The sequence below is a fragment of the Prosopis cineraria genome, unplaced genomic scaffold (genome assembly GCF_029017545.1).
Source record: "Prosopis cineraria cultivar Desert tree isolate PC_DT_omini unplaced genomic scaffold, ASM2901754v1 PC13, whole genome shotgun sequence".
NCBI classification, from domain to species: Eukaryota; Viridiplantae; Streptophyta; class Magnoliopsida; order Fabales; family Fabaceae; genus Prosopis; species Prosopis cineraria.
In genome coordinates, this window is record NW_026555344.1 from 1,369,166 (window position 1) to 1,430,113 (window position 60,948).

General features: G+C 32.2%; 3 protein-coding genes and 1 pseudogene across 7 annotated transcripts; 1 reads left to right on the forward strand and 3 right to left on the reverse strand.

Moving 5' to 3' along the window:
• The first annotated feature begins 23,053 nt into the window (after window positions 1-23,053).
• LOC129290513 (uncharacterized) lies at window positions 23,054-39,328 on the forward strand. 4 transcript variants are annotated; one of them, XR_008588421.1, is made up of 24 exons: window positions 23,054-23,565; window positions 23,750-23,857; window positions 24,341-24,489; window positions 25,391-25,472; window positions 27,823-28,238; window positions 28,603-29,035; window positions 29,147-29,370; window positions 29,842-30,037; window positions 30,183-30,328; window positions 30,725-30,899; window positions 31,045-31,098; window positions 32,358-32,537; window positions 32,935-33,047; window positions 33,766-33,945; window positions 34,661-34,718; window positions 35,502-35,561; window positions 35,652-35,693; window positions 35,801-35,922; window positions 36,016-36,151; window positions 36,249-36,326; window positions 37,165-37,281; window positions 38,417-38,479; window positions 38,580-38,842; window positions 39,088-39,328. XR_008588421.1 is itself a non-coding variant. In XM_054927298.1 (23 exons), the coding sequence occupies exons 1-23, from the start codon at window positions 23,419-23,421 to the stop codon at window positions 38,664-38,666; spliced, it is 3,366 nt and encodes a 1,121-aa protein (XP_054783273.1). In that variant the 5' UTR covers window positions 23,054-23,418; the 3' UTR covers window positions 38,667-39,328. The 4 variants fall into 4 exon arrangements, 3 of the variants coding, with proteins under 3 accessions (XP_054783273.1, XP_054783274.1, XP_054783275.1); XM_054927298.1 differs by having other exon boundaries at window positions 38,580-39,328; XM_054927299.1 differs by lacking the exons at window positions 23,054-23,565; window positions 23,750-23,857 and having other exon boundaries at window positions 24,481-24,513; window positions 38,580-39,328.
• Window positions 39,329-43,899: 4,571 nt separating this feature from the next.
• Window positions 43,900-46,697, reverse strand: LOC129290896 (ferric reduction oxidase 2-like; annotated as a pseudogene).
• Window positions 46,698-50,750: 4,053 nt separating this feature from the next.
• On the reverse strand, window positions 50,751-54,055 carry LOC129291538 (ferric reduction oxidase 2-like). Of its 2 annotated transcripts, XM_054928952.1 has the most exons (8): window positions 53,795-54,055; window positions 53,578-53,686; window positions 53,264-53,461; window positions 52,884-53,118; window positions 52,454-52,781; window positions 52,042-52,282; window positions 51,198-51,910; window positions 50,751-51,107 (listed from the first exon to the last, which is right to left on the reverse strand). In XM_054928952.1, the coding sequence occupies exons 1-8, from the start codon at window positions 53,991-53,993 to the stop codon at window positions 50,965-50,967; spliced, it is 2,166 nt and encodes a 721-aa protein (XP_054784927.1). In that variant the 5' UTR covers window positions 53,994-54,055; the 3' UTR covers window positions 50,751-50,964. The 2 variants fall into 2 exon arrangements, with proteins under 2 accessions (XP_054784927.1, XP_054784926.1); XM_054928951.1 differs by having other exon boundaries at window positions 50,751-51,910.
• A 3,039-nt stretch (window positions 54,056-57,094) lies between these two features.
• LOC129291519 (ferric reduction oxidase 2-like) lies at window positions 57,095-60,605 on the reverse strand. The gene is made up of 8 exons (XM_054928921.1): window positions 60,410-60,605; window positions 60,232-60,334; window positions 59,916-60,110; window positions 58,998-59,232; window positions 58,577-58,904; window positions 58,172-58,412; window positions 57,332-58,047; window positions 57,095-57,237 (listed from the first exon to the last, which is right to left on the reverse strand). Exons 1-8 carry the CDS (start codon window positions 60,603-60,605, stop codon window positions 57,095-57,097), a joined length of 2,157 nt encoding a protein of 718 aa, XP_054784896.1.
• Window positions 60,606-60,948: the final 343 nt, after the last annotated feature.

The window sequence follows — 60,948 nt, forward strand, 5'->3', positions numbered from 1 at the left end:
CCAATATGCCACTAATCAAATTATTGTGTGTGTGTGTGTGTGAATATTTAACATAACTTCTTATTACAAAGGAAAATAAGTCTAGCAATTAAACAAATTCAAACATGTTGCAATCATGCGGATTTTCTCCCCCTCGAACCATACAACATGAGATACTTAAACTACCTTTTAGTTTTAGGTGAGTTACCACTATGGTCTAACCATTTATTTAAGTAAATTTTTTGTTAAAAGTTAGACAAAAAATATAGGCCATGTAATTGGTATGATTTTGAATAATTAAAATGTGTATTTTCAATATATAGAAATAAGATATATCACATCTAATATATTTCGATTAAGAGCTCTAAAATAATACAATACGCATTTGAAAATGTAGGGTAAATTATAAAACTATAAATGCTATTCACCTTCTCTAACATCCTAATTTTCATTTAAGGATTTAATTGTAGAAATTGTAAATTAATTGAGGATTTAAATTAGAATTTTTATTATTATTATTCTAAGGTTTAATTGAGAAATTAATTCGTGATTGAGGCTATTTGAGGTTAATCAAATATTTAGACACTTAATTTTGATTTAAATTGGGCCTAGAATTATATACAAGAGTTAATTGAGGTCTAAAATAAGTATTAGGTCAAATAGGCCAAAATTATTTAACTTAAATTAATAAGTTTGGAACTGAGCATGCATCGTGGTGCATGGATCATAATTTTAAATCCAAACCCTGCATTTGGAAAAAAAAACAAAGGAGAGTTTGGAGGGTTTTAGGATGCAAAAATTAGGATCTTTGCTAGGGTTTGGTCTAAGCCATTAATCTTGCACATATTCTTGAATCGCTAAGGTAAACTTGCCTACTCCTACTTCTATCTTTTGCTCCTCTTTTCAAGCATGTTTATGAAGTATTCAAGGTTTTGTTTTTAATGACACCTAACCCTTACGTTCGAATTATATCGATTGTTTGAGGTTAGGTATTTGTTGTTTGGAGAGTTTTGATGATGATTATGGTTGTAGAGAGATTGAATCCAACAACCTTAGGTTGTTAAGGAGTGATTAGTGTTTAGAGGTTAAATTTATGTTCAAGAGGTGTAATGAAAATGGGTATGACTAAGTTTGATGATTAAAGTGCATGGAAGTATATTAAGGCTATGAGGTTAATTAACCTAACCTTAGGATTAGAGTGTAATTATAACATCTTGAACTTCACTTGAAGAAACAAATTGCTAATTAGGGATAAATTAGTAATTAGTGGATTGAATATGGTTTTAGATAATGGGTTAATGTGTGATACTAGTTGGTCGGTGTGATTATAGGATTGGATAGTAGAATTGAGATTCATGATATAATGCATGATCATTAGTGATATCTGTCTCACTATACCATGCATTGCGACATGTGCTGTATGTGTCGTGGCACATGGCACAGAATTCACTCAAAGCCTGACGTGCCAGCTCGTGAAAACTAGAGGAGAAGGGAAGAGAAAACAAGCGTGAGAAGGAGAGAAGAGCTTAGTTCTACTAGGGCGAGGATTATTAGAAGCTTAAGAGTTTACTCCGTCTAGTGACTTACTAGGTAAGTTTCTTTACACCCCGTACTGCGTATCTACCCTAATTTATCTAAGTTTGGTTAATAGAGAAATTGAATCAAGAATTTTTAAAGGATTAAAATATGGGAAAAAGGGTTTAGAAGAGCTATTGGGTGTGAAACTAGGGTTTTGTGACTGGTTTAAGATTTAATAGTTGAACTTTAAAGATATAGGTTCAATTTTGGCCTAAATGGTTAAATTATTAAGGGTGGAAATGATAGTTAAATGAATTAGAGGGTGTTTTGGTCATTTAATAGCCTAAGAACGTGTAATTGCGATGAATGGGGTAGCTGGATCCATGAAATGTTATTAGAGTTGTTATAAGTACTAAGTGGTGTGATTTGGTTAATTTGTGTTTTACCTTGAGTGTGAAAAATGATCAAGGAATTCTCATTGTGTAGGTTGAGCAATTGAGTAACTGCTTATGAAAATCTACATTCTTCAAGTGAAGTAATGTGAATGGTAACCCTGGTAATAAGGGTGAAAGACAATTGGAGTAACTCTTTTATCTGTTAGTTTATAAAATAATTTACAGGTATTTTATATTAATTGTATGCATTGTGTTTTATGAAATGAAAGAGTAGCAGTGTTGTGAAAGAGATATGCATGCGTGTGTGTAAATGATACTTGTAATGTATGCGAGGAGGCATGTGCATTTGCATCTGCGAATGTATCTTAGACTTGGGTAGGGGATTGCAACCTTACTCTGTGTAAGGCTAAGAAGTCCTAAAAGGTCTTAAGCGTTGATGATGATTCACTAAGGAAGATCCAAGAATATATGCATCCATGAGTATATCCTAGACTAGGGCAGGGGGTTGTGGCCCTATTCTGTGTAAAGCTAAAAAATCCTGATAGTCCAAGCGTTGAGCTTCCTCTGCTAGTGGGAACTCAGGAGACCACCCATATTTGTAATACTTGGTCTGAAGTAATGGTCGGTAGGCCCTGTTTCTTGTAAGGCTGGAAGTCCTGGTCTGAGCATTGAGTTTGCTCCGCTAGTAGAAACTAGAAGTGAATGAGCATGTTATTATGTGTATATCTATTTATACTGCTCTTTATTGAAATTGATACTACTTTATCTCTTGTATTTTATTTTGCTCACTAATTGATAATTGGGATTTATCCAAGTTACTAGGACGCATGTCTCACTTCGTTACCTTCTGTATACAGGTGAAGAGAGTACAAGAAGGTCGAGAAAGGAAACAAGGAAGGATTAGCTTTATTTTGATAATGGTAAAACTACTTTTTTATGTAATAAATGTCTAATAGTGTTAATAAATGATTGAGTTGCCAACTATGATGCATATAAGTATGTATATGTACACGTGTGTGTGTGTGTGTGTTTTTTTTTTTGAGTTATAATGACTTGCTTGTATATTTGATATTACATATCACTAAGTGTATCATAATGGTGAATACGTAAGTGGGCTTAAATGCTATTCAAGCAAATGTATGTTATGTTACATGACTTATTCTACTAGTAACGAATATGAATGGTTGTGTGATATAATGTAATTGTGTAAACTTGACCAAATGGCAAGGTTTAGCCTCATTTATACGAGTTAATTGTATTGTGAATCTTGACTATATAGTGAGGCGTAGCCCCATATATGTAAGTTAGAGGTGCAAAGTGGAACAAGTATGTTGTTATCTATATGGTTATGTGTGTGCCTCATATAAGATCACAAGTGTATAATGTGGTATTGAGAGGTCAAATTGTGAATATGATGTGTTAATCATATGTATTTGGTCTTTTTGAATTTAGTTTAAGGCTCAAAATGGTCTAATGAGATAAGATGTGAGAATTGAATACTTAGTATGCTCAATTTTGAAAGAGAAGTAACTTTTTATGCCTGGGTGTCTAATTTAAGATAGTAATATTGAATCATGTTCAAACTTATCTCATCAGATAGTATGGGTGTTTGAATCACTCAAATCGAACATTAGATGTGAAAATAGCATGTGGCAGAAATTCATATCAGAAGTCTACCATGACAGTAAAATTTGATACATGTATCGCAACACATGGTGTGCAAGCCACGGTTCATGTCATAGAGGCAGAGCATGTTGCTCTGTACTATTTTTGGGAAAACTACTTGTTTATTTTTCTTTTAAAGTAGGTTATGAGTCTATGCTTCTGTTAGCCCTTTTTATTTAACATATTTTCTATGAAATTAGGATCCCTCATTTTAAAAATAAATTAAGGGCTATATCTTTGTTATTGTGTTGAATTGCAATGTAAAATGTGGATGTGTAAGTAAAGCCCAAGTTAAAAACTAGGACTTTACAATAGTTAATGTTTAAGCACTTTTATTAGCTATAATTAGTAGTGTGTTAATGATAATGAGTATTATATTGTGTGTAGATTGTACTATTAACATTATTAAAGGTGGTAATTTGCTTGTCTGGGAAACTTTACTAGCAAGGAGTAAAAGTAACCTTTATCAATATGCGGTACTTGTGTTGTGATTGATTATGTGTACTTTATTGATAAAAATTATTATTTGAAAGTATATATTTGTTGTTTGGAAATCGCTATTGCTAAATGGGCTTTGAATGTATGTGACTATGTTAATATATAAATAATTATTTAAAAGTTTATCCACAGTTATTCAGATTTATTGTTTAGAAAATACCATATGCAAGACTTTATTCAGGTTTGAAATATGTTGTTGAGAATTTCTTGTCTAGTTTGTTTGGATACCATGTGATATGCTCTCATTGGGTTCAATGAGTAGCTTGTAACTTGGACTATATTACCTTTAGCCTTATAAGCTAGGCGTCAAACATAAGCTTCGATCCCGAAGTAAGGGGGTTATAAGGTGTGTAGTCGTACATTTTTATTTGAGTTGCTTGGAAATTTTGTTGGTCAAAAACATGTTTTGCATGCCTACTTGAAAAATCGCATTATTAGTTGCATTACATGCATAATTGCATATTAATATTGGTTATTGAAACTTTTGTATTCCATTTTTCATGGTTAACATTTTTCAAGGAAGCGTCAGGTTGAAAAAGTACTTGAGGCATAATATGTTGTGTAGAAGTCACCACCACGTTAACATGTAGGCATCTTTATGACTTTCTATATATATTTTGCCAACCATAGTGCTTAATCAATGTAATTGAGCATTGCGACTCTATATTATGACAAAGCTTGTATTTGATTGTCATGGGTTAATTTTTGACATCCATGGCCTTATTTGAAAATGCTTAAATGATTAACAATGAGTTTTAAGTGAAATATTATCTGATGTTGAATTATGTTGAAATTTCCCTATTAATTACATTAGGTGGCTATAGCTTAACTAGTGATTTCGATTGTATGTCATTAGTGTGATAATTAGTTTAAGTCATGTTTGGCATGTGTGACGTGGCCAAATGGTCCACGCACTAGTTCTTAGCTTTTGATATGTTTTTGAAGAGTTAAAGTGCTTGGAAGTTGTTTTAAGACCCTAAACAGGTTTTTATAGATAAAATTTTCATACAAAAAATATTTTTATATCAAACTAAAACCATTAGTTAGTTTGTGTATTAAACTTCCTGTAGATATTTGAATTACTCAATTTAGATTTGTATGTTAAAAGTTACACACATTCAAAGTTTTAAAATCACTATTTATTCTAGTATGTGTGTTGATGCACTTAGTGCATTGCGACACATGATACTCTTAAAAAAATTTTTTTTTGTGCTGTTTGCCATGACGCGAACAACATTAGTTGCGGTAGATGACACTAAATCATAAAAATGTCTCCATTTTGTAAATTATTTTTCAAAGAAGTCCTTTTTGACATTTTTACCCATTTTTAAACTTATTTTTGGACAATTTAGCCAATGGGAGCCATGCTTGACTATTAATTACTCCATTTAACATTATTTTGAATCTTAAATACTTGTTTTAATGGGATCCCATTTTGTGCCCTTTAATTAATTTAGTTTTTCCATAAATTACCATGCTAGGTTTAATTTGTTGTAGTTAATTCTTTCTACCATGATAAAACATTTTTTACCGTGATAGTTAATTTTGAAATCTATTTTATTGTCATAAAAATTCTTTTATATTATGGTAAGCTTTTAGAAAGTTATTTTAATTTTTAATTATCATGATCGACTCCTTTCAACTATAATAAAGTTTTATTGTAATATTTTTTATTTTTTTTTACCATGGTAAGCCTTTTATTGAGTAGCTTAACTATACTCACTCAATGAGCATTTCACATGATATGATAACAATAACAGCTGTTCGATGTAATTGAATGATTACAAGAGATTTTGTCATATAATGCCAAAAAAATATTGAATTTCAAAATCTTTTTTAGGGGATAACACATTTGAGAAGTGTTGTTTTGAAATTTTGAAAGAAAATGTATTTTAATAATTTTTATGTATTAATAAAATTCAATTATTATGATTAAAACACTTATTGAATGAGCAGATTGATTTAAGCCACTCACTGAATAGAAAATCACTATTTCCCCCTTATTTTTCTTTAAATGATAATGATAAGAGAGGGAAAACCGAACCGGGGGGTTTTAATTGGCCATTTCATTTTATTTTACTCTATACATTCAAGAAAAATGAGGGGGAAAAAAACCCACGTTAACATCAAAGGACAAAAACATGACATCTTCTTAAAAGCCTAAGGGATAGGTGGGGTTGGATAGTTTGAATTTTTCGCCCCAATTCAAGTAATCAAGTACTCATCTTTGACAATATGCTCACTCTGCATCCTCTATCATTTCCTAATTTTATGGCAAATCCTTTTGGTGTTGAGTTATCCTCATAACCATGGTATTGAAAACCGTACCGGACCGGCCGGGTCAACCCAAAAACTGGTGAACCGGTCCCCTGTCCGGTCTGGGTTTGCACTTAACCCGGTGAGGGAGTGAACCGGTGTAACCCGGTATAACTCGGATAACCCGGTGGGTTGACTGGGTTAACCGGGTTAATATTTTTTCAGACTTTTATCCCAAAACGACGTCGTTTTTTATTTTTTTTTTCATTTTTAATTTTTCAGAGCTCTGAGTTCGGAAAAAAATAACAAAAAAAAGTAAAATTGAAGTCAAAAAATAAAAAATTAGAGAAAGAGCATGCTAAGTCCAAAAATATAGTATTTTATTATTGTTAGACTTTTGAGTGGTTGGATTTGGTTGAATGTTTTTATAATTAATGTCTTTTTATTTAAATTGTATTATTTTAATCATGACCGGTTTGCCACCGGTTCAACCCCCGGTTCAACCCTGATTGAACCACTAACCCGTGACCCAGTGCCATGACCGGTTTAATGACCGGTCCGGTTTTACGTACCTTGCTCATAACTGAGATTCCTTCTAGGGAAAATGATATTTAAAGACTTGTAGAATAAAGCAATCACCATACAAATAAAAATATAAAATTGTAGGGAGTATAAATTATGAGGAATGCGGACATAGCGTATTTTATGATTTTGTCAATCAAAACTATGAATAAGATCAATTTTAATATAAAACATAAAATTTACAACATCTATTCTAGTAATAATAAGTTACTATAAATATTGTGAAGTAGTAAATTTAATAGACCAATAATTTTACTATCTTGGTATTAAAATCTATTTTTATTTTAAAAGAAGTTAAATATAAAATAATAAGTTAATACAAATATTGTGAAGTAATATAAAATTATTATTTAGAAATTCAGATGACAATAAATATATATATATATATATATAAGAGTAAAACTGAAAAAAATTAATTATTCTAACATTATCTTATATTTAAGACTAAAAAAAGTTTTCAAGTCTTATATTATAGGTTAAACTATATATTTGATCATTTAATTTTATAGAGTATTTTTTCAGTCTTACAACTTTAAGACAGTTAGTTTTGTCAACAAAAAATCCCCACATTAAATTTTTAAATATTGACATATTAAGTTTAATTTTTAAAAATAATAATAATTGTCACAAAAATTATTTAAAATTATTAAAAAATTTAAAGAATATTTTTATAAAATTAAGAGATCAAACTAAAATATTATATAAAATTATAGGATTGAAAATATGTAACACCCTTAAATTTACAGACCGATTTTTCGCAAGTTATTAATTCAACAAATCTTTTTTTTTATTTTTTTTTCATTGAACCCTTATCATGGTAGAAAAATTTCTACCATGATACATCCAAGACAATATACCACAGGTCTTAAAATATCTCAAAAAGCAATTAGAACCATGAGGGACAGACATAATCCTCATAGCATGTTATTCAAATCAGATCATAAATCAAGAGGGACAGAAATAATCCTCTTGGTCATATAAATACTTTTAATAAAAAGGATTAGAGTTTACATGCTTCACAAAGAAGATATGTCCTAAGTTGGCACAAGATACATTGTATAATCTAAAATAAGAGGCAACGTAAAAGATGGTGTCTCATACACCACAGTTACACCTCTGATACTTTCTCGGCCGGACTCGCTCCTGTAAAAATATTAACCACGGGGAATGAGACTTAAAAGTCCCAGTAACTAAAAATTAATATGTAATGATGCATGCGGATGTAACTAATCATGTGATGGCTAAGTGGGCACACAAAACATTTAACCGAACAATACTTTCAAACAAACCGAACAAGTATTTAATTTGTATGACTGCACCTTATATCCTCCTTTCGCCATGCTCGGACGCTAAATCACCCGGCCAAAGGTGAGTTGGACCAAGCAACACGCCACTCATTGGGTCCAATGAGGGCTTACCACGTGGTAATAATTAACCGAACAGAAATTTTCATTAACACCATACATTAAAATACCCTGACAAGTCATGCATCATTCAAATATCCGAACAGGAATATATCCAAACAATAATATCTCATTATGATAAACAAAAATAAATTTTTAACCCACTTGGCAATAATTTCAAACAAATATATACAATATTTATTTTCAATAAATTCATAATTTTTCCAAACAATAAAACAACACATAATCATTCACAAACACACCCATCACAACACATTAATAATGGTTACCTTATGTCTTGAATAACAAGTTCCCCTTCACAACTCCTTTTTCACCACTATTTTTGTCAATATAATCTACATAATTATTTCACAATACTATATATTAATTTTACATTAAAATAAATAACTCTAATTTAAAGAGTTAGAAAGTCTTAGATCTATAATCCATGTTAACACTAATTTAAGATTTATGCCTCATTTAACTTTCTAAATTCTTTTTCTAAAATTCTCGTACCCTAATAAACTATTTTTTTTATCCTCAAATCACTTCTCGTATCACAATTTCATTCTTCTATATTCTAAAAATTCATCCAAAAATAAATTAAAAATTTTAGAATTATCCTGAAGCCTTAAATCACCTTTCTATAACCTCAAAAATACCTATTCATACTTAAATAAATATTTAATAATTATAAGTTTATCCCTACATCTCAGATTCTACATAAATTCAACCATATAGATCTAGATTTTAACTCAAAAATTCTTAAACATGAATTTCAACCTCAAAAAAATATTCTATAATATTTATTATATCCCTAAAAGTTTTAACCTATATTTTTAATCTATCATATCATCAGATTAACTATCATATAGAAAAATCCTAATCAGAATATTTACTCTATCCTACAAAATAATCATATCACTAGAAAGCTAATATTATTTAGAAAATAACTATAAAATTAATTTTGTAATTAAATAAATTTTTAAATGCTAATCTAAACAAGAAAGTTAGAACATACCTGAAGAAAAAGAAAATAATCTCCCTTGCGAGAAAACGCCGAGCAACGTGAGAGGAAGAGAGAAAAATAATATAAAAATAGAATTGTGGTCCCTAAATTATATTAAAAAAAACTATAGGTTTGAATTTAATTATTCAAACCTTTGAGCCCTTACTTGCAATTTTCACAAATTACATCTTGAGCTCTTAGTTGCAATTTTCACAAATTGCAATAAAAAATTTCTCATGCTTCCTCCACAATGCACCTCCTCTTTTTATACATGAGGAGGTGCCTTTCATTCCCACATCGGTTCGATGTGGGACTAAAATCCCTCCCCTTTTTTTTTACTTTTTTTTTTTAACTCACACACACATTAATAATAATTTTTTTAAAATTTTAAAATTATATCTTAACAAAATATATTTTATATAATTTTAAACTTAAGTTTTTAATTCATAATTAAATGCCTAACCATATTATTATTTTCAAATAATCTCAAATAATATAAATTCTTATTATTATCATCATTTTAAAAAAAAACTTAAATTTCATAAATTTTTTTTTATTTAAAAATTAGGATGTTACAAAATATACTTTAGTGAATATTATATTAATGGCCGGTCTGCTGCTTCATCCGTTAGAGAAGACAATCCCAATAACACAGCAGAATCAGATTAATCCGAAAGCCAAAAGCCATTCCAGCAAAGAACCATTCAAAATCACAGCATTATTCCGAAGCTAGAGCCATTGTTGAGGAAAATGAGACTGATCCGAAAGCTAAGACCTATTGCTGAAGATTACAATACCCATGGAGATTGGAGGCTGTCCCTTTGCTTCACTTTTGGCACCCAAAAATCGATGCCATCGGAATGTAATGGAGACGGTGTCTCAGTCTTACGCTGGTTAGGTCCATTGTCCATTGTATTGAGCTTTGATGGATCCATCTTCCACATGAAACCAAACAAGCAAATTTATTCTGACTTGCGGTTTCAATTCCACTTTTCTGAGCTCTAATCCCAGCGTACCAAACAGGACACAAAGAATACGTTATTGAGAAAATGAAGAAACGCGAGTTCTATTAGTGCGGACAATCATAATTAAATGACAGCAACAAGGATGTGGGCGTGATAAGAGGAGGCAAGGTGGGACCTGCTCCACCTGAAACGCCATGCCATGTTCCATAATAGGAACACGCGTGTGTTTGTGAGGGGCAAATGAACCTAAACACGAGAGTTACATAATTTGATTTTGTGTTGTGGAAGGTGGGGATGGAGAGGACAAAGAGAAATGAAAAAGAGAGACAACAATTGTGGACAGTCGGTGCTCACAACCCTCCCCAACTGGCACTTCATCATCACTTTTTCTTGCTATCGAGTATGGACCCTTCTTTCCTCAAATTTCTATCAGCATTTTAATTCCCCCCCCCCCCCAAAATATTCTCTTGTTTTCTATATAACGTATTTTTAAAATTAATAAATTAGAGTTTAAATCATGATCTAATTAAACCAACTATCCACCTCTACTCTATGGACGTGTGTAGGCAATTTATGGAAAGGTTGTACCATCGATTCATTAATGGAGCCTATAAATGCATCATTACTTCGTTATATAAAAACTATGCATATACATACACAGTCACATTATATGCACACGGGTGTGTGTAAGTATATAAAATATATATATATATATATATAATTTTGAGTTTTTATACTTTACTTATATTTTGTTATAAATTCATGCACTTTTTTTTTGTGTTCTAAATCTCTACACTTTTATTTTTTGATATTCTATCTATAAAAAAATACAGGAATTCAAAGTTATATTTTCACAATTAATATATATATATATATATATCAAACCTTACCTAACTAGCATTTTTAGTTTTTTCCCTATTTCCCAATTTCTATATTATGGACTAAATGAATTTTATTAATTCTTGATATTAATTCCGAATGACGCTTAAATATATAATTACGATTTCAAGCTATTTAGTATTTTGAAACTTATAAATTCTAATGCCTCTTCGCATTTCTTTTTTTAATTGCAAAAAAAAGGAATATTTATGATGAGCAGAATTATTGTAAATCTTGCACTATAAAATACAATGAATTCATGTATGCAATCAATTGAAATATTAAAAAATTCCTATAATTCCATCTTATTTATAACAATCATATAAACAATTGAAAGTGGAAGATATAATCAAACTATGTGGACCCTAATTTTCATTCTGATTGAAAATTTAATATAATAGATGCTAGATCATCATTAGACAATAAATTTTGCACTGGTGTATAATCTAAACAAACAAATGGGATACCCTGAGAGAAAAAACATCTTTTGATTCCATCTATTATTTACAATAAATTAAATAAACAGCTTAATTAAGTGGAAGCCATAAAAAATCTGCTGCGCATATTAAATGTGAGCACAATGTACATTATTATACTATATATACGTGTATCATCATTAAATATACAATAACATTTACATTTACACTAATATATATAATACGCACAATCATTTGAGTTGCTTTCAATTGTCGTCATCATTAATTCAATAATTTATATAAGACAGGATAAAACAATAATTAACAATTGTTACATAATTAAAAGTAAAATCCATCGCCAGAGCTAAGCTAGGAGAGGTAGTGGCAGCAGGCTGTGGAGGCACCCTTCAATTTCAATTGTCAAAGCTATAGGTCTACATCAATTAATAAGAAGTCAACATATAATTTAAATTCTAAATTATAATTTTAAGGGCAAGTTGAATCTTACTGCCTCCGTTTTTATTTATAAAAAAAAATTATCACTTTTAATTTATTTTTTTATATAAGTAAAAACATAGTTTTTAATAAATTTTTATTGCAAACTTCCTAAATTATTTCTCATAATTTTATCATTTATAGATATAAGAAATAATTAATAAAGAGTATTGTGATCCAATTTTTTTATTTTCAAACACAACTAATATAACTTATTAATTTTTTAAATTGTGTAATATAATTTTTCTCCTGCAAATAGAAAGGAAGCAAGTATACTTGTAATTGATATATTTTGAACCCCAAATAAACTAATAGTAGTTACTTTTTAAAAAATAATTGCTATTAGTTTTAAATTAACGGTAGGGGCAAGAAAACACCAACATTAATTATTTAAAATTTAAAATGTACTAATTACAAGAATAAGATTTTAAATCGCTCTTAGACATATAGTTCAAAATTTAAATTGTATATTAACCCATTAGTGAATGTGTCCTTATATTAATTACATGAATTAATGTGTGGTTTTGTAAATTATAAGGTAGTGTCCAGATTTCCAGTGTGTGTGAGATGAAGTATAGCTAGAATCCATGAACCAAATAGAAGTTAAAGGAGCCAAAATAATGAGCTGTTAGGTTCATGTCCCTTTTAATTAGATATTTCTAGTTAATACAACTTTAATTTATCCAATATTGTGAGCTTTTTCTTATCACTCTTTAATTTACTCATTTCATCTCCCAATCGATATCTTCATATATCAAGTGTGAATCACAGAGTCTTCTTTTTGGCGACAACCCACTCACCAAGTAGTCCACCTCCTTATTATTGTGCTTGATCAATGACAACTTCTTGTTGACTCAAAAATCAAAATCACAACTTAATAAGAATAAGATATTGATTCTAGTAAAATGAATTATGATCATTTGAGCACAAGATCTCGAATTTGAATTTGAGTCCATGTGAATTTAAAAAAAAAACATTTTTGAAAGAGTTACCCTTGAATAAATCTAACAATACTTAAATTTGATTAAGTTAGATAGACATATTAAAAAAGCATGGCCCATTAGATATACTATGATTTCCATTCTATATATATATATATATATATATTCTCCAATTGATTTTTTTCAATATATTTCTTTGCTTGCACTTCGTTTGCATTTGACATATAAGAATCCAATGATATTACTTCAATTCTAAGTCAAGACTATAATAGCATAATATGTACCTTTGAAGCATTAGCACTAAGCTAATGTCAATAAAGTTGGAAGAAACTGATGATGATGATATTTTTTGGTAAAGATCAGCAAATTTTACTTTGTTTCTTGGCATCAAGTATATGAAGATTTTTTTATTAATTAATTTTGTGCCCCATCGTTGAAATCCTTAACTTAATTTATAAGGTCAATAAAACTCGAAATGTTGAATTACTCCCTGACTTTGGCATTAGCTGATTCCATTAACTCACATTATATTTGGCGTCAACAAACTATTAAATTTATATCAATCTCTTTTGTAAGAAAATAAAGCAAGCTACGATATAACAAATACATTTCTTTAATTAAATTAAATATTAAGTTAAAAATGATTTATAAGACGTTGAAAAACTACTTACGACTGAGATTGAAATACCTTTTCTCATTTTCCTAGCTATGTCATTGACAAGAAAAATTTATTACAAGAAATTCGTATTACCCTATAATAATTTAGATTCTCCCAGTAGCTTGAAGTTATATTATAAAATGATTATAAAATAAAGAATGAATAACATGGTAGCAGGCAGAAGCATATTAAATATGGATAAATTGGCCCACTAATCGAAAAAAAAATCTTGTGCTTAAAACATATAGATCAAATTTTTAAAAATTTAGGAGTATAGCTAATTTACATTGATATACAAGAGATTTATTATTAAAAATTAAAAAATTTATAAGAATTTTATCATTAATATACAATAATATATCATTAATAAATATAATAAACCAGTCATAATATAAAATTTAATAAATATTAGATTGTTTACTTAGTTTAATCCTAAAAGATGAGTTAGATGTATAAAAGCTTCTAAAAATATATACACTCCTTCCTTTCATTGCATTGGTCTTTCTAGGAATTTTTTCTATATATTGTAAGTCTTTTTATATTTTAAAGCAACATTTAATAATTATTTATTTTCCACTTTTACTCTCATTTAATCCAACTATTTAACGTTGTTTAACACAGTTTATAAATATTATTGTCATACTATACCTATTCCAGTACGATTAAGTGTGTGGAGAAGATTGGCTTCGATATGTAATATGTTGATATGTTTATTAAATATACAAAATAAAAGTACATAATTATCAGCAATGACAATTAAATTCAATGGAATGAATTCAATGCCCTTAGAGCAATATTGTGAGTTTGAATATTATAATGATTAAAAATCACTATAAAAGAATCATCATCATCATCAAAAATCACTATAAAAGAATCATCATCATCATCATCATCATCATCATCATCATCATCATCATCATCATCAGGAATTGATGTGGCATGAATACGAATTAATGGGTAATATTTACTAGCATGACCAACAAAAAATTGCATGCATACAAATTATTTTTTTAATTCTCTCTGTTGAAAATAATATTAGAAGAAGTTTGGTTGTTCAAGTGTAGGTGAATTTAAATTGATTTAAAAAATCCTACATTGAATAAAGTTAAACTTAATGTAACTTATATAAAATAAAAATAATAATTTATAAACTCAAGCCTTGATATTTTAATTTAAAGTGTGGTGTTTGTCATTTTTGCTCATTGATTTTCTCCCTCTATTTTCCGGGGATCGGTCCCTTTATAATAGATATGAGAGCATATATATACAATAAAAAGATGGGCAAAATGTTTGTTCTTGTCCCCTCATCTCAAATCCTATCAAGCATGCACACCCACATGCTCCATTCTATCATCTTATCTTCACTACTAAGTGCCTTCCTTCATCTTTGACCCTTCCTTTGGATCTTCTATACCTGCTCGTCCTCATCATCACCTTCCTTGTCTCCATCTCCAACATCTCATCTCTCTCTCTCCCCCCCTTCCACTGTCATTTTTTCTTGTTTCAATATGATCTTCCTTTTTCAATGTGATGTATACTTCGTGATGCTGACATGCTGCTGTTTCGCATCCATTCAATCCAAAAACATAATATTTAGTACAGTACCGCTACTAGTAAGCTGTGAAAATAAAGTATAATTAGGCTTTTGTGGATACCACTTCAATTTCAACGGTCCAGGACAACGCCACTAGCTCACAACTCTTTTTAGTGTTGTTAGGTTGCTTGGTCTTACTCTTGGGTTTGCTTTGATTTAATATATGTTAAACAAACCGAAATAAATTATTGCCCTGCAGTGATGCAAAGTGTGTGTGTGTGTGTCACATTTATTTTTTTCCTTAGGATGCATGGGGTTATTAAATGGTTACAGTTACAAAAAATTTATAAGAGGATTTTGTCAGCTTACAGGAACATAAAAAAGAAGAACTTTCTATTAAAACATAAAAAAAGTCATACATTTAAATGTTAAAAAATATATTATAAATATATAAATTTAAAATATCTCTAATTAAATAATTTAAGTTATTTTAATGAAGTATATTATTTTTAAATATATTTAATATATCATATCTAACACCTTCCATATGCAAGTATACGCTTTAAAAGCACTTTTATAAGTATCTTCACACAGTAATTTCACGAAGCAAGCCAATCAACATATATATTAGTTTATTGAGAAAATTAATTTTTAAATTACTTATAATTTAATTTCTGACTCGCTATGACTCAGTTTTTTAACTATAACTCACCTATGACTTAATCCCTCAATTTTTAAATTACTTACAAATTAGTTCCTTAACTTTTATTCATTTTTTTCATATTAACTTATATCTCACATCAATAAACAAGAGGAGAGTATTTTAAAATAATATATGAGTATTTTTTATCTCTCTTATTTGATAAGAAATTTTTTAAAAAAATTAAAAAATAAGGACCGAATTATAGATAAATTAAAAGTTGATGGATTGAGTTGCAGTGAGTTATAATTGAGGGATTGAGTTATAAGTAAATTAAAAGTTAAAGAATTAAAAGATTAATTTTTTTTAATTTATTTAAACATTTGATCGAAGGTGACAATCATATCACCTATGATAAGGTTTTGAACTTCTCTATAATTGAATTAATAAATGGATGAAACAAATGATTCTCTGTGCTTATACATACATATATATGATATGTTTTTACATATTCATTATTACCTATTAATGTATAGCTTGCAATATATATGCATAAAAACGATTTAAAATCTATTTTACGAAATCAGATATACATTTATTTGGGGAAACAACAAAGTTGGCATTAATTAAACAGCAATACGGCCTTCCACTTTTCTGCACTGTACACGCCGTACGTGACACCTCACAGGTTGTCATGCCCTTATTTATGAGCTGATAAATCCTTTTAAAATGAAAAAAATTAATGATTTGATCTTGTGAAATATAATAACTACAGTAAATTTTTTTTGAGCAAAATTACAGTAAAATTTTAAAAAACTTTTTTGATATTAAATTTACGTGTGAAAGTATTTTAGCACCCTTTTACTATTTATAAAGTTATGATTAAATTAAACTCATGAACCATATAAAATTAATTGCTGAAAAATATTACAATAATTTTATATAGAAATTTAATTTTAAAAAAATTTCTTAAAACCTTACTGTTATTATTATGTTTCATGAGATTAAATTATTATTTTTTATTTTAAAAAAATTTATCTGTTATTCTCTCATGAAACAATTCAAAGTAGCAACGGTGAGTTTGAGATTAATATAAAAAAATTGTGGCAGAAAAATGTTTTGCAAATAATTCAACATTAGAATGGAAAATATGTCAGGGGATTTTGAAATAGTTTATTTATTGTAACTGTATCAAAAAAGAGAATACTGTTTGTTAAGACAATGAATTATTTGAACATTAAAACGATAATAAATAATACATATTGGAAACAGATATTCCTCATATAAATATATCTGCGTTCCTAAAAATTTGAATTATTTTCTTCCTTCAAGCTGACTGAACCGATGCATTTAACCTTCGGTTAATAATTGCAAAAAAATTGATTCCAATCATTTTCCTTTTCAATTTTCAAATGCAGAATGTATCATTAAAAAAAAAAAACATCAATGTATCGTGGTCCTTTATCTTAACCAACAATAACAGCCTTTTCTGTCAAAAAAACCTTTTTCATTTGAGATATGGATGATTAACTCAGAGATTGATAAGTTGTGAAAAATGAAAATTTTCATCCAGTTGACCAAAACTAACTTCAGATTTTTTTTTTTTTTGGGGGTTCCAGCTTCAATTAAACTTTTTTGCATTTCTGGGTTAATAATTTGAGATAATATACTTTCATCGGCCAAAAAACACCGTTCCGAATTCGTTTGAGAATGACTTTTTATTGAGCCCAAATGAATAGCTTATTCTTCATGCAATTGTTGCTTTAAACCACCTGTCTCTTTAAGAAAACGAAGCCTTAATCTAATTCAGTTGGGCTTACTTTTCTGGGCCCGTCTTTTGAGTGGGCTAACAACATAAGCCCATAGTTTAATCAATGATACGCCCCATTTATGCAGAGCAAGCAACTTCAAATGTCAATGAATTCATTGGGCGAAAGATTGATCTTGAACAAGTTTATGATCGCATTAAGTGAGATTTTCTACAACAACTTCTTGTGGAGGCTGGTATGAATTCTGATTTTATCCAACTAATTATGAATTGTATAACCACGGTTTCATATAACGTGTTATTTAATGGGGTTCAATTTGAATTTTTCTCTCCTCAAAGAGGTCTCTGCCGAGGAGATCCGATCTCACCTTTTTTATTTGTGCTTTGTATGGATAAACTTTCACACCTTATTAGTGATGCTGTTGATTATGGTCATTGGCTGCCTATAGATATTACAAAGCAAGGGTCCTCTATTTCACATCTAATGTTTGCAGACAATCTTCTCCATTTTGGTGAAGCTTCAGAAAATCAAGTCAATATAATGATGCAATGTCTTAAGGATTTTTGTGTAGCTTAAGGGGCAAGAGTCAATAAAGGAAAGTCCTCACTCTTCTTTTCTAGAAGTGTTAAACCAGATTTGAGAGGCAAGATTAAAAGAATAGCTGGAATGCAAATTTCTACTGGTATAGGAAAATACCTTGGTTTTCCCTTATCAAAAGAAAGATGTTCTACTCTAAAGTTTCAATATATAATTGATAGAGTTAGATCAAAACTTGTTGGTTGGAAATCTAATTGTCTTTCTACCGCTGGAAGAGCAATCTTAACTAAGTTTGTGTTAAGTGCTATTCCTTTGTACCCAATGCAAGTCTCTAAAGTGCCTATCAGGATTTGTAATGAGATTGAGAAGCTCTAGCGAAACTTCATTCGGGGAAGTAACAATTCACGGGGTTTCATTTTCTTAGCTGGAAAAGAGTAATGCAACTAAAGGCCTATGGGGGCCTTAGATTTAAGAAGCTCTCTTCAGTAAATAAAGCTTGTGGTACAAAGCTGGTGTGGAAACTTGTATTAGGCAGCAAAGGCTTATGGGTAGATTTATTATAAAAAAAATACATGTACTGATCAGAGGAAGATCTTTTCAATGTAAAAGAAGGACATTTGCAGCTTTGGAAGTTTATATGCCAACAAACGAATTTAGTGAAGGAGGGCATAAGATGGTAGATCAAAAATAGTGAAGCTATTAATTTTTTGAAGATTTCTAGTTATTTCGTAATAAAAAAATCAAGAATATGATTTTAAGGCCCCTGACTGTGGAGGAAAGGAAAACAATAGTAACTGATTGGATTCATTTTGGTGTGTGGGATTTTAGTAGGCTATCACTTATTGTTTCCAATGAGGTTCTCTCTAAGCTTATTTGTACTATGCCCCCCTCTTCTACTGCTGGGTATTATTCCATGGTTTGGAAAGGGAATGCTAGTGGTATTTTCATCTTAAAAAGTGCTTACTTCATGATTGAAGATCCACCTTAGACTGGTATGATCCTTTACTTAAGAGGATTTAGAAATGTAAAGGAGCTGGAAGGATTTGTCTATTCCTTTGGCTTACTTTTCATAATAGATTACCTACTAATGCATGGAGAAGCTCATGGACTAATTGTTCACCTCTTTGCTCCTAGTGTGATACTGAAGTGGAGGATGTACTGCATATTCTCCGTGATTGCTGCTATGCTCGATTGGTCTGGTATAAACTTGTGCCAAGTGAATACTATAATATTTTATCTTCTGCTACTTTAAATGAGTGGATGACTTGGAATCTTAATTCTATTAGACATTCTAGTCTTCTATCTAATTGGAATTTATTTTGGGGAGTAGCTATTTGGAAATTATGGAAATGGAGGAATAATTTCATTTTTCAACAAGGCTTTCCTAAACCTCCTAATCCTACTGTTGTTCTATTAAATTCTTGGAAATCCTATATTTGTAAAAATGAAGTTGATTTACATACAAGGAATTCTAGTAGAGCTTGGGTACAGACTTGGCAACCTCCCCTTAGGGATTGGGTTAAATCAATATTGACGGGTGTTGTCTCCTTTTTTATGTACAAGGCTGGATGTGGAGGTGTTTTGAGAGACCATGATGGTTCATGGATTGTGAAATTTTCCCACCAACTGGGCTATTGTGGCCCCTTTAAAGCTGAAGAATGGGCTCTTTTAAAGGGTCTTAGATTGGTCTGGGATATGGGATTTAGGTGTGTCATTTTGAAGTTTGATTCTAAGATGTTGGTGGATCTTATTAATGGGCCGTCTCAATGCTCAAATTTTGGAAGTTTAGTTCTTCTGCATCTACAATTTACTTTAGTTTAACTAGTATGTGGAAGATAAACATGTGTCAAGAGTTTCTAACGAAGTAGCTGACTAAGGAAGGAATCTCTTATTCACGTCTTCATGATGCGATGCCTGCCTTCCTGAGGAGCTTAGTGAACACTGAGTGTGTGGGAGTTAATTTCCCTTTTTATGGTTAATTTTCTAATGCAATGGGCTTGCCCTCTCTTTTACCAAAAAAAAAAAATCATTGGGCAGAAAAAGAAAAAAGAAAAACAAAAAAAATCAAACAAGGAGTAACAATTTTCAACCTTCTCTCACTTGATATGATGCAAAGAAGAGGCACCTGATACTTAGCACAAATACCAAAACAGGTATTGGATATGATACTTATTTAATATGTCAATATTTTTATTTTATACGATATGTTTTTGATACGTGCACACATACACATAATTATAAAAATATTAAAAATACAATTTCAATTCAAAAGTATCCAAACTAGCATACATACATAGTTTTTATAATAATACCAAGAAAAACATAATCATTAATTGTGCTTTTATTTAATTTATACCTAATTGCCTACCATATAGTCCCCATTAATAGATATAGTATCAATATCTTCTTTCCTCGACCATTATATATAAAAATGATAGCTTCTATATCTGGTTCATCAAGAAAAAAGTTTGTCACTTTTAAAATTTTAGCACCATCAAGGTCATCCCATTCATCTTCACTAATGTCTCACATCTTAGATTTGCCTTGCTTGTATTCTTCACTTTTCCTAGCCAAGAGTCAGAGATTAGTATAGACATAAACCAACTCTTCCCTTTTAGAGTTCAACTTATTTCTTTTCATTGAGTGAATAAATGAGTAGGCACTCCAATTCCTTTCATAGTGTGATGAAGAGCAAGGTTGCACAAAAAGCTTAAAAATCAAGCTTTCGAAGTAGGAGTATTGAAGAATCATGCATTACCCACCAATATTTGGAATCTAATGTCCACCTATTTTCAATGGAGTTAAAAGATGCGTCAACTTTAAAGTATCGACTCGTAATTTTAAAGTATCGAATATGCAAAAAAATAATTTTTTTAATCAATGCCAGTATTGAATATGATACCGATTTGGATATGTGAAGCAATTTAAAGTATCGATATATCATAGCTTGAGAGCAATGATGCAAGCCTAATAATTATTAATTTGTCCATCACATAAAAACAATATTTATTATTAATAAATAGATAAATAGAATTTAAGGGGAAAATGGCAAATAAGATCAATCTTCAACCCCATCATATTTTATTTCGGACATCAAGAGGTTTAATCCTGGGAATATGGCATTTACTTATCATGAACATTTCAGGAAAAATAAAATTAAAAGCAATAATAAAAAACTAGATCGAACTGGATAGTCGGGCCGTTAATTGATTTAGCTTTCGGTTCGACTAGCATGAAAAAACTGTTTAGGGGTTGGGCTGCTTTGGACCAAGAACTGGATCCAATTTTAAAAAATGAGACTGTTGAAAAAATCAATTTTTCCTTTTTTAAAAAAGAAAATGATTAATGTTTTAAATTATTTGATGTTATATTGTATCATATAATTTGTTTAATTATAATAAATTTAAAATATTTGGTTTTTTAATTAAATAGCAATTTCATATTTTTTTGCTTGTATTTGAATTATTATATGCATATATTTTTTAAATTTAATTATTATATTATCAATTTGACCATTATACGAACTGTGAACTATTGGCTTTTTCTAATATCCGTCTCGATTTTAAAAATATTAATTTAAAGGATCCTTGTCCATCTTTTTTGATTGTTCAATGACATGTATCAGTTTTTTTATGCACACAACAGCTGATGTTAATATGAATACTTTTTTTCAGGAGGAATTCTTTTAGACTTAAATGTTTTCATCACTACATCATTCGAAATGATACTAAAACTAGGGAGAATTTTAACTAAGGATCAATTTAAAATTTTTTTGTAAATTTTTTAGATTAAATTGAAATAAAGTTGTTCGTTGAAAAGAACAAAGTGCCCTCTTGCAAAAAATAAAAAAATGTAGCTAATCAAAAGGCTTGTTAATCATGTAATTTTAACCGTTAATTATACAATATGACTTGAACTACTTAACTTAATTTGTTAATCTGTGACTTCTTAAACTTAACTACATTACTTATTAATTTCCTAACTTACCTGTTAATTCCACAAAAACATTTGTTAATTTCATAACTTCAATGACAAGACTTGTTTAATTCGTTGAACCGAAGGCAACTAAATTATTTATTAAGCGTATGATTTTTCTTGTTAATTTTTCAACAGAACTAGTTAATTGCATATCGTCACTTGTTAAATGACACTTGATATCTTGTTCAATATTAAATCTATAACAAATTCATTACTCGTGAAATTATTATCTTGCACTGTAAACTAAAAAATATTATTTATTAACTAAATAACATTATTTAATAATGCTTGATAGGGATTAACAAGTAAAGTTAAATAATTAATAAGTTTTATTGTGTAATTAACAAGTAAAGTTATATGATTAATAAATCTCTTGATTAGCTACCTTTTTTCTTTTTTTTTTTTTTTGCTGAGGGATATTTCCGTTTTTTTAGCCAACTTTATTTTAGTTCAATCCAAAAAACTTATAAATTTTTTTTCTTTTCTTTTCTTTTTTTTTTTGTGTGAAACTTATTGGCAAATGTTTCTCTTCTATGCTCCTTAGTTAAAATTCTCTCCTAAAACTATCATCACAATGCAAAAATCAATTCTGATGGTTAAACAAATCACTTTTACCACCTTTTTCTTCACAGAGTGAGTTTTTTTTTTCTTTTTGGCAACAAGAGTAAACGACATTTTTGAGCCATGCTCATGGTCCCATCATGGCATAATCATTGTAAATAAAATAAAATTGTAAATAAAATAAAAATCACACTATTCACCAAAAAAAAAATAAAAATCACACTGGGTCGATTAATTTGGGTTATCAGTATAATATTTATCTTTGTTTATAAGAAATCAGGTAGTTAATTAGTACCAAACTCTTGTGGCCCAAGTTGTGATATTTGTAATTTCTTGGGTGCACTAATAAAAATTAGGTTTGATTCCTCTGTTACTCCGTTCATCTTGGTCCGTTGTTTTCTTCCTGGCATTTCTTGACTTCACTTCATGGCGAAAATTGACGTATACGGAAAATAGTTTCATTGTAATCTTCGAGGGGACCCTTATTTATTGTAATATTTATGTGGAAATTGCCCTTTTTTTGGTGCGGAAAATAGTTTTATTTTCACTTCCCCTATCTACCCGTCGGAGTTCAGATTCGTTCTTCTTCATCGTGGATCAAGCTGGGGCAGCTGCATCAGTTTTCACCAGAAAATGCTTGTGATCTCCTTTACATTTCCCTTTCACTCTTTCCAGTTCCCAGATCTATGTTAAATTTCATTAATCTGAAGCAAATCTAAGAACTAGCACGGGACGAGAAGATGTATATGGCATACGGATGGCCTCAGGTCATTCCGCTTGAACAGGGACTCTGTCCCTCAATCCAGAAGATTATTTACCTCAAGGTCATTAATCATCAATTACTCGTTGTATCCCCCACTCACTTCGAGCTATGGAGTGCTTCCCAGGTACATGTATCTGCACTTCATGTGAATCAATCGTTTTGTTATGAATTTGTGTGTATCACTTTTTTGTACTAGAAGAAAAGAAAGCTGAAGTTAATGGATGTAGATGTCTGTAATGTGGATATTGGGTGGAGGAGAGAATGGATTCTGGGTTTGACTGAATTTTGGGTTTTTGGATCGGGTTCAGAATAAAGTGAGACTGGGGAAGTACAAGAGAGATTCAGATTCATTGCGAAGGGAAGGAGAAAATTTGCAGGCGGTGTGGAGCCCTGATGCCAAATTAATCGCCATTATCGTAAGCTCCCTTTCATTCTTGTGATGAACTTCTGTGTTATGCTGTTCGAATTTTTTGGTCACATGTTTAATTTAGCATGCTATTTATAATAACCCGTTGTGCAATGTAGCATATAACAGTGAAGCATATACATCTTAAGTCAAAATGTCAATCTTATTGCTAATCAGGTGAAAAAAATTGCTAGCTTATTGAGGACAATGCTGTTCTGAGATTAAAGAAGAGCCTTGACACTTGTTGCTTCAAATTCAGAATAGTTAACTTATCCACAAAATAACTTCAGTCATATTTAGAGATTCTTTTTAGTGAGATTCTGTGCTTGATTTCATCTCCTATTCTTATATTGTTCATACTACTAACAATTTCTGTCGCAAAATAATATATTTCTGTTGTGACTTGTTAAATCTATTACATATTTCTGTTTCCGTTATCATATGACGTTGATGCTCCTAATGCTTAAGTATTTTCTTATAATATTACTTGCAGACGTCATCTTTCTTTCTTCACATTTTCAAGGCACAAGTCTCAGAAAAACGGATACATATTGGAGGGAAGCAGCCCTCTGCTTTGCGCCTTGCTACCATTTCTCTTCTTCTGAGTGAACAAGTGCCCTTCGCTGTGGAGGATTTGACACTGTAGGTGTCACCATCTTGGTTTGAGTTAAGAAAATCAAACAGAAGTTTTACTAGTGGAAGATATGAACGGGGATATGATCATTGTGATGCTGAGATTTTGTCTTATGTAATTAACGCCATAAGAAATACAAATGTTTTTTATTTTCAAAATTTATGAAAGGATAGAAAGATGCCAGACCATGTTTGGGATGCATAATGTTAGGTATTGAAGGGGAAAGGGAACAAAGATGTGAATGGAAATGACACTCATTTCTCTATTAAAAGAATATGCATTGTTGAATAATAACTGAGATGCAACAGCCGTTATGTGAATTGTTTATGCTATGTTTTCCATGATTGACATTACTTTTTCTTCTCCCTTTGGCCACCAGACCTACCTTCATTATCATAAACCTGGCCGTACCTTGGATTTCACTTTTTTTTTTTTTTGAAGGAGCTTGATCAACATATCTGTTTTAGGCATTGTACTTTCATGATTAAGTTATGAGTTGGAAATTCAGACAGTATAATAGCATGGAATTATACTGAGTAGTAGAATAAAAATTATATGGCTTAAACAACTTTCGAAAGTATACTTTCCCATGATTGCATGAAAATGCTTGTCAGAGTAACCATATACTTTCCCATGATTGCATGAAAATGCTTGTCAGAGTAACCATGTCTATCTGCCATCTTCTGGGTCTATCTATTGTAACAATTGGGTTACATGAATCCTATTTCAGCCACTCTCCCCCTTTTAATCTTCCAAAGTCAGTTCATCTTTTAATACAACATACCACCATTTTTGAATGCTTCCTGGAAAATGTCAGGTTTTGTGCTTCGCTTTGCCCTATATGGTTCAAATTATGAAGCCATTTTCTGTGTGATCTTGAAACTTTTCCTTTTATGACCTTTTTGTCAGGAGCAATATTGTAAGTGACAATAAACACATGCTGCTTGGACTTTCTGATGGAACTTTGTACAGTATATCTTGGAAGGGAGAGGTAATTTGAATATATCAAATTCAGCAATTTGCACCATCCATTTCCATTTGACTCATTTTCTTCAGGCATTGATATAGTGCTAATATTCAACAGATTTTTCTGTAATGTTTTTGATGTAAGACACACTCACACACACTTGCATAGATATGAACAAAGGGAGAGAGTGGGGAGAAATAGAAACCGAGAGAGGGAGAGATTAGAGGCAGAAACAGAGAAGGGAGAGAGAAGACAGAGAAAGAAGAAGAAAGGGAGGGACAGACGAAAGAGAGAGGGGGAAGCTACCTGACTCAATCAAAATACTTCATTCATCAAGTGTTTTTTTCACAAGAGTAAAGCCTAGTCTATTTAAGCTAAAGTTGCCAGCCTATTAAGGAAACCTCAATCACTCATCCATATAAAGCCACTTTTCATATTTCCTTTTACAAAATATTAAAATAACACAAAGGAAACAACATATTAAAATAACACAAGAAAACCGATTTTTTTGAAAATAATAATAATCTACTAGCTTAGTTTTCTTCAAAATATATTATTGTTATATTTCATCCATTCTCCCTTGCTTGATGGAACTCTCCTTTGGAGAGTAAAAAAGTTGATGTAACTCCACTAGAACGCAATGTAGGAAATTCCTCCCTGTAGCAACTAATCTGGAGATTCTTTCCAACATGCAAGGTAGTGGAAAATGAGACCATGTGGAGAGTAAGAAATGTGATAATAGTGATTTGGAAAACCTTCCCAATGAACAAGGTTAGTTGTAGAGGCTGCTGTCAAATGGGAAACCAATATGTTCTTTCATAACCAAAACAACCTTTGTAGCGAATGGTGTAGCACATAGATCCCTAACTTGATAAATCTAAGGCTTGTGATTCAAGATCTTTGGCTACCATTTCAAACCTTGATTCAATTCAAGACTCATGCCTTCATATTTCATGGATATTTCTTCTAAATCAGCCTCTTTTTCTTGTTTCTTAATAACATTTGTGCTAGCCTCAGTTATTGCCTTGACTTCTTCCATAACTAAGCTTCCAATTTCAGGACCACTAATATTGTTAGTATCTTTTTTTTTTTTTTGCATAATTGACATAGGTGAAGGCTTTTGATTGAGGATACTATTTTCTAGTGCCACAAAAGAATCATGATCCTCTCTAGGTCTTGACAAAGTTTTTCCCACAGCACGTTGTTCACACACACATGTGATAGCTCTTAAAATTTCATCAACCTTACTATGCATATACTCCTTGAACTCTTGAAATTTTTGTTTCTCATCTTCCTTATGATCCTTACGAGATTCCTCAAGGTAACTATTAGTAATTCAGGACATAATAAACACAAACTAGACTCACAAATGATGTCTTGCACATAAGATAGGTTTGAACAGAAGGAACCATGCAAAACAACACAAAAAACAATGAACTAACAGGTATTGAGAGGGTAATTGGCCTTACCAACATAACTTTAGAGCCTTGAAGATGAAACTTTTCCCCAAACTAATCTTTGAATGATGATTTGGGACTCTCAAGTTGCTCAAAACTGTAGAAAACTCCTTGAAAGCAACCAAAAATGCAAAAATTCAGATTCTGGACACTATTTATGTTGGTGTATGAAGTCACGTGCAGGGGTTGTCATTGGCACATGGGGCGCGTGAAGCTCACGTGCAGAGCACTCCACCGGTGTGTGGAGGCATGTGTGGCGGAGGATGGAGGCGGGACTTCGGGTTTTAATCGGATTCCTTCTCTTGAACACAATGGTGGTGGTGGTTTGGTGATCTGGCATTAGGAAGTAGGGGTTTCTGGGTAGGCAGCATGAAACAGAGGGTTTTGAAGGTTTTTAGGCAAGTTTTCTGTGATTTTCAGGTGATGGAAACAAGCAAGGTAGAAACACTAGCTCTAATACCAAACTGATGCAACACACACACACTAGCAGAGAGTAGAGAGAAACCAGAAATAAGGAGGGAGAAATGAAGAAGATGAAGTACATAATAGTGGGGGAGCAAGAGAGGGAGATAGACGTAGAGAGAGGGAGAGCTATCAAACTTTACTCATGATATTCATTCATTCATCAAGTGTTTTTTTTTTTTTTACAAGAGTAAAGCCTAGTCTATTTACACTAAAGTTGCCTGCCTATAAAGGAAACCTTAATTACTCATCCATATAAAGCTACTTTTCAGATTTCCTTTTACAAAATATTAAAATAACACAGAAAACAACATGTTAAAATAACAAGAAAACTTATTTTTTTCCTAAAATAATAATCTACTAATCTAGCTTTCTTCAAAATATATTATTCTTATATTTCATCAGTTTTGCTTTTAACTTTAAACATGATCATCATTCCATGTTCTCCTGAACAGTTTGGTGGGGCTTTTGCATTTGATCCACATCCTCATGGTAGTGTTGAAGATTCTCAAGTACCACTTGCTCTAGGCAATGGCCTTTCTCCTAAAAGTCATCCAAAGGTTCTTATGTCCAACAACAATGCCCCTAGAAAATCTGCAATTATCCAGCTAGAGCTTTGTCTTCTATTAAGGTTGCTTTTTGTCTTGTATTCTGATGGGCAACTTGTCTCATGTTCTGTAAGTAAGAAAGGTTTAAAGCAGGTTGACTCCATTAAATCTGAAAAGAGGTTGGCTTGTGGTGATGCTGTATGTGCTTCAATGGCTCCAGAGCAGCAAATTCTAGCTGTTGGTACCAGAAGAGGCACAGTTGAATTATATGATCTGGGCAAATCTGCATCACTTATACGCACAGTCTCTTTGTATGACTGGGGGTAATCTGTTTTATTTTATTTTTAAATAACATTATGTCTTGTTCATTTTGCTCCTCACATGCTTCCTCTAATTTTTTGGTATCATACCATGTTCTTCAATCCTAGTGCTGCCATTTGATTAATCTTTAATTTTTATTATCATCTCTAAATTGAAGACCGACCATATTTAGTGCAATAAATTTCATCTCCCAGTGCATCTTAGATATAATGAGCTCATGTATAGCTCAGCATATATAAAATATGTTTGTAATAATCACTTTCTCCTTATTTTCAGAATTTCACTAGATTGGGATTTATGCATTTAGCCAATTTTGATGATGTTGGATCTAAGTCATGAAGTATGACGAGTCTGACTCTTTTGCAGATACTCTATGGATGACACTGGTTCTGTTAATTGCATTGCTTGGACACCTGATAACTCTGCATTTGCTGTTGGGTGGAAATTGAGGGGATTTGCAGTTTGGTCTGTTTCTGGATGTCGATTGATGTCTACAATTCGACAAATAGGTTTAAGTTCTGTATCTTCTCCAATGGCTAAGCCAAACCAAGAGTCTAAATATGAACCATTGATGGGTGGCACCTCACTTTTGCAGTGGGATGAATATGGGTATAGACTTTATGCTGTTGAGGAGGAATCTTCAGAGAGAGTTCTCTCATTCTCTTTTGGCAAATGCTGTCTTAGCAGAGGTGTTTCAGGAACCACATACATCCGGCAAGTAATTTATGGGGAAGACCGGTTACTTATTGTGCAATCAGAAGAGACTGATGAGCTCAAAATGCTGCATCTTAATCTTCCAGTTATGTGCTTTTCCTTTTGGGGTCAAATTCGAACTGTGTTTGGTTATGAAAATCTTAGTGTTTTGCTTGGTGTCTTTCACTGAATGAAGACAAAGTTTAAAAATGTGCAGGTTTCTTATATCTCCCAAAACTGGCCTGTTCAACATGTTGCAGCTAGCAAGGATGGAATGTACTTAGCTGTTGCTGGCCTCCATGGTTTGATATTGTATGATATACGATTAAGAAGATGGCGAGTTTTTGGAGATGTTACCCAGGAACAAAAGATTCAATGCAAAGGTTTGTTATGGCTGGGGAAGATTGTTGTCGTCTGCAACTATATTGATTCTTCCAACACGTGAGATACTTTGCTGTATCTAAATGTTGCACGTAGTTGATTTTTACAAGTTTGGTGTGTCGGATACTCAGATGTAGATTCTTTGCAGTCAATTGATATACTTCAGTGCATATTCATTATGAAGCCTCAATTTGGATGGCTCTCAATTTCTCTCATTTTTTTGGGTTTTTGAAAGGGATCAACCACACACACCTAACCTAACCCTTCTCCAAAGGGAAGGTTGACACACTCTCTTCACACTCTCACGTTCACCCCTACACTACTTGGAGCTCTCAACCCACAACCTCCTGCTTTTACGGGGGTGTTTGGTATGGGGTGCCATTGAGCCAAGAGGCTCTTGGCATTTTTCTTTCTCAGTTATGTTAAGTACTGGTCTTATAAAAGCTGATTTCTGTAACTCTTTCTGAACCACACTGCAATTTATGGAACCATTTTGCTCTTTTCCTAATGTTCTTAAAGTACATGTTTCAGGTATGAGTTGCTCTTCTATCCAAGATATCACCTCGATCAAAGTTCATTACTCTGTCGAAAATCACTGCTTGCTAAACCAATGGTGATGGATGTCTATCAAGATTATATACTGGTTACATATAAACCTTTTGATGTCCACATATTCCATGTAAACTTAATTGGTGAATTGACACCTTCAGGAAATCCAGATTTACAGGTAAATGCATACTTTTGTTGTTTTTATTCTCTTGTTATGAATGATGCTCTTCTTTGATATGTTGAAACTTATTTTGCTTTGTATTTGAAGTTCCTTCAATAAACCTTGTTTACCATACATTTTTAAGTTATAACATGGCAAACAGCTTTCTACAGTACGAGAACTTTCTATCATGACTGCCAAGAGCCACCCTGCAGCAATGCGCTTTATTCCTGATCCAAGTTCTACAGAGTCTATGTCAAACAATTATGTCTCGTCAGTGTCAGATTCATTAGCTAGAGAACCAGCAAGGTATGCCTCATGAACAGCATATATTCTTTTTGTCCAGATCAATTTTGCCTCTTCTAATTTATATGGTCCAAGTAAACTGTCACCATTAGAGAAGTCATTACATATTACACTTAAGTATCCCATACAACCCTTTTCCTATACCAATTTAAGCATAGAAAAAGTCACCTACTTCTATTGCTGCTGGGATTGGACATAAGAATTTATGTACCTTCCTACAGTGAGCCGTTTTTATCTTTATTGTGAAGGCCAAGAGCGAATATTTATTCTTTTTCTTTTTACAAAATATAACCTTAATTTGATTCCTTAAAATGCTGGTTAGGCTAAGGTAACTAAAAAAGTGGGATGAAGGTTGTATACTTTTCATGTTACATTCCTCTTGAAAATGATTTCTTCTAGGTGTTTGATATTGAGAGCAAATGGAGAGCTTTCACTTCTTGATTTGGATGATGGACGTGAGAGAAAGCTTACTGATTCAGTTGAATTGTTTTGGGTTACTTGTGGCCATTCAGAGGATAAAACAAATTTAATTGAGGAAGTTTCATGGTTAGATTATGGTCACCGAGGCATGCAGGTAATTAACTGTCAAGAATTTTCTTGTGTCCAGTATGTACACCATTGTATTTTACTCGGTTTAGTGCCAACTTTTGATTTAATCTCTAGTTTATTCCCATTTTACTTTGTCTGAAAATTTTATTTATGCTTGTTTAATTTTACAGGTTTGGTATCCATCTCCAGGTGCTGATTCGTATAAGCAAGAGGATTTTTTGCAGGTCTGCATATAGATAACTATACTGGCTGTTTATATGTAGTAGACTGCATTGACTAGCATGCATAAGGAACTTTATAGTTAAGTAATTTATATATCTATTTTCTTTAACATTTGATACTGCAATGATTTCATAACTTTGTCTATTGGATATCATAATCATTAGAATTTTGTATATTTGTTGGTCCATGTGAGATCTTAATTTCTGTTGATTGGCTTCATATTCTGGTTTTCTTATAACTGAATAGCTTGGCAAGAAATTTGACTTTTCCTTATGACATTTTTTTTTGGGGGGGGGAATGTACTTTTGATTTTCTGAAAAATACACCATCACGTTTTAACTATTTAATGCTTGAAGTTATGAAATGCTAAGTTTGGTCGGATCTTTTAGATTTGTGGCTTGTTTGTCCTGGAGTATGTAATAAGAGGGACTATTGAGTTTCAAGTCAAAAACTTTTAGGGACTCAATTGTGTAGTTGGAGGTATAAATTTTTCAGGGTTTAAAAGTAATAAGAAAAATGAATGACTTAAGCTTGTGGCAATCCTACTCAAGTAACCTGAGCTATTTTAGTGAAATGAACGAGCATAAGCACAAGTAAATATGAAAAATTAACATTTTATCAGAGCAATAGAGAAAGAAAAAGAAAAGAGGCCTAGCTTTCATAAGATCTGGAATTGTGAAAAATAAATTGCTGGACCTAAGGCTTCTGAGGTTCAAGAGTACAAGTATAGACGATGAAGAAAAATGAAAGTAGTGACCTGAGGCTCTTGAGACTCAAAAGAATACAAGCTCAGGCAAATCACAATGGGCCCAAATGATAACTGGACTCAGAAAGAAGTGTGAGCCAAGTCCAGTTTCATTTGATGTGTGGTGTTGGAGATGAGCTTTGAAAGAAGTTCCACATCTAAAAGTAGTTAGAAAATGAAGGGCATATAAATTTGTAGCAATCCTAATTAAGTAGCTTAAGCTATTCAGGTAAAATGGATTTATCCAAGCACAAGCATGTTAAGAAAATTAACACTAAGATTTAGGATTAATTAGTTGAGGCATAAATCTCCGAAGGACCAAAAACTATATTTTCTCTTCTTAATTCTCATTGTTTCTTTTTGATGTTGAACAAGGACATTAAAATCTTTATGTTTTAGCTGGTAGATATACAAAAACTAGGAAAAATGGTATTTTTAGGCTCTGATGCAACTTTGCTGGAGTTTGGTTCTAGATGTAGTGTATTTGCTGAGTTGGGACTCATTGAATTTTTTTAGTTGGACCCGGAATTGGAGTTTGATCGTGAAGTATACCCTCTGGGACTCCTTCCAAATGTTGGTGTGGTTGTTGGTGTTTCTCAGAGAATGTCATTTTCAGCAAGTACAGAATTCCCATGTTTTGAACCAACTCCTCAAGCACAAACAATATTGCACTGCCTACTTCGGCACCTTCTTCAGGTATTGAATTTATTAAACTTCAATTGTCATTTGGGTCCATGGAAGATGCATACTCTGTTTTGATCTAGTCCTTGGAAGATAGTTGATATCATTTATTTATTTGGGCCCCTAAAAAATTAAGAGTCCATCATTATGGTCTCTTTGTGGACTAAATTTCTTCTTCGTCAAACTCCCTTCAGGCACTTGCTGTGGCTTAAATGATTACTTTTCTAGGTTTGAAGTCAGTTTAGAGAGATTTGCAGGCATAGTATTGTAATTTAGTTATACTCCTAGGTTTTTAATGTGCTCTTTTTTCCAATCCTGTTCTTGTTTCTTGTATTAATGGATTCTTCTTTTTCTATAAAAAATTTTAAAAAATCCTGTGCGATTCTTTTCTTACTATTTTTTTGGCTGTTAGAGGGACAAAATTGAGGAAGCTTTAAGACTTGCAGAACTATCAGCAGAGAAGCCTCATTTTTCACATTGTCTAGAGTGGCTTCTTTTCACAGTATTCGAGGCAGATATATCCAGGTAATTGTCTTGTTGGGATGATTTCAATGAACACTAATAGAGTGAAGCCATCACCATATCAAATCAGTTTCCTTCTCCTTTTATTTGATAGAGAGATGATGAAGGGAATGTCAATTTTGGGAATGGTTGTAACGAAAAGGTTTTGGTCCACCAAAAGATGTACATTTCTTTAGTATTTTGGTCAGGTTCTTTTGCCAAGGATGGCTCAAAAGGATTAACCCCAGACACCTTACAAATCAGCTGTAGATGTCCACATTTTTTGAATTGTTAGAATCTGATGACTCCACTAGTAGTCCCATGATTGGTGAAACATGATCCTGTCCTGGTGCATTGAATTCCATTTTCATGCATATGAGTATGATTAGGTCTGCCAAGTGTAGCTTCATTTGATCCAAATGATCAACCTTACTGCTTTTTCCACTAGCATTGGATGGCTTATTGGGTTCGCAAAGTGGGAGTCTTGAACTAAATATGGCATGGTTTAGTATTTCAGGAAAGCTACTGTGATGTTAAGAACATTACTCCAATCTAAGCTTTATGATGTTACGGTGGAAAAATATAAGCTCTCCTTAAATCATTACCTGTTGATCATATTGGAAGCTGGTAGTTCTCAGTTTTTTTTTTTGCACGCTTGAGCATAGAAGTTTCATGGATCGATTTTTTTTTACTTTCAATTTATTTTATCTTGTCTGGTTACTTTCCAATTAAATTGCTGCAGGCAAAACGTGAATAAGAACCAGATTGCCGTGTCTAAACCGGCTAAACGCTCTCTTCTGGAGAAGACCTGTGATTTGATCAGAAACTTTCCAGAGTACCTTGATGTTGTTGTAAGTGTTGCCAGAAAAACTGACGGTCGTCATTGGGCAGATTTATTCTCTGCTGCAGGAAAATCAGCTGAGTATGTCCTTCAAGCATCTATTATCCTTATTCTTTCTATATTTATCTTGAATTTTAATTTTAACTGACTGTGAAGTGTACTCAAGCTGTTCATTACACTCTGTCATGTAAGAAAAAGGGAAAACCTATGTTCTCTAGTTGTTGACTATTATTTTAAACTTAGATTCAATTAAAGATCTATTCTCTGGCTAATATCTTAACTCATGGACTTGCTAATGGCTGCTGGATTCTTTTTACGGGGTACTTGTCAAGTAGTTTTCTTGCACATCAGGTTTCATCTCTCTCTCTAATAAATCTCTAATAAAACACTTGATAGAAAGGAAGTAGTTTTGCAGTATGTGTTTTTGCATGCTGGATGCAAAAAGAAAAAGAAAAAGAATAGAAACTTGATATTTCATTTTTATGATTGTTTTCTTATTTCTAATTCAAATGATATGAAGAAAATTGAAGTGTGACAATGATCACATTTCTAATTTATAAAACAACAGTGGTTTAGATGCAGCTATTTAGAATGGACGCAATCTCTGCTATTTTGAATAAAATTTTAATACTCAAAGATGCAAAGGAATTTATTACATTTATAGGGTTCTTTTGTTGCTTCTCCAAAATGAAGTTACATGAATTTTATATATTAGTTCTTAGTATAAACTGTAGGGTTTGTTGCATTGCTGTATTTTAATTATATAAATGATTTTCTTTGCTTTGTTTTTAAGTAGATTGTTTGAGGAATGCTTTCAACGTAGATGGTATCGCACTGCTGCTTGCTACATACTTGTAAGCATGATTTCCCTTTATATATATTTTTTGTTTTTCCCCCTTAACCTGTGGATAAGTTATGGCTTATGTTTCTTCTTTTTAATATATCTTTCTTCCTTTAAGGGCTAAGTCCTTCCCTTGGAAAGAGAAAATCCCCCCAACCCCATCATAATACATGGATAGAGTTGAACTTTTTGTTTATACTTGTTTCTCTTTGTTTATTGCTTTGGTTGAGGCTTGTAATTTTTTGTTGAATTAGTTTATGGAGAAATTCTTTGGCACACTTTGCGTAGTAATTTTTTATTTTTGGTAACACAAGCATTGAAGAATTATTTTTTTATACAAAATTACATCCGTGTGTCTTCTTTTGATATTTGATATGGGACTCTTCTTCATTGGCTGTATAGCAGAAGGCAATACCTTAGGCACCCAATAAATGCTGCTGGTTTATATTTGAGTGCTGCATCATCTAATTCGTGACATTGGTGGCATTTTAGAGTTGATTTGTTTGTTAAATTTTTTCATGAGATATTCTTATTACACAATATTTCAGTCGAGTTGATCCACACAATTGCACCTTATTACATTAAGAGGAAGGGGCACTTTTGGGTTGTTTGTTTTCTTACTTGTGGGACTTGCTTAATGGCTTTAATATGGTTCCTGAATTTTCTTCATTGCAAAGTGGTATGAGAAGAAAATTATTTACTTGGTGAGAGGGATTTGCAGATGATGTGGTGTTATGTGAAGTTATCTACCCTGATCTTTAGAATAAATGATCAATTAATATCTTAAATATAACAGGTGATTGCTAAACTTGAAGGCCCTGCTATTAGTCAGTACTGTGCTTTAAGGTTACTACAGGTTTGAGCTAAATTTTTTCGCTCATTTGTTCTTCGTTAGCTTTGATCAATTCAAGCCATATCAATGGTGATGATTGTGAAACATATGCAGGCTACACTTGATGAATCTTTGTACGAACTTGCTGGGGAGCTGGTACTATTTTGCAACTAGGATTGTTTATCTATTTGGTTGATCAGCAGTATGTCTTTTACAGAAGAACTAATGCCTTTTCTTTAATTATTTTTGTTTTTGGTCCTCAGGTGAGGTTCTTGCTAAGATCTGGTAGGGAATTTGATCATGCATCAAATGACTCGTTGTCTCCCAGATTTTTGGGTTACTTTCTTTTTGGTTCTAGTCACCAGAGACAGTCATTGAATAAAAGGTAGATGTACTCTTAGTGAATGTCCTTTGTGTTTCTCACAGCATGGACATGACGAGTACCAATCATCCTAACAATTTTTTTTTTTTTAATCAGCACCTCGTTCAAAGAGCAGAGTGCCCATGTTACTTCCGTTAAGAATATTTTAGAAAACCATGCTAGCTATTTGATGTCTGGGAAAGAGCTCTCAAAGCTTGTAGCATTTGTCAAAGGAACTCAGTTTGATTTAGTAGTAAGACTTTGCTAGTTCCTTATTCTAACGTCTCCCTTCAAACAGATTGTTTTCTTTTGTTTTAGTGGTTAAGCTGTTTAACGGCAATTAATTGCAGGAGTATCTTCAACGTGAAAGATATGGGAGTGCTCGGCTAGAGAATTTTGCATCAGGGCTTGAACTAATAAGCCAAAAGGTTTACTTTAAGTTGCTATGACTTAATAAATTTTTTTTTTCTGGAGTGACCAAGGGCCTATTTGGTTTCTGTTTTCAAAAACAGTTTAAAAAAATTAAAATTTTTTTTTTGAATGAGTGCTTTGAATCTAATTGTTTTCATTTTATTTTTCTTATTTCCAAAATACATTATATTTAATTATTGAAAAAACTACAGTTACCTCGATCAATAATTATCATTAGCCACCATCTTTAACTGTCGGTGACCTTCACTATTGACTGATTTTTTAATCCTAAAACTTTTTAAATTAACATAACCAAATTTTTGTTTTGTTTTGAATTTTTTGTTTGAAAACTATATTGCAAAATAGGTTTCAAAAACAAAAACTGAGAACAAAAACCAAACAGGCCATAAATCATTCAATTTTCTTCTTTTCAACACCCTCTTTTCATATGGGTTGTGTTGTTACATAAAAACTCTGATGCATTGATATTGCTTTCTTTGGTGCTTGTTTGCTCAAGCCCATTGGTTTGGTACTTTAGTATGAAACTCTGCCTTTTCTTGCTCAATTTTGTTGTAGCCTGAAGTTTTTAAAAAAATGCAAGGGTTTGTTAGGTAATTTTGTCATTAAGGATTGATAAATTCAATCAGTTGCACTCTAAAATATCTTGTGATATTTTATCAATCGTGGAAGTTATAGAGATGTAGAGGGAGACCAAGGACAGTTTGTTGTTGTTGATGATGCTTTCCTTATCACATATGAAGCAGATCTTGAATTGTGACTTAAGTTCTCTAGATTATTTGTAGCTATATTCTCGTCTTTCTTCCTCCTGCTTATTGAACACTCCTGTGTTGTCAGCTTCAAATGGAAACATTACAGAGCCGATTGGATGCAGAATTTCTCTTGTCACACATGTGTTCCGTTAAGTTCAAAGAATGGATAGTTGTCTTGGCGACCCTCTTACGACGATCTGAGGTATGTTTGATACTAGATAATGATTTCTAAGATTCTCATGACATGGCCTTTTTTCCTTGGGAAAACAAATTGCTTGTACTTAATTGTAAGATGCCCTTCATAACATGTTTTGATAAAGCGAAGAGGAAATTTGAACTTTTTTGAATTGCAAATGGAAAATTCTTCTTACTATGGCTTCTTAATGAACCTCTTGGCACCCACTGAGTGCTGGCAAATGTTCCCTGTTTTCGTACTTAAAAAGTATTCTACAGCTAAATTTGGTTTGAGTGATTGCTTTTGAGTTGTCTATGACTGAGATGTTCCTTTTAAGGAATAATCACAATGGACCCAACATTCTTTAGATATCACATGAAATATAACCAACATCTGCTTCATTGTTTAATATATCACCTACTTTTTATTGTTTTGCATCTATGAAGCCGATGTCTTTTGGGGGAAGGCATTTCGTTAGTACATAGCTGTCGGAGAAAATGACATTGGTGGAATTGATTGACATTAGTAGCATCAATTCATCAACATAAAATTCAGTATGGTCAGCAGATAATATTAAATTTGGATGGATTAAAATGCATGGAAACATTTTGAGCTGTACTTTGGAGAAAGATGTCTCATGCATTTTTTCTTCTTGCTATTATCCCTATAATAGTATAATATTTTGGGTCATGGCATAGAGACTGTGATAAAGCACTCTTGTTTTAGTATAGCTTTTTAGCGAATAAATAGGGTTTGGTTTTAGAATTCCTTTAAGGCAAAAGAGGCAGAACGATTTGCCAATCATTCACATGCTACAAAAAGTCAGTTGCTCATAAATTTTAGGGAGAATGACAGAGAGGTCCCAAAAGGATCAATTAATTCAAATTAAGTTCCAAGTGTTAAACTTCATAAATTTGCAAGTCCATCACTCAATTTTGCAACTGCTTTGTGATGAATTTGCAATTTATTTTTTAAATTTTAACACGGTTGAGACTTTTTTGTCATTCTCCCTAAATTTTATATTCCTTTTCTCTGTTGAAGAGGTGGCTGTATCTGAGTCTATGGATAGTTTGTCGTATTTACATCATTCATGGTTCTGAAGCCATTTGGTTGGAGTTAACTTTGTTGACCATTGCATTTATTTTATTGTGGTGAAATCAAGGTTCTTTTTGATCTGTTCCGGCACGATGTTCGGTTGTGGAAAGCATACAGCAATACCTTGCAGGTATGGCTTTTATCGTTTATCAACGTGAATTATAATAATAAAATGACAATACTAATAAGAAAAATAATGTCCTGTTCCTCTGGTTATCTATGCTCTACAGTCGCACGCTGTATTCACTGAATATCATGATTTGCTGGAAGACCTGGCAGAGAAACTTTCACCAGTTGGAAGTATGGAAGGAAAATGAAAGAAGATTTGATTTTTCACAGCAGTTCTCTGGTTCATGATGGTTTCCTGCTGAAGTAATCTGGATGAAGTGACTAAGAAAATGTCACTTGCAAAAAGAAAAGAGCATGAATTGGTAGCTCTTGATTTGATTGTGGGGCCAAGAAGTTACATCTATATGCTGGTTTCACCTTTGAGGTTCGTCACGCACAACATTTTATCCATGCTCAATCTGATAAATTGGTAATTGTACTTTTTGGTATAGAAAGAGGGTAGAAATTTCTTTAATGACTGTGAATTCCATTCTTTTCTTTTTTCTTTTTTGTCTATTCACAGACAGCAATATATTTTTGTAGAAGCATGAATAGATCCGCCTGTATATATATTTTTTCTGCTCCTGGTGGCTTAACATTTTTTATAGTGAAATTTATGCAACTTATCAGAAAGAGACGTGAAGAGAGGAACACGCAGCAGAAAGGTAGAAGGTCTGCAACCTTTCTCACCTCAACGATCTAGAGTTAGTGCTTTCCTATATAAACTTCTTTAGCGATACGATCGCTTTGCTTTTGCTGACGTGTATAGGCTGGCTTGTAACAGACCAAGAGTGTGTTAAGATTGAAGTTTGCAAACTTCAAGTGTGGACGAATTTAATTGCAAATTTTAATTTGGTTGAAGTTTCATGGATTGATGTGTGCAAACCCAACATGTACTAACCGTTACACCTCTAAGCGAATAATGATATGACATGCTATCAATTATGTGCTTTAATCAGAAACCAAAGTTAAAAAAAAAAAAAAACAGAAGGAAAAAGTGAAGGCATTGCAAGGCCTAACCTAAATGTCAAAGGATAAAATACTGGTTGAACTCATGATAACCCAACTCAAGTGAATGTGCTGAAGAAGGCGTGATGGATATACTAACAAGTTGATGATAAAAAACCACAGGGAGAGAGGATTTGCTTGCAGCCAATTGACTTCAAATGACGGATTAAACTTATGACTATTTTCCGTTCCAACGCACACTTCAAAGTTTTTGAACACGCACACGCGAGTTGCCTTGCAACGAATCACTAAATTGAAATGTTTGATTTTTTAAAAACACAAATTGAATACATCAAATTATTGCAATGACATTTAGGTAAAATATCAATTGAGGACCATTTAAGGTATTTTTTTTTTAATCAAAGAAGGACTTTCAGATTTTAATTTTTTACTACACTACATTGACCCTTAGCCGAAAATAAATTTTACTGGAAAATGACTTAATTATTCCTTTTAATGAAAGAAAAACAATGAAACATGAATTGATTATTAATGTTTAAATGTGTCGTTGTCAAAGCCCAAATTGCTTGTTGTTTATGTAGGGGTGAACATTTGTTTCATTAAATCCATTCTATCAATTTTTTTCAATATTGTTAAAGTTTGAATATGTTGTTGTCAATCAAGAATTAGCTATTGCCAAAACCATAATAGTTTGTCATTTATGCAGGGTGAACATTTATTTTATTAAACTTATATTGTTAGATTTTCAATCTTGTTATCGTTCGAATGTGCTGTTATTAATCATGAATTAGTTGTTGTTAAAGTCTAAATAGTTTGTGATTTATATAGGATGAGCACTTATTTCATTAAACATGTATTGTTAGTTTTTCATCTGGTTAAATTTTGAATGTGTTGTTGTCAATCATAAATTTGTTATTATTAAAATTTGAATGGCTTGTTATTTATATAGGGTGAACATTTGTCATTTTAAACTTTAAGATAATTTTTTATTTTTCATAAAAACTTATTTTTTGTTAAGGACCAATGAAGTGTCGTAAAAAATCAAAATCTTAAGGGTCTTCTTTAATACAAAATACCTCCAAGGATCTTTTGGTGATATTTTCTCTAATATTTATGTCCCTCATGAATATTGCACCGCATAATATTGATGAATTATGTAATTGCCCCTTAGTTGGGCTCGCGATTACATAAATAATATTACTTATGATTTATTACATTTTATGTTAATATTAATAAATTTCAACCTTTCAACCGTTTAATACAAAATTTGAAATAAGCATATACAAGAAAAAACAGGTGTGGCATCTATTGAGAAAAAAATAATAAAAAATAATTTAAGATGGTTTGGTCACGAATAGAGAAGGGCATGAAGACACCTGTGAGAAAGTGAAATGAATAATCTTGAGCATTATAAAGAGAGATAAAAGAAAGTTAAAAAAAATATTTATGAAAGTTGTTGAACAAGACATCTTAGTTAACAATATTTCTAAAAGCTTGATTGATGATAAAATACAATAAAGTCGTGCAATTCATAGACTTGACCCTACTTCTTCTTCTTCTTCTTGTGGTTGTATTAATTAATTCCAACCAACCTTATTAATATAATTCCATGAATTAGAGCGTTACACACACACACAGATTGATATTTGATACACACTTTACCATGATAATTAAATTAGTGAGAATTTTAGTGAAGGATCACTGTAGAGAATTAATTTTAGGTGGATCCAAAAAAATTCTGAAATTTTAGTTTAGTTCAAGAGAGAAAAGTCAAAAGAATTTTAATAGTGAAAAGATTAAAATACCTTTCACTTATTATACAGAATCATCAGTTGTTAATTTTCTTACTCTAATTATTAATTTATGAATATGAGTTATAAATTACATGAGTTGATATGTTAATAATTATATAAGACTTGATATTAGTTTTTCAATTATAAATAGTAGCATCAGTTGTTAAATTACTAACTTATTAATTTACTAATATCAATTGTAAATTACTGACAGGTCATGTAATTTACACTTGATGTTAGTAAATTAATAAATAAAGTTAGCAATTTAACAATTGATGCTGCTATTTATAATTGAAAAAGTAATATCAAGTCTTATATAATTATTACAATTGATGTTAGTAAATTTAATAACTAATGTTATTGATTGTTTGACAAATGGATATAATTTATAAGTGATATTAGTAAATTAACAAGTGCAATAAAAAAATTAACAACTAATGATTCTGTATAATAAGTGAATGATATTTTAATCTTTTCACCGTTAAAATTTTTGAATTTTCTCTCCTAGATTGAACTAAAATGTTAAATTTTTTTTTAGACTCATCTGAAATTAATTCTCAATAGTGGTCCTTAATTGAAATTCTTTCATTAAATTATGTTTTTCATACAAACGCAAGCGGGGATAAATCTTTTGGTAGAAAATTTACACTTAAAATATATTGATTTATTTATATATATATATATATATATTACTTTTAGAATTGTTCGTGTGTGTATCTATATATATATATTTATGTATATCGGCCATGATTTGCTTTCAATAATAGAAAATCAACACCAAATAATAGGAAGATTTTTTTGGATGAAATAAATTATATTTTATTGCTTTTTAAAATTAAATTTATTATTATATTTGAGCGAAATGGGGTAGTAGCTGTTGAACTCTTTATCAAGCGCGGGTTGTTTATTTAGCTAGAGAAGTCGAAACCTTGAAACATGGGTTTGTATTTAAATGTTAAAGCATTCATCAGAGTTTAATCGGAAACGCACTCTACGGACTATCATTGTATGACTTCAATAATGCGGTTTACATTAGTTTAATATGTGCGAAGTACAATATAAAGAGTACAGTAATAGATGTCGTACATTCACGTTCCATTACGCCAAGTTCAATCAATGAATATCATTCCGCAAGTAGTGCTCTATGTGGCGTTTGTCAGATTTTATCATATGCATCGTTAGATTTTTGTCAGATTTTATGCCCATTGATGTCTGGGAAAGAGCTGTCAAAGCTTGTGGCATTTGTCAGAGGAACTCAGTTTGATTTAGTAGTAAGAAGAGTTTGCTAGTTCCTTATTCTAACGTCTCCCTTCAAACAGATTGTTTTCTTTTTAGTGCTTAAGCTGTTTAATGGCAATTAATTGCAGGAGTATCTTCTTTTTTTTGAGCAAAAATTGCAGGAGTATCTTCAACGTGAAAGATATGGGAGTGCTCGGCTAGAGAATTTTGCATCAGGCCTGAACTAATAAGCCAAAAGGTTTACTTTAAGTTGCCGTGAATTGACATTTTTTTTTTTTTTCCCTGGAGTGACTAAGGGCTTATTTGGTTTCTGCTTTTAAAAATAGTTTTTTTTTATTTTAAAATAATTAAAAAATTATTTGAATGAGTGCCTTGAATTTAATTGTTTTCATTTTTTTGTTTTTAAAAACAAGAATATAAACATCTTAAAATTATTTTCATTTTATTTTTCTTATGTTAAAATGATGTCTTTGTCAATAAATTTTTTTAAAAAATTCATCAATAATATTTTTTTAATATTTATCATAATTTCATTGAAGTCTTTAAAAATTTCTTTGTCAATAAATTTTAAATTAAAAATATTATTTTACCCTTAATGACAATTTGTGATTTCTTGTTTAATTATTACAATTTTTTGAATAAAAGTTGTATTTATTTAAATAAAAGTTGTGAATGAAATTTATTATTTTAAGAACTTATTTTTCAATAATAAAAATTATAATTAACAAGTTATGATTTTTTGTTCAACTTTTGCTATTCATATGACAAAAGTAGTTATTCTTTGAGCAAAAGTTGTGATTATGTCTTATTTTTCAATAATAAAAATTACATTTGATAAGTTGTAATTTTTTATTTAACTTTTGAGATTTACAAAGCAAAAATTATGATTTCTTAAATAAAATTTATGATTGAGGCTTGTTATTTTTAGTAAGGATAAAATAATCTTTTCACTTTAAAATTTATTGACACATAGATCTTTAGAGACTTTATTAAAATTATGACATTTCAATAGATCAAATTATTATTTATATAATTCAAATAAATTTTGTTGTCATTTTCCCTGTATATTAAGTACTAATAAATTTTTTAAAAAAATCACTTGATCGTTTTTCTAAAGTTAAATGTTAGAAAATATAAGATATTTTTTTAATGTATGATGAATTTTTTTAAATTATCCTCAGTAATAAATCATTCCACCATTCACTTTAAGATATCTTATTAAATAATTAAATAATGACAAGAATTAAAAATAATTAACTAACTTATTAAAAAGTGTAATCCAATTAAAAGAATCATTTCTGCACCAGCAAAATAGTTCACTGAAATTTTAAATCAAGTTATTCTTAAATAAACAGTTAAATGTGCATAAAAACTACGCGGGTTTCATCACAAAAACATGCTTGATACGCTTGAACTCAAAATTGATAAAACCAATCCCTACTTTAAACTAAAACATCGATCAACAGTCTTAAAATTTTCATCAAACAAATGGATGTATACAAGCTAAGGCCATGCATAGTAAACAAATTAAAGGAAAACGAAACCTTACTTTTGAGGTCAGGTCTTTCACCGTAGTGTACGTTAACAGCTTGAACAAGGGACTGAAAAGGAAGGCTTTCCAATTCTCTATCTGCATTGAAAATAATCGGAGCTGGTGACTCAGTTAGCGTTGACCCTTCCATGTTCTAGATCTTCGCTGCTTCTTTCGCATTCTGCTTCTTGCTCTAAAGAAATGCTGCACTAGCAGTTATGCTTATAGCCACACATATCACCATGTTCAGGAATGACTATAAAGCGTATGAGAATACCTCGTTCGTGTTCTGATCAATACGATAGATGTAACAACGGGTTATAATCCCAAAAATGATAAGGTACAGAATGAAAGATGATGAAATTACAGCAGCAAGCCAGAATGGTTCGGACCCAATGTAGCAGACACGGACTCGTCAGTTGGATGTGGCTTGAAACATACTGCTTGAAGAGGGTGATGATGAGGTTCATCTGGTTTAGGCTCTTTCTCTATCATGATAAAAGCCTCTATTTTCAGGTGAATGTTGGAAATATCAGATATGGGCATTGGATAATGGAAGGATCACGTCTAGCATTGATAGAGATGAAGTGTTCTTGAACGCACAAATTAGGATAACTTTCGGAATTGTGGATTTGAGTGTAGTGCTCTGATAGTCTGATACATGAGCTCGCGAATGATAGAGATAAAAGGGGCGATCCCACTACCTCCACTGACCATCACAAGGCTCTCATATCCGGTTAAGAGAAGGGAGAAAAAAAAAAAAAAAAAATCGTCCGTGAAGGAACAATACATGCTACCAAAGTTTAGCTTTAACCTAGCTTAGGACTCAAATTTATGCTATGGCTCACTCCTGTTTTCAAATTGCTTTACAAGTGATGTTTTATTTCCAAGTTACAGACCTGAGAAAATCGGTCGATGCAGGTCCATCAGGGCCTTCAACGGAAAGATCGAGACGATCTATTGAAGAAGATGACAGCATTTGATATAGCTTCTGAGACCACCTTCCCTTGCTTTTGATAAGAATACTTAGTTTATCAGGCTCCAAGCTATTATTTGAAGTTACAGTGAAGGGATGCCGTTGCAGATGGGATATGCCTGGTACGTTTATAAACACAACACTCGTAGGGTTATAAGTCAACCCTGCAAGAAAAAGAAAAAGAACTGTGATGAGCGCTGAATCAAAATTCTGTAATAAGCAGTATGAAACACAAGACCCTACACATGTTTTATCACGTAGTGTTGGGATGCAATTAGTATTCAATTACCATGGCTTTTGGAGAAGTTGATCGAGTTCTATAGTGTGTGACAAGGCAGGACGCGAGCAGAAGGCAATCGAACATGGCGTCGTCACTGAAGAACCTGAGGTAACGATCGAGCAAGAAGAGGTAGAAAGGAGTGAGAACAGTGGTCATAGAAGAGATGCTGACATGCCAGGCGTAGAAGGCGAAGAAGACGATGTAGAAATAGTGGGTGTAGAAGAACAGCTCAAAAGCTTTTCTCCTTATACCATGCACAGTCCCCACCCACAGAACCAAACCAGCAAGCAGAGATATCTCTCCCGCCAAATTGGATATCCCAGTCTTATTCATCCCATTGACATCTGCACCCACCACAAGTCCATAAGCAAGCCATTCATTATATTTAATTCACACCAAAAAGTGTTTCACATATATAACCTCAGAAAGTTGGTGTTGATATGCCCAGGAGATGGGATACAAAGCACCATGAGCTGTGAAGAGAATCATGGCCTGGTGGCCTAGCCATATGTGATATTTGATGGAGCTTTCAGACGTGAGGCAAGAACTGGCAGTACAGAAGAGCCACGTGCCACTGGAAAAAATAGCATCGCTCAGCATATGTATCGTGTGTCCCATCCTCAGCGGTACCTTTTCCGTTTTCTCCTGCCGTCTGTCCGAGACAGAGTCACATTGAATGATATGGGAAAATTACGGTGAAATAAATTTACGGTAATTTTGTTCAGCCTTTGAATAAGTAGGTAACAAGTATATAAAGATAAAACGTACGGTTTCTTGCAGGAATCTCGTGCTGGTGTCATGTGGTGGTGTTGGAAGTGGGAGTGCGAGGAAGTTATAGTCAAATAATAAGTGATGGTCCAAACGATAAGTGCAAGCAACAAAATGAAGGTCAGCTCTACAAGAGGCCCTTTCACAAGCATTAGTCGGCGTTTTCATATAATCGTACTTTTTTCTGCCATTGCTGCAACGATTGTGACAAAATTCATATCAGAAGAAAAGAAGCATAGAAAACTTCATAACAGAATCGAAAGACATACCTTTCCATGTTGCTGCTGCTATTTGCTTTATTGGTTATGTGGACATACACAGAGCCCAAAGCAGCTAAAAAGATTACAGGGAAACAGAAAATCAAAAGGTTCACAGCTGCAAGAAAATACTCAAATTAGAGATCTTACTATATATAGCTACATATATCAAAACATTGCAGAAACCCTAACACGATGATGGCACAGAAGCTAAGGGATTTCTATTAAATGAATTACACCTGCCTTGTGAGCCAAAGTAGGTAGAGCTAGTCTTTGATACGATCTCTGAATGCCATTTGCCTCGGTTGGTGTTGGTGGGTCTCATTGTCCACATGAAAATTGAATCCAGGGACACTATGAAAGCCACAACCCTTATAGCAGATTCAAGTCTGCAATAATTTTCGTGGGAAGCTGATGACCGTGCCATTTCTGGAGTCAACGTCTCTCTGTCTATTTGTGTGTGTTTGAAAAGAGTTTTCAGTGTGGGAGAATGCGAGTGGAGTCCTTGTATTTACAGTTTGAGAATCGAAAGCTGAAACATATAATGTGGGATATGATTAGTTGATTTTCATGCAAATTGAAATGATGAAAGCGACATAATCAAGTAGAAAGTTCATGAACTGATGATAATAATAGAAAAAATTAGTAAACAAAATTCACCGAGATTCTGTGAGGCAATGCATGAGGGACATCAGTGTAATTTGACGAAATTCATTTTTGTTTTTCAAACTTGACATATAAATAACTTCTATTGTTTGCCTTTAAATTTGACACCCTGAAAAGTCAACCCTTTGAATTTTCTACTTTGCCCTGAGCGGAAAAAAGTATCTAGCAAGTTAAATGATTGCAAGGCGAAAATTTTCAATTACAAATAGAACACATTTAAATTCTAATGTCGTGCTTGGTTAACAAGAGAAAATAAGGAGAAGAAAAAATGTGAAGAGAGAAAAAAGTCGAGGGATACAATTTTCTCTGCCCATACTTGGATTAGCAAGATAAAATGGGATAAAGAAAAAATTATTAATTTTATATGGACAATAATAACTTTATTATTTATAAAAAAGTATTTTTATATAAAAAATTAAAATTTTAACATATTATTTATATAATTTTTATTATATATTACTGATTAAATAAAAATATAATTGTAAATTCTTTTATTCGATGCTAGCAAAAAACATTATTTTGTCCAATTTTAATTTTACTTCTTAAATTATTTAATATATAATAATATAAATTTTAAAGTGGAAAGCAAATTTGGATGAAAGATTCATGGGTAAGTTTTAAAAGAGTTTTCTCTCAAAAATCTTTTCATATTTAGAAAAAAAAATTGAAAGTAAAAATATATGAATTCCACATGTTATTTTTCTCCCAATTTTCTGTCCCTATCATTTTTCTTTCCTTAGTGAAGGAGGAGACCCACTTTTTTCTCCCACTTTTCCCTTGCCCTTATTTTTTTATCTTGCCAAGCACAGCATAAATGTAATTCTTAGTGTATAGTAATTAATATGAGTATGTTTGTAACTATTTAAATTAATATTTAAAATTTATTTTCTTAAAAAAAATCAACAAAAACCTAACCATTTTCATTCAAGAATTAAATATGCTACGACAAATTGAAAATATGATGATAAATATTTTTGTAATGATAGGAATATTATATTAATAATGCCGACCTCACTTAATTAGCTAAGACATATTTTGTTATTGTTGATACTGAAATAAGTTTCACTAATTTTAAAGCGGACAACAGATGTATTAACATATTGATATAGTGAGAAATACTTAAACAGACTAGGTACGCCACATCATTTATAATCTGTTCAATTAAAATATTTTAAGTAATTTAAATAAAATATTGTATGACATTTTTTAATTAATTTTATTAACAAATGCAGGATTTCATACTTTTTATCTTTTTATTATTATTAATATTAAAATTAATTTATATTTAGTGTTATCTAAATATAATATTTTCATTTGATGAACTACAAATAACGTAATGGCTCGATCTATTTAAGAATCTCTCATGATATAGCATTGATTTCAACTCAATGCTTGACGGTGTTGGTACCCTGCCGTCCAACTCGTTTCTCTAGAGTGTGCACTTGTTTGAAGCATTTATGAATGCGTCATTTATTTAGCTATTGTAAATTTAATGCATATGCGTTTACGGATATTTAATTTTTTAAAAAATAAACTATTTTTCATTATATATAATCTATAAAAATTAGTATTATCCATATTCCTAAAGTTTGTTCTTTGAAAAACAGAATTTTTCTCAAATTGTTTGGGAGTCATATTTTTAACGGTTGAATTTATATATTCTGTTTAAGGTTAATTAGATTTTTTTATGCATTATGGAAGAAACAATAACCTGAAATTTTTAAAAATCGACCCTTTTATAGGTCTCATTCGGACTACACTCCAGGTATTATATATATTTGATTATTTATTGATGGCTCTAGTTAATTATGAAAGCTTTTTAATTTGGTTGGACAATTAATCTAACATAGTTGATGATTTTGGTTCATTGACCTTAAATTCGGCCTGTATGACAAGGATATGGATAAATATTATCCAATTCGTACATATGTTCTTTTAAATTAAAACCAGTCGGATCACAATTAAACTATGGTTCAACTGCTAGAACTTGAATTAGTGCTTTCACTCCACAGTTATGAAAATATTGGTTTACTTATACTTGTCCTTGGGCAAGAAGCATATATACGGTTTTTGGCTTCTCCATTTTTTTGCCATGATGAATCCCAAATCGTAAGCATATGAAGGCAGGCTTGGGATTCAATCTTGCATACTCATAAATATTAAAGAAGTGATCGTGACAGATCAAATACACTACTCAGTTCTCTATTCTTCGTTCACTTTGCTGTTACCTTTTTTTTTTTTTTAAGATTTAACAAAAAAGAGTAAGGGATATTAGATGAGGTAACGTGCATTTTAAAGGCCGAAGCCCGCAAGAAATAGCTGGACCTAAGCCCAATGATATTAAATAGCTCGACCCGACCCATATAATGTTAACCTTAAACATATGTTCATTGCTTCTCTACTAGATGAGCTTAAGCTAGAATTACATATGGCTATTAATGCACTATGGAGGGATATGTCTCAAATATCTCTTAGAGAGATCTATCAATTAGTTCTATTTACTTTGAATAAGCAATATGTGAAGGGCAGCAACATTTGAAATCCATGCTCAAAAACCGTATTTGAAGATTAAATGTAAGGAGCATGAGATATGCTCTTGCAAAAAAAAAAAAAAATAGAGCCATTTTCACAATTATAAACACAGATCCTTCAAGCCTAAAAGGCATCCTATGAGATTTAAAAAAAAAAGGACTTCAAGATTAGAGAGGTCAAATAGATGTTTCATCTATAAACAAAAAGGGCATTTTGTCCAAAAAGAATATCCTAACAAATCCAAAAAAAGATAGAAATTACTTTTTAAGGTCTCCTAGCACATCATAATTAATGTCTTACCTGAATATTTTTAAATGTCATTTCGTCTAAATTCAATATATGTATAGTTGGAAGATGGCTATTTCCCGAGAAAATGTTGGGTTTGTTCATGAATAAAATTTCTCATTGCCCTTCTCAAAAATGGTTATACAATAACAGAAATAACAAATTAATTATTAAAAATATGATTCCATTTTGACAAACTCACTACAACATTTTTTGTTTTAGACAGCAGTTTTATTTGCAACAGTTCTAAAAGTGTTGTTTAATATGATTATAAGCAATAGTTTTGTATGTTGTTATTGATCCTCTACTTTAAACAACACATTTTTAGCAACATTTGAAAAATATTTCTTAAAATAGAGTATGCAACAATTTTCAAGTGTTGAAATAAAAGTATTAAATAGACAACATAAAAATGTTGCTTATAAAAGTTATTTAATGGTAACATTTCAAAATTGATCTCTATTCTAATAGGCAACAAAAATATAAATATTCCTATAAATTTTCTTTCGGGTAACATTTAAAAACAATTGCTTATTATTTTTCTTTACATAAAAGTTATTTTTTATTTATTTGTATAATTTTATATAAAATTTTATTTATATACTCTCTTAATTGTTCAATTTGTTATTTGGATAGATTTAAAAAATTAATTTAACAATTATATATAATTAATATATGTATATATGTATGTATGTGTAATATTTTGCATTATAATATTAATAAGTTAATTTAAAGAGTGGTTAAAGTCACTCATTTCTTTCAAGAGGTTTAGGTTCGAATTTTAGATAGAGAAAAAAATATTAACATTTAACCTTTTAACTATTTTGCAATAATTTTTAAATGTTACATATTTTATATAATAAAGCAACATTTTAAAACTGTTGCAACAGGCCTCCTAAAAATTATTGTCTATTTTCATAGTTTTAGACAACAATTTTTCAAAAGGTATGGCTAAAGATAATAAAATTATTGCTTAAAATAATAAATAACACTCAAGTTAAGAAAATTTGAAATATTTTTCAAGCTTGTAGCAACACTTTTAAATTGTTTCAAGATAACAAAAAGCTGTAGTGTAATTATTTAGACCCGCTTCATATCAAATGAAAGCAACAGGGTCCTTATGTATGTCCGCTTATTGGGTAAGCTAAGATCTACAGCAGCTATAATGAAGATTCTTTGCTGAACCAGAAGAGCAAATTGTACTTATAGAATCACCAACTAAAGCTAATGGACTCAAAATGAAGATTCTTCGCCGAACCAGAAGAGCAAATTGCTGCAACCTCTTGCCTCATCTTCCTCGGACCTGAAACAAGAACTCCCACGCTTGACTTATCTTTGTGTTCTAGAATTCTTCCTGCATGCATCAACAAAACAGTTCGGTGATCTTTCAATTTCAATGACAAACAGATACCCAAGTAGACCCAACAGAAGATGAACAACTTACTTTTGAGGTCAGGTCTTTCACCGTAGTGGACATTAGTAGCTTCAACGACAGACTGATGAGGAAGGCTTTCCAACTCTCTATCTGCATTGAAAGTCATCGAAGCTGGTGACACAGTTGGCGTTGTCCCTTCCATGTTCTGGATCTTCGTGGCTTCTTTACCATTCTGCTTCTTGTTCCAAAGAAATGCTGCGCTAGCAGTTACGCTTATAGCCAAACATATCACCAACATGTTCAGGAATGACTTCAAAGGGTATGAGAATTTCTTGTTCGTGTTATGATCAATAGGATAAATGCAATAACGGTCTATGATCCCAATAATGACAAGGTACAGCACGAAAGAGGATGAGATAATAGCAGCGAGCCAGAGCCAGTGGTTCGGACCCAATACAGCAGACATGGGTGAATCAGATGGATGTGGCTTGAACCATATGGCTCGAAGAGGCTGATGATTAGGGTTATCTGGTTTACGTTCTTTCTCTCTCGTGATAAAAGCATCTATTTTCAGGTGAATGTTGGAAATATCAGAGTGGGTGCCGGATAAGGGAAGGATCAGGTCTAGCATTGAGAGAGATGAAGAGTTCTTGAATGCACAAATGAGCACAACTGTTGGGGCTGTGGATTTGAATGTTGTGCTCTGATACATTAGCTCGCGGATGATAGAGATGAAAGGGGTGATCCCACTGCCTCCACTAACCATCACAAGGCTGTCATATCTGCTTCAAGACAATATTTCAGAGTGAATGGAAAATAAATTGAGAAAGGTAGTCGCCACTTTAAGCAACATCACTTCATATTGATGTGGATATTGGTTTATATAAATTTATCTTAAAATGATTTTACGAACCTGAGATAATTGGTTGAGGCAGGTCCATAAGGGCCTTCAACGGAAACATTGAGACGATCTATTGAAGAAGACGACAGCATTTGGTATAACTTCTGGGACCAACTTCCTTCGCTTTTGATCACAACACTGAGCTTCTCAGGCTCCAAGTTACTATTCGAAGTAACAGTAAATGGATGCCATTGCAGGTGAGATATGCTCGGTACATTAATGAATATAACACTCGTGGGATTATAAGTCAACCCTGCAAAAAACCAAAACATAAATAAAAAATAACCTACTGCGATGATTAACACTACGGAATATATTCTGAACGTACGTGTTATATATGCAAGTATCAAACACGGGCAATACCATACTTAACAGAAAAGCCTTAATTTGTATTTGGTGGATTCGATTAATATATAGTAGTTACCGTGGGTCTTGGACAAGTTGAGTTCTAGGGAGTCACAAGGCAAGAGACGAGCAGAAAGCAAGCGAACATGGCGTCGTGACTGAAGAAATCTGAGGAAACGATCGAGCAAGAAGAGGTAGAAACCAGGCAGCACAATAAAAGTAGTATTCATGCCCACATGGAAGACGAAGAAGACAACGAAGACGATGTAGAGATAGTGAGTGTAGAAGAACACCTCGAAAGCTTTTCTTCTTATACGAGGCAGAGTCACAATCCACAGCACCAACCCACCAACCAGAGATATCTCTCCTGCCAAATTTGATACCCCAATCTTGTCCCATTTCAGCATCTGCATGCACACCATCATAACCAAACCTATCAATTCTCAGATTTAAAATCTTTCCAGAACCGATCATTTGAAGCGTTGAGTTGTAGTATATATATAATTAACCTCAGAAAGTTGATGGGTGGTTGCCCAGTAGATGACGTAAAGGGCACCATGAAGAGTGAAGAGAGTCATGGTCATGTGGCCAAGCCATATGTGATATTTGATGCAACTCTCAGACGTGAGGCCGAGCAGTGGCAGGACGGAGGAGCCACGTGCCACCGGAAAGAACAGAAACGCCAGGAATATGTTCCCCACTAATCCAATCCTCAGAGCTGCACTTTCCAATTCCTCTTGCCATCTGTCAAAACCACCGTGACATATAGAATGATTAAATGTAATAAGTAAAAATAGAGGAGTAATTTTGTTAGTTTTTAATGTGTGTGTTCATATATATATATATGTATGTATGTATGTATGCATGTGACGAGTACAAAAGTGGGTACACTTTGTCGCCGGACTTTGCTGCTGATGCCTTGGTGATTTGGGAGAAACCGTTGATCAAATACTCAGAAAGGGACCAAACGAGGAGGGCTATGAACATAACAAAGAAGGCCAGCTCTACTGTGGACACAATTCCCAGAGGGCCTTTCACCAGCATTGGACGTTTCCATATGATCTTGTATTTTCCTCCATTGGTGCTGCTGCATTTAAGATTGTGCCACAACTGTGATATATCAGAAGTTTTACGGTACATAAAGAGAGAGAGAGAACATAGCATGAGAGAAGCTTCGTAGTCGTAATCAAATTCAAATGGTACCTTTTCATGTTGATGCTGTCATTTGCTAATTTTCTGGCTATATGGACATACACACTGCCCAAGACGGCTATGAATAACACAGGAAAACAAAAAATTAAAAGATACGCACCTGCGAAAAAATGCTAAAACATGTTAGTGCCTATACAACAACATATAAATGAAAAGAAGGATTCAGGAAATCGTGAACGTTGATATTATATTGAATGAATAATGAGACCTTGCGAGCCGAAGTAGGTAGATCTAGTCTCTGACGAGACCTTGGGAGCCCATTTTAAATAGAAGGTGTTGGTGGGCTTCATTATCCAGAGGACGATCCAACCCAGAAACACCACGAAAGCCAGAAGTCGTATGGCAAATTGAAGTCTGAAAAATTGTTCGAGTGAAGGTGACCTCTTCACCATTTCTGGTGTCATCATTACTTCTCTCTAGCTCGCTCTTTGTTTGTTTGATCAACAAGGCAAGTGTTTGGAATTGTATTGGGAAGAGTTTTGGGTGCGGGAGAAGTGAGTGGAGTTTTGGTATATATATAGTTGAGAATTGAAAATTGAAATTACAAAGTGGGGTTTGATTAATCCACAATCTTATACAAAATTGAAATTATGAAAGGGACACTAAGAAGGAAAAGAAGCATGGCTCGTGAACTTTTTGGAATGTGAAAAATCAATAAATAATTCATCAAAGATTTGGTGGCACAATTCATGTAGGACTCCCATTTCATGAGGGACTTCATCATCGCAATTTGACATATTTGTTTTTTTAGTTACAGAAAATGACACTTAGATCTTACAAAATTATTTTAATATCTGTTAGATCTTAAAAATTTTTATTAAAAAATGATTTGTAAATATTAATCATAACAATATTACAAAATATAAATTATTGAAACTAACCTGTGAAACTTAAATGTCCTATTTATCACTATTACTCTTATAGATATCTAAATGAGTAAATGTTTCTTCCAGTATATTTTACCTAAACTAAAAAAAATATTAAACCTTATTAACTCTATTTTAAAATTTAATAAATTTTTGCTCTACCCCTAATAAAGAGAATTATTTGTAATAATTTTTTTAACGTTTAATAAAGATAAAAAAGTAAAGATAAACATAAAAAAATGGTAAGTACCATATAAATAAAACAAAAAAATTAACCATTTCTTTCTTCCTATAAATAGGATTAAGAGGAGCATTGTTTTTAGAAAATTTTTTAGAACTAAATCATTTTTTTATAAAGAGAACTAAATCGTTATTAAATTGATTTTTTTGGGTTTAACCGTTTAAGTGTCATTTTATTGTTTTCTATCTTTTTTGGGCATTTGACATGAATTTTTTAAGCCATTAAATCTGACATAACTTGAAGGTCAAACATCGCAGTTTTGCAACTTGTCCCCAGTGAAAAGAGGCATGAAAGGATGAGGATTAATTAATGACGTCATACGGGGCAAATATAATAAAATATTCTTTAATAATCACGGGAATATTCTATCTACATATGGAGTATGCTCGAAGTTTCACGCTTTCGTTTATTTTTTTGCGATCAATTTCGCTTATTTTAGTTTGTATGATTTTTTTGATAAATGTGGCCGTAGTGAGACATTCATTATGTTAATTTAATTATTTGCGATATTTTAAATTACTAGTTAATATTATTTATATTTTTTAAAATTTTTATAACATAAAGACTATGATGCCATTAATTAAAATTATTTATTATGTTTAATTTTCATGCCATTTATTTTTAATCATTTGTACTCAATATTCAAAGTCCTTAAAAAATTTAAGAAATTTAAATGAAATATAGTCCCGATGGATTGACTAGTCTTTTTTATTCAATTTTAAATTCAATTGGATGACTTTCTTATTAAAAATAATTATTGTAAAGTTTTCAAAATTAATAGTGTGGGAGCATGCAAGCTCCTCGTGTCTCTCTAAAAGTTTACTTGGGAGTTGGGTCTGCATCATGTGCAGATGTTGTAAATTACCAACGTGGCATCTTTGCGGGGCCCAGAGGGGCAAAAAACGGATATCAGAGTCAACTGCACATCAATTTAGGTTGATTTATATTAAAATTATTACTTATACAAATTAAGAGTTATTATTAATGAGTCAATTATTAAAAGTCATCAATCAATTACTAAATGGGTATATTTTAGAAAAGAATTTTGCATTTATGGAATCCAGCTAATCAAGCTACATTTTATTTTATCCTTGAGGAGTAGTTATTTGTCTCTGAAATTACTAAAATTTATTTTTTTAATTATACTTTATCTTTTTCATACCTTTATATTCCACCTAACAAACTTTCCCTCAATTTTTAGGGAGATCATATTGCTGAAATGGGGGTGTCAGTTGTTTTGGTTAAGGATAGGATTTGCTTTCAATATATATAAGAAAAGGATTGTGTGTTGCAGCAAACAAGCAAGGCTCAAGGAAACGTCCAAAGCGTAAAAGACACTGCGATGGGAGATTTCGTGAAACAATATTATTCTTTTTTTTTTGGGAGAAATAAATAAAAGAAAACAGTCAGAACAGAAAGATATATCAATAGCTAGCACTCAAAAGGAATGGTCTCCAAAAGCAGGATGGGAGCACCAGTATCCGAGTCGATCCGCAGAATGAACATGCATGATGGAAATCAATGTCATCTAATTAAGTTACTGGTATGATGCATTGAATCTGCCTAATAAAGTCCGTGAAAATGGAGAAAGAACAGAAAGAGCAGTATATTATAGCCACCAATTCCGCCATAGTTTGAATCCCAGTACCCACTTACCCTATGAATCACGTATGACACCACCGCATGCGCCATCTTCGTCCACCATATTATTCTGTGTCCACCGTTTTGCCTTACTCCTTCAAAGTTGAAGTATTTTTTTATACCCTTACTTTATTTATTATGTAAGTTTTTAAAAAATAATATATTAAAATTTCAATTATCATTATAATTATTTTTTAATTTGTATTTCTTTAAACTTATATCATATATTTAATAAAGGTAATAACATATCATTCCAAAGATGTGGAAATTTTTAAGTGATCAATATTTACCTAACTTTATTTTAAAACTGTAAAATGGTTATCAATGTTCTATATTATGATGGGAGGAGTAGTTCTCCATCTCTATGTGATACTTTCTCTCTTATCTTATATATGTGTTATTTTTTAAAAACAAATTGATTGATAGTTTTCTTTTTAAGTCATTTTATGTAAGAAGATAAATTATTAGTTATTTTCTTCTAATTTTATCTTTTTATAATTTTCTATGAGAAGAAGTAAAATTTTACAATGAGAGAAAGTGTTTTTAAAAAATAATTACATTTAATAATTAGAGTAAATTGAGAAATTTCTTTTTAAGGCAGCATCAATAATAATTTAATTATCTTTCTTCAATTTCAGTAAAGTAAAAATGACTTATTATATATAACTCTAGATAAAGTGCAAAATTGTATATAAAGTTACATATATGACAGTACATTCTTTACGTCGGCAACAGCTGCAACGTAAAGAGCACTGTAGAATCACCAGCTAAAGCTAATTGACTCGAAATGCAGATTGTTAGCTGAACCAAAAGCGCAAATGGCTGCCACCTCTTGCCTCATCCTCCTCGGACCTGATACAAGAACTCCCACACTTGACTCATCTCTGTGTTCAAGAATCATTCCTGCAAAATCAACAAAACAGTTCAGCGATCTTTCAATATAATATCAATGGCAGACAGATGCCTGGGTAGACCCAACGGAACATGAACAACTCACTTTCGAGGTCAGGTCTTTCACCATAGTGCACATTAGTAGCTTCAACAAGGGACCGATACGGAAGGCTTTCCATTTCTCTATCTGCATTGAAATTCATCGAAGCTGGCGACACATTTGGCGATTGCCCATCCATGTCCTGGATCTTCGTTGCTTCTTTCGCATTCCGCTTCTTGTTCCAAAGAAATGCTGCACTAGAAGTCACGCCTATAGCCACACATATCGCCACCATGTTCAGGAATGACTTCAAAGGGTACGAGAACATCCTCGTCGTATTATGATCAACAGGGTAAATGTAGCAACGGGTTATGATCCCAATAATGACAAGGTACAGCATGAAAGAGGATGAGATTATAGCAGCGAGCCAGAGCCAATGGTTCGGACCCAGTACTGCAGATATGGGCGCATCAGTTGGATGAGGCTTGAACCTTATGGCTTGAAGATGGTGAATAGGGTTATTATTATCTGGTTTAGGCTCTTTCTCTCTCGTGACAAAAGCATCTATTTTCAGGTGAATGTTGGAAATATCAGAGTGGGTGCCGGTTAAGGGAAGGATCAGGTCTAGCATTGAGAGAGATGAAGAGTTCTTGAATGCACAAATGAGCACAATTTTTGGGGCTGTGGATTTGAATGTTGTGCTCCGATATATTAGCTCGCGGATGATAGAGATGAAAGGGGTGATCCCACTGCCTCCACTCACCATCACAAGGCTTTCAAATCTGGTGAGCATAAAAAGAGAGAGAGAGAGAGAGAGAGAGAAATGAATTGAGAATGAAGAATATCATCACTAGTGCCAAATCAAACGTTAAAACCAAAACTGATAGTCCAATGAGTTGAGCAAACCTGAGGTAGTTGGTTGAGGCAGGTCCGTAAGGGCCTTCAACGGACACACTGAGACGATCTATTGAAGAAGACGACAGCATCTGAAATAACTTCTGGGACCAACTTCCTTCGCTTTTGATCACAACGCTGAGCTTCTCTTCCTCCAAGTTGCTATTCGAAGTAACCGTAAATGGATGCCATTGCAGGAGCGATAAGCTTGGTATGTTAATAAACATGACACTTGTTGGACTATAAGTCAATCCTGCGTATTAAAAAGGATTAGAAGAAGGCACTGTGATGAACGCTGGTTTTGGCTCCTCTGTAGACAATAGGTTACCCAACAGATCTAACTAAAAAATTCACTTTTTTCTGGTTATATATAAATCCAAAATAAGTTCTAGTGAGTGGGAAATAGTATTCAATTACCATGGGTCTTGGAGAAGTTGAGTTCTATAGATTGACAAGGCAATAGACGAGCAGAAAGCAATCGAACACGGCGACGTGATTGAAGAAACCTCAGGTAACGATCGAGCAAGAAGAGGTAGAGACCAGGGAGAACAATATAAGCGTCATTAATTCCAACGTGGAAGACGAAGAAGACGACGAAGATGATGTAGAGATAGTGAGTGTAGAAGAACACCTCGAAAGCTTTTCTTCTTATACGAGGCAGAGTCACAATCCACAGCACCAACCCACCAACCAGAGATATCTCTCCAGCCAAATTTGATATCCCAATCTTGTCCCATTTCAGCACCTGCACACTCACCATAGCCAAACCTCTCAATTCTCAGTTCTAAAATCTTTCCAGAACCGATCATTTGAACCGTTGAGTTGTAATATGATTAACCTCAGAAAGTTGATAGGCGGTTGCCCAGTAAATGACGTAAAGAGCGCCATGAATAGTGAAGAGAGTCATGGTCATGTGGCCAAGCCATATGTGATATTTGATGCAACCCTCGGACGTGAGGCCGAGCAGTGGCAGCATGGAGGAGCCACGTGCCACCGGAAAGAACAGGAACGCCAGGCATGCATTTCCCACTAGCCCAATCCTCAGAGCTGCACTTTCCAATTTCTCTTGCCATCTGCTAGAATTCGAAGGAAGTGATGGATGCAATTTAATTCCCTATTTAATACTCCTCCGGCATTTATCATACTCGTCTCAAATTATAGGACACTTTTAAAAGAATTTCTCTGTCCCAAAATATAAGACACTTTGAATAAATTAAGATTTCATTAAATGCACTAATTTTAATATTATCTTTTCTCTTTCTATAATTAATTTTCATCCATTCTCTTTTCAATGTATTAAATGATGAGTATTTTTGAAGGTTTATATTTTTATTTTGAAAAGATAAAGTTATTAAACGTATTTAATGAGACTTATTGATATGTAAGATTTTATTTAAAAGTGTTTTATAATTTAAGATGGAGAGAGTAGCATACTTTCAAATGTTCTAAATATTTTGAAAAAAGTTTAATTTTTTTCTTAATATTATAAAAAAATAATTTAAAGTATCTTCAAAAAAAATTAATTTTTTTATATTATAAAAAATAAGATATATTTTTATTTTTACTCTTAATTTTAAATAATAATATAATTATATTAAATGTTTTCATATTAATTAATAAAAAATAAAATTAAAAAAATAATTTAATTATTGAAAGATGTCTTATATTTTAAATTAAAAATTATTTTTAAAAAGTATTTTACAAATAGAAGGTAGGGAATCAACCAGGATCCAAAAAAAAAAAAAAACGGTCGTACACTTTGTGGCCAGATTCTGCTGCTGATTCCTTGCTGATTCGGGAGAAACCAGACTCCAAATAAGAAGAAATCGACCAGACGAGGAGAGCAACGAACATAACAAAGATGGTAAGTTCTATCATCGACACGATTCCAAGAGGGCCTTTGACCAGCACCGGGCGCTTCCATATGAGGTTCTTATTTTTTGCGCCGTTGCTGTCGCCGAGATCGAGCAAAAACATGTATCAGAAGATAAACACAGAGAGAAAGTGAAGAAGCGTGTGAGAAAATTCAAAAGCGGAATAGTACGTTAACACCGGAACAGTACATATGGTACCTTCCCATGTTGATGCTGTTGGCTTTTTGGGCGATGTGGACATACAAACAGCCCAAAACGGCTATGAATAATACAGGAAAACAAAAAATTAAAATATTTGAACCTGCGAGAAATACTCAAAAATGTGAGTATATAACACACATCAAAAGATGAATTCAGAAAGTGCAAAAGATGAGACCTTGTGAGCCAAAATAGGTGGAACGAGTCTGTGATGCGAGTTGGGGGCGCCATTTTAAATAGAAGGTGTTGGTGGGTTTCATTATCCAGATGAAGATGAAACCCAGGAACACCACTAAAGCCAGAAGCCTTATTGAAGATTGAAGTCTGCAATATTTTTCAAGGGAAGCCGACCTCTTCGCCATTTCTGGAGCCATTTCAAGCTAAGCGGCGCTGTGGGCTGTGGCAAGCGTGCTTTTGAGAGAATTAATGCTCAACGTGGGAGAATATTGTGTGTGAAATTTCGGTATTTATAGTTGACACTAATGGTGTCCTCACGGATTTGGATCTGCAGTCATTCGCTTTATTATTATATTTTTTTTCCTATTTTAATGGTGTCAGATTGCTTATTATAACATTAAAATAAATAAAAAAATTATTTACTATTAAATATTTTTTAAAATCATTAAATGAATAGTATGTTTATTTTAATATTTTAATTAGCAATCCCACACTATTAAATTAAATAAATATAATTAAGTGAATGAATGGAATTAGATA

Coding starts and splice junctions, on each gene's coding strand:
- LOC129290513 (XM_054927298.1), top strand. CDS start 23,419: ATGTATATGGCATACGGATGGCCTCAGGTCATTCCGCTTGAACAGGGA. Junction 29,371..29,841: donor TATATTGATTCTTCCAACAC/GTGAGATACTTT, acceptor TACATGTTTCAG/GTATGAGTTGCTCTTCTATC. Junction 30,038..30,182: donor CAGGAAATCCAGATTTACAG/GTAAATGCATAC, acceptor CATGGCAAACAG/CTTTCTACAGTACGAGAACT.
- LOC129291538 (XM_054928951.1), bottom strand. CDS start 53,993: ATGATGACACCAGAAATGGTGAAGAGGTCACCTTCACTCGAACAATTT. Junction 53,687..53,794: donor TACCTACTTCGGCTCGCAAG/GTCTCATTATTC, acceptor ATTTTTTCGCAG/GTGCGTATCTTTTAATTTTT. Junction 53,462..53,577: donor GACAGCATCAACATGAAAAG/GTACCATTTGAA, acceptor TCTTAAATGCAG/CAGCACCAATGGAGGAAAAT.
- LOC129291519 (XM_054928921.1), bottom strand. CDS start 60,605: ATGGCTCCAGAAATGGCGAAGAGGTCGGCTTCCCTTGAAAAATATTGC. Junction 58,413..58,576: donor CAACTTCTCCAAGACCCATG/GTAATTGAATAC, acceptor TTTAATACGCAG/GATTGACTTATAGTCCAACA. Junction 58,048..58,171: donor GCCTCAACCAACTACCTCAG/GTTTGCTCAACT, acceptor TATGCTCACCAG/ATTTGAAAGCCTTGTGATGG.